Source organism: Aquila chrysaetos, chromosome 3 (assembly GCF_900496995.4).
Source record: "Aquila chrysaetos chrysaetos chromosome 3, bAquChr1.4, whole genome shotgun sequence".
NCBI lineage: Eukaryota > Metazoa > Chordata > Aves > Accipitriformes > Accipitridae > Aquila > Aquila chrysaetos.
The window spans coordinates 50,781,068-50,846,945 of record NC_044006.1 but is presented as its reverse complement, the minus strand read 5'-3'; the positions used below and the strand labels follow the sequence as shown (position 1 = coordinate 50,846,945).

General features: G+C 40.5%; 1 protein-coding gene and 1 long non-coding RNA gene across 2 annotated transcripts; both read left to right on the top strand.

Moving 5' to 3' along the window:
• Nucleotides 1-8,907: 8,907 nt before the first annotated feature.
• Nucleotides 8,908-45,829, top strand: SDHAF3 (succinate dehydrogenase complex assembly factor 3). The gene is made up of 2 exons (XM_030009783.2): nucleotides 8,908-9,296; nucleotides 45,069-45,829. Exons 1-2 carry the CDS (start codon nucleotides 8,940-8,942, stop codon nucleotides 45,270-45,272), a joined length of 561 nt encoding a protein of 186 aa, XP_029865643.1. The 5' UTR covers nucleotides 8,908-8,939; the 3' UTR covers nucleotides 45,273-45,829.
• Nucleotides 30,000-40,383, top strand: LOC121233199. Its single transcript, XR_005932107.1, has 4 exons — nucleotides 30,000-30,083; nucleotides 30,253-30,386; nucleotides 35,088-35,134; nucleotides 36,250-40,383. It is a non-coding gene; the product is annotated as an uncharacterized LOC121233199 (long non-coding RNA).
• Nucleotides 45,830-65,878: the final 20,049 nt, after the last annotated feature.

Sequence of the window (65,878 nt, the reverse complement as noted above, 5' to 3'; positions counted from 1 at the left end):
TAAGTAAAAGCTGTCACATTGACACAGTGTGAATTAATACAAAGTTGTGCAAACCTCAAAGATAGTATGAGCTATTGGCTAAAGCACTGAACTGAGACCCAGGAATGTCTTAAGTTATTGTCCAGTCTCTGCCACTGTCTTACTGAATGCTGACTTTGCAGGATGTCTCAGTTTCTCAAGTTTCCCACCTGTTGAATGGGGATGTAGTACTCACAGGCAGTCTCGATGTAGCTGAAGGCAAATTTTGAAATGCGAGCATGCAATGCAATCAGTGAGTGTCAAGTACACATGTGCAGGGTACAGTTTATATTGTGGGAAGTGCTGGGATGAGTTACCAGAAAGAAAAAAAAAGTCACCATATTAAAAACCTTAAAAAATCTGATTACAAAGTAAAACAGGGAAATATGTTTTTGGTACATTACTTCAGACCGCTACAATAACAAAACGGTTTTGTGTGCACTCACGCATGTGTGTGTGTGTATGAGCATACATATGTGTGCTTGGAGGGGCATGGAGGTGTATGTATATGTATATACATTTATATAAAAATATGTATATGCATATATATGCACACACTACTGGTGTGGCATATCTGTGGCATACCTATTCGTTTTCTTGTACAACAGCACATGTATCATACAGACAATAGCTGAGCAGGAATTGAAAGCATTTACTGACAGCAAGAAAAGTGATTTGTGTTCTAGAATCAGAAAAGCAATTTTTGAGTATGTTTTACTCTTTTCCTAATCAATCAGTAGTGTTAAATATTTCTAAACTGTCTGTTTACCAAATTTCAGTAATGTCATTCGGTAAGCTCAAGAGCTGAGCTCAGGATCAGACCGATATATACACCTATTTGATGGGATTCAGACCTCCAGATTTCACTGAGCTGTTCATGAAAAAACAAGAATCAAAAATTGCTATAAGCAGTTCCATGGAGAGGGAGGAATGACCCCAAATTTGCCCCGCGAACTGTCCTGCAATCATTGTCACAACTGAGTTTTCAAGACAATCATTATATCCCAGTGGATTTCAGAGCATATTAAATGCAGTCCTTCCTTGGAAGGCTGAAAAGAATGAGCATTATCTGAAGACCTGCTAGACCAACTGACTTCAGACCTGCATGGATAATGTTGCCCCTGGCTCTGATGAGGTATAACAATTTTCAAAACATGTCAGAGATGCCTGTGGATTTTAGAGCACTTTGAAATCCAGGTCTTAAATGAGAAGTTTTGCTCCCAGGGCATAACTTTGAAAACAGAGTGCAGGAAGACAGTAAATGAGTCACAGCAAAGCCCTCTGGAAGCTGTGAAGAGAACAATTTTGATATATGAAGCTGAACAACAGAATGGATACAATTCTTGTCCTTTTGAAGAATTTCAGGCTCACGAAGCATGAGATGTATGCTTGTGCTCCTCCATGCATAAAAAATAAAAAATGATCCCTTGAACACAGTAAGACTTGCCAGTTATTAATGCTGGGATATTTTTTAAAGTTGGGCTTCATTTTGGGTATCCATTTCTTAAACAACCTGATATTTGAAATACAGACTGTACCTTATCAGCTGTCCTACAGAATGCTGTTTGCACTATAAGCTCCAGAAGTACATCATTGCACCATTAAAAACTTTGCTTTCAAGACTCGTTGTCAAGGATTTTAAAATATACATTATTTTTTCTACGCTATTAATTAATATAAAAATGTTATAATTTATATATGGTGAAAAAAACCAAAATAGGAGAATAAATGACGCTATTGTACTTTGTAGTTGCTATCTCCAATCAGTGGAAAGTCTCCAACTTTTTTCTTTTGAAGGGATTGTGACCATCCTACTATCTAACACAGTAGACTGAAACAGTTGATAATTTTTTTCCTACAGCTTGCTCTTGCAATTGAAGGGCTTTGTGCTTTCTATAGCACCTGGAGCTGCTGCTGCTCCATAGCATACAAGAACAAATTATCATTCAACATCTCAGTGTAAAATCAAAGCTCAAAGAAGTAAAAAACCAAATGCCACTTTCACAAACCAGTGAGGAGTTTGTGATTGCTAACTTACTTGTTTTTCAGTCAAAAAAATCTTCCTGTGGCACCTTGTAAATAACTTTTATTTTGGTTTAGGAGAAGTGCAAAGCCGTAATTCACAAAGCAAACAGCAATAAACTCATTATTAAAACCCATATTTCACAGATGTGATCATTTCAATACTAAGAAACGCAGCATGTCTTTTGATCGCTACCGATCCTGCCTTCAGGTGGTTTGGGAAGGGGGCGGAGGGTGGAATTGATGAACAGTGATAGCGCTGTTGGATGAAACGGGTTTAAGGAACCTCGAGTATTTATGTTAAAGCTGCTTTTTTTCATGTGGTATCCTATAGTTCCATCCTGAATCTCAACCATTAATACATGATGTAATATCAAGAAACCACAAAGGAAAATCCTGACTACCAAGAAATGTAACCCCAAATATTACCAGATCCAGTGAATAATAAACCCAGGATGAGTAACCATCCAGATACTCCCCAGCCTGCAGTGGGGTGCTGAATTTCAGGGTAGGAACACAACAAACAGACACGAACAGTTACAGAGCTACACAGTTTCATGTTGGATTTATTTTCCTGATTGATTACAACATCAGAAACTGGGTAGAGACAAGACATGCCTATCCAGCGCTTCACATCAAGGGTGATGCCAAGTGTTTTAATGCAAGGCCTGTTAAGTATTCCAGTACCTGGCCAGTACGTTAAATTGTCCTGGACAGACTGGATGCATTCAGAGGTCTATCAAAGGGCTAGGAAGAGCCTGAGATGGGAAATTGCTTTGCTGATAGCATATTGTTTATGCCAAAATGATGAATGACGTTGGATTACGCATGCTTCATTTTAAAGAGCAGACAATGATCTGGATTTGTGAAATGCTAACACTTTTATAGCAAAGCCTTGAACCTGAAAACCCATAGCCTCTGAGGAAGGTAAAAGGAGAAATCCAAGCATCCTCAAAGGATGATAAAATTCATCTTTGGCTTCAAATTTTGTGGCTCAGCTCCGATTTCTGCTGTGAAGCGTGCAGCACAGTCTGGGTGCTCAAGCTGCACATCCTGTGATCAGTGCAGTCAACTGCTTTGTTTCTCGCCCAGTGGGAGGGTATGGACTCTCATACTGGTATGACCCATAGGGCTCATGCTTCACTTGTGGCATGTACTCTGTCAGCTATATATCTTAAAAGAACGAGAAGGGATTTCCAATTGATCTGTGATTGGTTTACTTGGTGGAGGGAGGGAGGGAGGAAGAGAAAGCATAGTCTTCTTCCCAGTCCCCTTTGCCACAGTACTACTGCCAAAACTGAAGCAGCCACACAGAGAGCTGAGGAAACTTTTAAAACTTAATTAGGGAAGAAAGCAAACAAAATAATACTATAGTGTGTTTACTTAGAGCTGCAATGCTGCCAGAGAAACCGCATAGCTTGCATTTGTAAGCTATGCTTTTCATATAAAACATATTTAATTAAAACAGGAGACAGGACAACAAGCTTTCTTCTAACTTTGTTTAAACACATGTTTATGTTGTGTTTTAAATTCCCCTTGGGTTAATGTGAAGCTGGGCTAAAATCTTAGAAGTGATGTAGCCTAGCTAGTTTTATTCCCCGAGTTTAGACTTTGGGGCCCAACAGCGTGTCGTCTGGAGCTCCCAGGATCCATGGACGCCGGTGTTCAGAAGCAGCTCACTTGTGCTCCCCTCCTGATGCTCTGAGGCTGAGCTATGGTTTTGCATTCACACACATATGGTCTTTTCTGCAGCTTTTAAAAATATTATTTCGTTTGGCCATCTTCTCCCTTGTTATGTTTTCCCCCTCTGTTACAACCACCAACATAATTTCTGTGCTCTTTTTGTGTTCTTCTGGAAGGAATTTTAATGGATTGGTGGAAGCATCTTTGCATGGCTTTAAGTTTTACAATGACTAAGTAGACCAGGAAAACAAAGCTTACCCATGAATGGAGCACACTTTATATTATATTTGAAATAACAAAACATGCTCTTTCAAACTGTACTTGTGTGAATTAACAGGAGTATATTGCATCCTTTACAGAATTTTAATGCGGTTGAACAGAACAGCATGTGGCAGAGTAACCAAGTGGATTAGTAGTGTATTTACCAAGAATATTGTTCATAAAAGGAGAAGACACACAGTGATTCTAAATATTGACACTTTCAGTTTCTGTTTGAATTTTCAAAAGTAAAAAAATTGTTTTGTAATATAGGCAACCTTTTGGGTGTTTTCTCTGAATGTTGAAAACAGTAATAGCTGAAGGACAAAAAAAAGATTTCCAGCTCACAGTCTGATTTGGCACCACTGCCTGTAAATGAAGGTGGAGGATTTTTCCCCTAAAAATATCTTGCCTGTCTTTCTTTACATTGAGTTTTGATGCTCTTTAATCTTTCTACCCAAAATTTTAATTTTGGATCAGTTCACTGAGTTGAACTCTTTTAGAAAATTTCAGCTGAACAGTAGGTGTTTCTGAAAATGAGATTAAACCCTCACAGGTTCTTCACAATCCTTCTTTCTTTCACAACCACTTACCTGAGAAGTGCTGGTGCCTCTGTGCTTTGAAGTCTGGCACTGGACTAGGGAGAGGAGAGTTGCAGAGAGGAAGGTGGGGAGATGGTGAGGAGGAGGGTCCACGTATAAGCCTGCCACTCCTCCAGCATAAAGCTGCCTGCATTTGGCTTGCTGCAAAGCTCTGCTCACATATGTTCAAGCATAAACTTGATAGAGTTTGGCAGCTAAATTCTCTGAAGATTTCCAATACACTTGGCATCTTTCAAGACTGCAGGAGGCAAGCAGAGCTTCCTCAGGAATTGCTTCTTTTGTCTGTCAAAAAAATCTGTTTTGGATGATACAGATCATATGCTTCAGATGAAAGAACAAGAAATCCTGCAATGAATGAACAGCTCAAGCATAAGCTGAACCAAAGCAAAACTTCCTTTTAATGTCCAAAACCTATCAACGCGCCAAGCATGCAATTGACTGAAGTCCAGAAACAGCTGGCTGTCTCTTCTTTCCAAACTTGTCATGTACTGTATTTATTTCATAAGAAATACTTTCTATTATTTGGTTTCATCCTACTATGAGAGGCATACATGAGTACCTGAAGCCATCCTGATGAGTTATACCAAACAGCATTTATTATGGCATCTTTTTTCCTCACTGAAATGGCGCTTTTGAATGAAAACCATCTGTCCTGCTCTCACTGTTCTGTCCTGCTGACCAGGCTGGGGCACACCAAGCACAGCCTGTGTGAAGAACACTGCTTTCACCTGGGCCAGACATGGACAGGCTGTTGTCTCTGCAGCCAGCAGCAAACATGGCTGGTATCTTCATCAGCCTGTGTTTTCCCAAGCCCTGGGGAAAAAGCCGGTCCATTTTTTAACAGCATCCATGTATAATAATTTGCACGTCCAACTGTTTGGTGGGTTTTGAAGCAGACCGTCCCATGCTAGGACTGATTTTGCTCCTGTTGAATCAAGGACAAAGCTCTACTCCACTTCAACAGAGGCAGAAGCATCCTGTGAATCTCCAGTTACCTGTAGCTTTTCCTAAGTCATTTACGAAACTACTCATTTTGCAGTTGTTTCCCACAAAGAAGGGATAATTCTGCATCTTTATAGTTTACGAGGCACACTGGTAGATGCCACAAAATATTTAGCAGGCAATTTGTGCCATCATAACAGATCTTTGGCTTGGCTTCTGAATCAGAAATGGCTGCCTCTGTCTGGAATAGTATGCAAAAAGGAACTGTCTTGAACCTATTTGAATATTTAGAGAGTTTATTAATACTTTCATTTCATAGTTCATAGAACTATTCATAGTTCTGAAGTAAGAGATGCAATTTTGTTGTGATCTCTACAATGCAAAAATAGGAAACATGGGACAGGACTACATGCTCTTTTTTTTTTAATAGCAGGAAATCAGACTGTACTTTAATATTTACCCACAGTTTAGAGAAGAAGATTGCAGATTTTCCTGGTTTTTTAACAGATGACAATACAATTTAGCTTCTTCAGGACTGCCAACGGCTCTGGAAAGGAATAGCATGTTATTGCATTCTATATTTAATCATTAATTTTGATTCACAAAAAGAACTCCTCTCAGGATGCTCTTGATAATTTTAAAAATTACAGTAATTATAACAGCTCAATAAATACTTCAGCTTCATCTTCTTTAGTCAACACATTACCGATAAAAGAAAAAAATAAACATGGAAATGTTCCTCCAGTCTTTCTACATTTGGAGTTAGGACAGTAGCAAACAGCATGGCCACTCTGGCAGATTCACAGGGTCAAAATCTGTCTTCTACTTTTTATTGATTTGCTGCTAGCTCAGAAGGATGGCTAAGCAACTAGAGCACTTTGCATCTATGCTTTACCACAGATTTCTTGTGTATCCTTGCGAAAAGGCTGAGATGCTACTCACACAGTCCCAGCCATGTAAATAATGATTTTGTATATCAGCTAAGCCACTCTGCCTGGCTTTGTGCTGTCCTATGGCAGAGCTGATGCTGCCTCTCCAGATCCAAAGGCACTATGGAGTATGATGGTACAGGGGTACTCTGGTATCTTTGTAGGATCCACTCTGACTTTAGCATAACTAACACTGAGCCAGTGCTCAAAAGCCCAGTTGGATACAGAAGAATCCTTTATGGGGTATCTAAATCACATATATACCCCAGTACATCCTTCTATTGACAGCTGAAAAGAAGTAGGGATTAATTGCCTCCACTTGCCCAAAAGGGGTGGGATGAATCCCTCTCCTGAGGTGCCTCTTTCTTTGGTGTAAGCTAAGAGGCACTCCCAGGCCGTGGAGCGCCGGCAGCAGCAGCACAGATGCCCCAGTGCCCTGCACAGAAGCAGTGCTGCCTGGAAGCACGGGCAGGTGTCTGTAAGAGGCAAGCAGAGGAGTTGCACTCATGCACATTAGCTAAAATTGTGTCTGGACTCAAGCTGTGGCATAGGTATTTTGAGTACTGATGATTGAGAGGTCATTATATGGAAATAATACCTCTAATATCTTATTATATCTTAACGAGTTCTGACGGTGAGTCCTTTTGTGCCCATACACACTGGATATGGCGTTCAACTGCCTCTGTAGCCTCTCCACATTCCCTGATAGCGCAGAGGCCCTCAAGGACTTTGGGATATAAAAATTGTTAATGGGCAAAGGCTGACAACTTAGCCTGTTATCAAACAGCCTGCTGAGCCTACAGCTCTATCTTCTGCTCCATGGGGAATTTACTGGCAAATTCCTTGCTCCTCTGGCAGTGCCTAGGGAAGGTGCAAGGAGGAGGCTCAAGAGCTGCAACTGAAGCAGTTGGGAGGTGCACTGATGCTGCGGAAATCATCCTCTTCTGCCAGGCAGGAACCACCTGCCCCAGAGGATGGGCAAAATGGCTTTTGGTCTCTGCGGACAAAAAGATAAGGTGTAAAAAATGTTGAAGGTTACAGAGCTGACTGACGCATCCTGAGCATTTAAGCCACAAAGTGCCCAGTAGAGGGCTTAAGCAGGCCACTATGGGAACAGGACTTCTAAAAAAAACCATAGTAGGGATATAGCAAGGAGAAAGCTGTTGATATTAAGTACGGTAGTCATTATATTCAAAAGATTTAAATAAATTCTGTAAATGAATGCACCCTTAGATAATTCAGTGGAATTGCATCACCACAAATAAAACAGATAAAGCAAATCAGTTTTTTAACTTCAGTCTTTTAAAGATTTGAACATATTGAAGGACACAGGGGTAGACAAAATGCATAAAGTCCAAAAATCCTTCCCCAAAGAAACATCTGCAGAACATACAGTTTGAAAATATAGCAAAACCAATCAATTTGAGGATCAGGCCTCCCCTGCCACAGTCCATCCGCACACCCTGAGAGCATCACAGGCATGAAGAGACCTGGAAACTGCCAGTAAGAAAAAGTGAAACTATAACCGTTTTCTTTTATTTCGGTAACTTTTGTGTTACTGGGAACTTCAGTATTCCATCACTGAAGTCCTTGGGAGAATAAATAAACATCAAGAAATGGCAGTGAGCAAAATAGTCTGCACTTTGCTCTTTCCTCTGTTGCTCACATGTAATGACTTGGGCTTTTCAAGAGGCAGTACATTTTTGTTATATTTCTGAGTATCCTGGGGAAGCTTAACGCTCCCTGGGCCTATAGAAATGTTTCTTTTTTGTTTTGAAGCGTCAATGATTTGACTGGCCGGAAGGAACTTAACAGGCACCCGTGATGAGGCAGGACTTTCGCCACTGCTGCCACCGCCTGATTTTAAGACTCTTTGCTTTTTTCAAAATATCCGTGACTGTTGACATTTGAAGATTTTTCCATGTGGGTGGGTTGGATGTGATGTTAAACAGCTGAAAAACCTTTAGGGAGAGCTGGGGACTTCCAGGTTGGGCTGTAGGTGGGAGGTAACAGAAAGCGAGAGCTCGGTAGTAACAACGATGCGGTGGCACAAAGCCCCCAGCAGCCCCATGGAGGCAGTAAGATTTCTTACTATGTCTTGTGTCTCAGCCGTGCTTAAAATGCAGATAAATCAAATTTAAGTGTATGAAGCTTGGTTTTAGTGGACTAATTCATTCACGCCAAATTCCAGCCAGGTACAAAGTGCACAGTTTGTTCTTCTGGTGGTGAAAACGGAGCTAAAAATTAACAGGTTTTTTTATTTTTACCGTGATCCCTGCCATCCGCATGCACCTTTTTGAAACAATGCGGATTGCTCATTCATCCTCCACGTTCTTCAAAAGTAGTATTTGTAACTGAATTTCTTGGCAACGTTTTAAGCACGGTGCAGATGAATTTTCCGCAGAAAGCGGTCTCCGAGCTTATTCGGCATTATTTTCTGACGTATAAATCAGAGCTTTAGTTTCAAGACGCGCTGGTACTCTGCATGCAGTCACTGAATCGGCAACCGGCACGCTCCGCCCGCCGCCAGAAGAGCCCCGGCCCGGCCCGGCCCGACCCGACCGGCCGTAAGAGTCCCGGCTCGGCCCGGCCCGGCCTTGCCCGCCCCGGAGCTCCCTCGCCCCGGAGCTCCCTCGCCCCGCCCCCGGTGCGGCCGCCTCAGGGCTCCGCCGCCGCCGCCATGCCGGGCGGTGCGCGGGGCCTGTACCGGCGGATCCTGCTGCTGCACCGGGCGCTGCCGGCCGCCCTGCGGGCTCTGGGGGACCGCTACGTGAAGGAGGAGTTCAGGAAGCACAAGGCCGCCGGGCCCGCCGAGGCCCAGCGCTTCCTGCGGGAATGGGAGGCAAGTGCCCGCCGCCCCGCGGGGGTCTGACGGGGGGTGGGCCGCCTCCCGAGCCGCCGGCCCGTCGGGCGGCTCCGACCCTGGCTCTCGCTGCCGGCGGGCGCCGCGCAGCCGCCGCCCGCCTCCCCCCTCCCCCGGCCGGCAGCAGGCGAGGCCCAGGCGCCCGCCGCGGTACGAGGGGACCGGCCTCTCGCAAGGCGCCCTTCAGCCGGCGGCCGGAGCCTCGCTCGCCCTCTCTGCCAGCCCCGCTGTTACCTGTGGCTGCAGCAGCAGCAGCAGCTCGCTGGACTTGGCGTTGTTGAAGGATGCGTGTCACGGAGAGGGGGATGGAAAACGCCTGTTGGCGCCTTCGCCGCGCACTGCTGCCGAGGTGCCGGTGGCTGCGGGTTCGTGTGCTCGGCGCGGCTTCCTCTGGCGCGCTCCCCTGAAGGGCGAACTCGTTGCAGGGTTGCAAAATCCCTTGGGATTCTGCGTCTCTGGGCAGGTGGTCTGTTACGGTTCTCGTTTCCTCGCCTCATCTATGCGCGATTATAACTATGCACGCACAAGTGTATGTGACAGAATGACAACAATTACGTAATTGGCTATATAGACATGTATAAAATATATACACGAAATGATCTGTATAATTTATAATAATACATTATATAAATGTGTATATATAGATTTAACTACGTATGTAGCTAATTGTATAATTACAATAAGCTAAATACATAGGTGTAAATAGCTTCCCCATGAACTCGTATTTAGTTTTTGAGTGACAAGTTTTTCAGAGTGTTTCCTAAGGAAACAAGTCTTAGGTGAACATTGCTTCTCTGCTCAGCTCCTGCCCTGAACTCAGTGGCTGGCTTCACCAGCGACAGAAAAGCAGATGGATCACAAGTGATTAGGATGTAACAAGTTTCAGGAGCAGCAGAGGAGGGAGACTCTTGAGGTGCTTTCCCCACGTGCCTGAACTCCAGCAGATGCTAGCATATTAATAGACCCCCAAAAATCCACACAGCAGGCAAATGTTACAGACACGTCGCAGAGGAAAAACTTCAATTAAAGCATGAAAACAACTGCAAGAGACAGATCTACAGACAAGCTTCCTGTTAATTTTCATGCTCGTTGAACTACTGGTTTGATAGTATTTTTGAATCTCAAAACTATTTTCCTTTCTGTGGAAGAAAATTGTATTCCGCTCTGCCCTGGAAGCTGGTTAGCATAGGTAGTGTCCAGTCTTTCCCTGTTTACCAGCAGAAGGGTAAGGGAGGGAGATCTGACCCTTCCCTTCTACCCGCTGTGGCTGAAATCTTGGGGGTAAAGCAGCTCCATTATCCTTGTGCTGGGGCATCAGGAGCCAGGAGGGAGAACACTGTCTGGTATTCTCTTCAGAGGAAAGGGATAAGTGTATTTTAATTGCCTCTTGCCAACTGATAGATCCTGAAATTGGGAAAGTTTGTATCCACCTCTCAAATGCCTGATACTGTTGTAATTCTCAGTTGCCATTTGCTTGATATTGCCAAGATGTTTCTGCATCGCTGCTTCCAATTTTAACATGAACTAAAAAGACAAGTTACAGGTCGCTATTTTCAGTGCTAAAATCTTCCTTCAAGTAGTTTTAGAAAAAGAAGAAAATGTTTACACTTAAATATGTTTAGCCATTTCTGTGAAGTAAACAAATAGTGAAAATGTTTCTCGGTTTTAAAATGTTTTAAAAGTAGATTATAGGGAAAACTGGGAAAAAAATTAGACTACAAGGAACAGAAGTTGAATTTTGAAACCTGACATTTAGTGCTATTAGCTATGATATGTTCAAGGAAAGGAAACTAATAATTGTTTTGAGTGTGAGCATATAAAGAACTTTGCAAGTATGTCTGTCTTCTAACAAGATGCTGGGAGATACTAGCACATAGTTAACGTGGGTCTTCTCATCTTTAATTTTTGTTTTGTTCAGGGATTTTTTTTGCCTCAAATGATAATCTGTTTCAAGGGTGGAATTTAAATCAGACTCTGACATTTTTGGCCTGTGGGACTCACTCTGCATCTTACACTATGCTGTGGTTCCCAGTCCCTTGAAGAATTGGTAACTGAGGAAGGTGGACTGTAGAGGACTTGGATTAGGTAACAGAGAAAGACGCTCTAATTCATTTTGGAGTCCTCTTTGCATCCTTTCTGGGCAGCAGGACACTCTCTTAATCAGAAATAGGCTGGAGGCTCTCAAATGGTTCTTGCAGAACACACCAGTGTACCTGCGAAGCCCCCAGTTCTTGAAGGGCGTATGAACCGCACAGTTGGCAATGCGCGAAGCTGTGATGTGCTACTTCACACACATGAGCCGTAACTATACTTCTTGCCTCCAGGGTCAACCCACCACATTAACAAAACAAAACCAAACAAAGCAAACAAAAAGCCCCTTCAAGCAAATCACTACAACATTAATACAAAATGATGTTCATATTCCCTATTAAGTTTTAGCCATTTTGGGGGGAAAAATGTGAAGTTACAGCTCTGTTAACAGTATTTTGACATGTTGCACGTGTCAAGCACTTTTCTTCCCAATTTGCTTGCTCATTAAGGTACGCGTATACCTTGCTGTATGCACTTTAGTGTTGTCGGTATTCAACTTCCATCTGGAAAAGTTCTTTCCTCATGTCTTCTGTTGCATGCAGGGTGTCTGGTACAGAGTGGTATGATGTCTCATGGTACAGAAAAATAGTATTTATAATTTTATATTAAAATAGTATATCTTAATGTATATTCACCAGAGGGCAAAGATTATGGATATGATGATTGCATTGATGTTTCTTGACTTGGAATAAGAACTTCAATATGAAGTGTAATCTTAATAAGCCACCCCATATGCTTTTTGAATGAAAATTTCCAAGGATGACTTATTTTAACATGAAACTACTTGACTTTTGTTAAAACTCTTAAGGCTTTTTTTGGATAGTCAGACCTTCTGTGTGTGCTTGAATATACTAGTTCATAGTCTGTGTTTGTGGTATGGTTTCTTGTCTTCCAATTTAATTTGTATTTGCTAATTGTTTAGTTAACTGGCCTGGCATTTTAATTGCTTTATGGTTGTACCAAATGATTTTTTTTTTCCCTTGGTATTTAAATCATGCTGATTCAAGGGAACTGGGCACATTGATTGTTTATCAAAGAAAAGCTGAGCAAATACCCTTTATTTCTTGTGAAACATGGTGAAAAACCTGTAGGATTTTGCTGATAAAAGCATTAAAAAGAACTATTAAAGGAAGCTTAATTTTACAGGGCATTCAAGCAACCGTAGCTTCTAATATTGCCATCGTTCTTTAATATTAGGTTCCGTTCTGTGGCTTTTGGGAAGAACCCAGATCTCAGTGCAGGACCTGAATACTCAGCCTAATTCTCCAACAGGGTTACAGGCATTTTGAATATCCTTATAATCCACAAAAGCACAGCTGGAAAATTAAAGGGAGATTTCTAAGATTAACTTTTAAAAGAAATGGGGGGAAAAAAGAGGTAAAAAGGCTCCCAAATGATATTGTCTTAGTATGTGAATGTTTCGTATTGTTTTCACATAAGGGAGATGAAAAGGAATCCCCTTGTTTGCCATGCACAGGAATTGAGGGGTTTAGTGTTAGAACCCAACTGTGTAGATGGCTAATGTAATTTTATGGGAAACCTAAACTGATGTCTTTGGGTTTACAAAATAGGGCAACTAGCCTTTGAATATTCTTAGAAGAGTTCTTAAGTGAATAAGACCAATAGAAGTAGTCTGCAAGTATATGTACATTTATATAAAAGTAAAACAATGTAAATTTTGTAGTTTTCCTGTCATTGGTGCTGGATTGATAGTTTGCGTCTTAAAACTCCCTGGAAAGTATTAAAGGAGGATACAAAGAAAGCAAGCTTTGTTGTTCAGGAATTATGGTTGTTCAGGTAGATTCAAATTAAGTATATAAATTATTAATAAATGTTCCTTTCTATTTTCTAAATATTTAATATTTTAATTAAAATAATTGGTACTCATTTACAGGAGATGGCTGATATAATTAGATTGATAGTGATTATTACCCCGGAATGCTATTGAATTAATGTTGACAGATATGACAAGTGAATTAGTTCAACAGTCTTCTATATCATATGGTAGCTGATGAGAATGCCTACTTAAGAACAGGTAATATTAAGATAATATTGATTACTTTATTCCAGGTTACAAATGATATAATGTAGAATATTCAACTAAGTAATTTCAGTAATCATTTGTTTTACATCATTTAAGTTAATTCTTCCTTTAATTTTGAAAATGACCATTTCGTACTTAGCTTGTTTAAAAAGCCTGACCCTGTAAATGGGAAGGTCTGAACTATCTTGAGATAAGCAGAATAATTCTGCAGAATTACATGACATTTTCTCACATCTAATAGATTGAATAAATTGCCTTTGAAATGCTTTGGCTGCTCTTGACTCTGAAAGCCTTTTTCTAAGCTTTCAGATGAACTGAGACTGATTTGGGAGCTAACATCTGCTGTTGTATACTCAGAAGAAAGGTGACTTTTTTTCATTCCTGATAACAAATCTAGGCATTGTATTGGTAAAATTAAGGCAGAACTGTATCTCTTTCTGTCTGGGGAACCTGGTCATGTAGCCTCTCAAGAATGGCTATTTTTTTAAATCAGTCTGATGCTTGATATGATACAAATAATTACCATTCATCAAATTTGTTTTCAGCTGCCCATGTCACTTGCAGTATTTAGTTTGCTGGGATGGTTGTGGGATGGTCTCATGATATTTCCCAGGACTTAGTTGTCCTGATGCATCTTTTTCTGCTTGTGAGTGGATACACTCAGAGAATTTTTTGTGTCTTAATTCTTGGGTTAGTATGATCTTTCCTCCCTTCTTGATTTATTTTTAAGCTTCTGGCACTCAAAAATACGTTGAGATGTTGAAAGGAGAATTTGAAGAGCAAATAGCCAAAGAAAGTTGGGAGGGGTGGAAAAGGAAGCTGTGGCCAGTACTGGAGTCAGACTGGGATGGGATGGGAATGGGACATCTGGGTTGCCCTTTGTACTGTCTTTCAGCAAATATATAGGTTGCATAAGTCTGAAACTGCTGCTGACTTTCTGTATTCTGCTCTCAGTTTCAGTGAAGTACATTATATAAGCGATCTTTTCTTTGCCTGACAAAAAAACACATTTCTTTGGAAGTGAAATATGACTTTAAGGTTTTTGCCATTTTATGACTTTTATTAAAGTTGTGAAATAGGATTTAAGAGTAGTATTTCATTGTAACATTACCGGATACATTGGAATTTGCTTTTAGTGATTTTTATGGCTATCTGGATGAAAACCTTCTTATTAAGAGTAAATTCCTACTGAGACTTATGTATTTAGCCCCCACTTAGGGTGTTCACTGGGTATTAATTTGTAAGAACTAAATTGGAGACAATTTCCTCTATTTTCTTTGATATTTCTCAAAAGGCAGGAAAGAATTTCTCACTTTTCTGAGAGCCGTGGAGTTGTGGCTCATAAATTGAAGAGCATGTGGGTTTCGGGTATGACCAGCTGCAGGAAATCAGCCTACTGCTCTGACCTGGCGTTCCTGGTGGCCTGCTTTGCTGTAAGATTTGAAGTCTACCTGTGTAAGATGGCAATTGTGCCTTGGTGCACCCATGATTTGGTGAGTTTCCTGAACCAGCATTCATGTGCAATTGTCCCTTTGGCCAAAAAAATAAAGGTTGACCATGGATCCCTATAGCAAAATTTCACGGTAGTAACATGCTTTTCATATTATGGCATCACCTCCATCCTTTCAGCGCTCCTTCAAATTTGGGTTTAGAAGCAGGACCTGGTGTCTGCTCCTCTTCCACGGAGAATCCAGGCGGTCTGGGAGCTTTCTTATGCAGAGAGACCTGGGGTAACCTGGTGGGTACCTGCTGGCTTGTGCGTGGTGCATGCCCATCATGGGAAGGGGCTTTTGATACTTCTCATTTGGAGACCAGCATCGTTCTTTCAGATTCATCTGCTCACTGCTAAGCCAGTGATTTTTTTGTTCTTGTTTTTTTCTTGTGTACATATTGATGTGAGATAGCATTTGATTAACTTCTTTTGTTTAACTTTGTTATGTGTAAATATGCTGCATTTTTTTCATATTTCAAAAATGGTGTGGTCTGGGGTTGATGGAAAATAAGACTTAAAGGCAAATGTGAGGTTTTGTTTTAGACCTTTACTGTATTTTCCAAATTCAAAATTCCATAAGCTGTGGCATCAGTACTCTCAATGCTTCTGTCCAGTTACTATGCCAATTATCTCTACATTATTGTATCTATGATTGCATGTAGCTAGTCAGATGGCTGTCCTCATAACTATGCATGTCTGCTAGTTGAAGTTTTTATTCACAACTGTTTTGACACAGCAGGAAATAATATCTGACTCATTGGGGTCACATCAGACAGTAATGTCACTCACTTGCATGTGCTGGTCACCTCAGGTTATAATACCTTGCATGGTAAATGCCATTGAAGTGAGGGAACTTTGTATAAATACTTGGTGTGCAAATAGGTTTATAAATTTCAGATGATTTGATCATTGCATGTGTTTGTAAAGTATATACCATGCCTTTGATATTTCAAGTATGGCATTAATTAAACCTCAACTGAAATTTCTTGGCAGAGTACAGCAATTTTTATTAGTTATAACTTAGATTGAGAAGTTTAAATTGCTGTAGAAGTGGGGTAAATCTCTAATATGCGTTAACAGTTTATTCCTTGCATTGAGTAGCACTGGCTTGGGAAATGAGCAGGGCATATTTATGTTAATGCTCTCAGATTCAAAGACACTGTAGAAGTTTTGTGGATGCTTGCTCATGGACTTTCCAAATGAGTACAGGTTTGTGAGCCAGTGTGTGATTAGATCCCTAAATAAAGAAATAGGAATGGTCAGACACAGTAGAAGCAGAACCAGCAATGGAGCGTTTACAGAACTGTCAGTTTAAAAGGTAATTCAGGTTTCCATCTAGTGGTGGTATAAAATTCTGTGCAGGCCATGAGACAGCATATGCATAACCATGCTAGCTAACACACTGTAATACTTGTGTATCTGTTTGAAACTTAGGAAATCGAAAGCCTTTATTATGTATAAATTATATACATAATAGTACGTAATTCTCAGGGCCTCTAGAGTTTTTTGAGTTAGAGCTGTAATGATCAGGGATCCATTATTTTGGCAGTGCGCATTCAGATCCCTGAGTACTCTTTGAATCTAACAGTTTATCTTATTTGCTGCAAATTAGCCTGATACTGCTTTTTCAGTGTTCCTTGACACCCATTTCAAAAAGTTTAACTTGGTACAGGTTACAGAAAGAAAATCTATGTCTTAAAAAGTTGTCTTTAAGTTGTATGTGTGCAAGTATGAGTCTTGTTAGATTTGTTGTTTCCTCTTAGACTTAAAAAAAAAAAGAAAAAAAAAAAAAGGAGGAGATAGGTATTCTGATTGCTTTGCCCCCGTCCTGATGTTCCAGCACTGTCTATTTTTATTATTTAAAGTATTTTACAGTAGAATTTAGAGAACCTTTAGAGAAGGTTAGGTTTTCAGATGAAGATAATATCGAGGTAACTAATCCACAAATCTTTTGAACTTTGTTGTATTTTAATACAATGTTGTGGGTCAGACAGACAAATAGTATGAATTGGAATTGCAAATTTATAAGGATTGTATTTTATTGACACCTTCCTTCTAGCATTTGTTTGGTACTTGTGTGAATATTGTCAGCTTGTAGTGTTTTGTAAGCATGGTAGGTTTTACTATGTTTTCAGTGCATTTCCACTGTCAACACTATAAACACTGCCAACTTTCCACAAGTGCTGTCAAGTACCATATTTTGTAATTACTGCAATAATATTATGAGTGCTGTAATTGCGCATACTGTATAGATGTGCTTTTCTGTCCTGTGTAGACACAAAATTGGTATTTTCTGTGAGTTAAAATGGAATCTGGAGCACATCTGAATAATTGTTTCAGAATTTTTTTGTTTCTTCTTTCAGCATAATGTGAGGTGTCTGCACAAGTAGCTTTATACAAATTGGAGGATTTTTAAAGCCCCAGATGTGTGTATCACATCAGAATATAGAGCTGTACTTAGGACATGCTGATGTGTTTGGACCTATTAAGGGATGAAGGCTTTTTTTATACAGTTCACTTATATTAAAGTCAGTTAATCAAAACCTTTTTTTGCAGGAAGCTGAACCTCAGGTTTTGACTTCATAATCTTGTATTTAGTAGCATCTTTATCAATCTTCATGTTGTTTTAGTTGTCTTTCATAATGCCAAGAGCTTTGGCTGTTTTAACGCTGAAGCTGACTATCTATAGCCATACATCTTCTAACTGATATACTGCTGTTTATGCAGCTTGCTCCTGGGAATACAAAGAGCAGAAAATTTCTGCTGAAATACTTTTATTTCTGTGTCTCAAAGCTGCTAATTTCAAACTGCATTTTTCGAAGGATATGATTTGGAAAACATATTTAATCATAGTGTCTGATAAAATGTTTGAATTTATAAGTTTTTAAAGGTAATTTCCAGAAGTAATGTTAATGAGATATTTCTAATGAAATGTTCATTATACTAAAAGTAAGTTAGAAGTGATACTAGAAGTAGAGTTACTGGGTGTTGGTTTTTAGGCTTAGTGATGTGTGGGGAGCTTGGGTCCTGTTAATATGCTCCTTTTTTGTTGCTTCAGGAATATTAGTGAGAGACAGAGCAGACTGAGGTGAAAGAGAGCATGATGCACTTCTTTTCCCCTGCAGTAACTAGCCAAATCTGTAGAATACCTTCTAAATTGATCTTGCACACATCTTTCAAGACTGGCTAGCAAATGATCTTAAAATGTAGGTCCATATTCCCTTGCTCCATGGGAATTCCTGAATGATGTAAAATTGATACACTAGTTTTATGCTATTTTATACTATTTTTTTTCTTCTTCTTGAACTATTCTGTTCCATAATTTAGAGGAAATTAACAGTTCATTAGGTCACTGGAATATTCTTTTTTTTCCTTTTTCTGAATCTGAACCAGAAGCAGCCTGGTGGAAGGGTTTGAACTTGAGTCCCCATCAGCATCGTTTCTTTGGAGATGCCATGACTGAAGGTATTGAATTGTGTTGGTAGTATTGATATATACATGGAATGAACCAGAGCAATTGGTTTATTTTCTGAGGACCACCAAGTACCATTTATCTCATAATCAGTTTCTTGCTTTTTATGATTGCATAGCGGAAGCATGTGGTCTTTGTAATTGAATTGAGTTTGTAAGCTGTTTGATGCATATGCAGTCTGTATTGAGGGAAGAATTCATATTGCATTAGCAACCTTTGAAACTTCATCACCTTCTAACTGAAGTCTGTAATGCCCTCGTGTGTAGTCTGATAGCTGATTTCTGACTTGATAAATGAAAAGTATCCTTCATAAGATTGCAGTTTTTGAAGTGTACACATGATGGCAGCAAATACTTAAATTGAGAAGGCTTGTTCCTGTACTAGAAACAGGTAGGCTATTGAATTTTCTAATATAAACTAGAATTTTCACAGATTCAATTCTTGTTAAATTATTTATTAAAATACATATTGAGATTTGTTAACGCACTGCTGCAGATTTTGAGAAGGCTTTTTAATTCAAAAACTTTACCATGGTTTCTACCTGGTTTAGCCATAATATTTTCATAATGTGCTTTCTAGTTTTGATTTGCATTGGGGTAGTTTGCTACCCAGGCAGTGAAACGCAGCAGCAACCCCAATAGTTTGCAGTGTTTAGCATGGCTACACTTTGATACCGTAGCAGGGAAAAGGGCACCTACAACACTCTGTTTTCCCTCAAAGTGTTGTCCTGGCATATCTGGTTCCCCGATAGTGCTGAAGTTTGCTTTTCTGAAGCCCATTTTTGTTTTTCTCTATTGGAGAAATGTATCCGATCTCTCTGCAAAGAGATATTGTGTATTCCTCTTTCACGCTTCCTATTTTAGAGTGCTGATCTCTCATTTTGTGATGATTTTTACTCAAACTGCTTTTAACAATTGGATTTGTAGATGGGTCAAACCTGTGATGGAGAACCAGCCTAAGATAAACACCCTGCACTAGCCTCAACGATATTTAAAAAATTAAAAAAATATCCTAATCACATTCTAGGAACTTTATAGATTGCCAGCGTGTGAGTCTACATTTTTCAACAGATACTGGCATGGTAAAAGTCCCTTTTTTCCTGCATTTGGAAAGTTCTTGGAGTTCTTCAAAGTCTTTTTCTCATAGTCTTGTGATTAAATGGTCCAACATGATAGCTTTGTTTCGTTCACTTATCTTCAGGCTTTTCTCTGGCGCATTTATCAGCTTAAATACTTTCTTCTTCCTGTACTCCTTAATAGATGTGTATTTTAGACATACCATATAGTATTTTATTCTTTATTTTTCCCCATTGCAGTCTTTCTTCCCGAGTTCTCATCTTGTAATCTAGATCAGTAATGTAAATTTTCCAGCAAGTGTTCTTGGCCCAATGAAATACCTGTAGTACCTCCATCAATGATTGTGTCTAGGCTGCATCTTGGACTTTGCACTGAGGCGTGCAACTCCCTGGTTTTCACCTGTAGGCTTCTAATGTCGTGGGGCTGGAAGGGGGTTGGGAAGTGCTGTGACCAGGTCATCAGTGGAGCGATGAGGACACCAGGCTGAGTCTTTCTGTGAGCATGGCTTGTGTTTGCTAACGGTGGCGTCCCTTAATTTCTAAAAGTCTACCAGTTGGATGATTGTTGATATTTCAAATCAACATTGGGTGATGGTAGTTGGATAACCAGGTTGTTCTTTAGCTGCAGATCTGATGTCAGATGTCATATATTGTGAAATACGTGACATAAAAGCACACCTTTGCTTGCTACTATGGTATCAGGAAGGGAGATAATTATCACAGTAGCTTTCTGGTCTGGTTTCATTCGACTAACCTGGCAGCTGAGAAGAGTCATTACAAAATTCTGATCAGCCATGCTAACCCCCAGTAGAGTATGCCCAGAGGAGATGGAGCCTTGGTATGTAGACACAAAACTCTGTTTTTCAAAATTGTATTTTATTTATTTTATTGTTTTCATAAGGGGTCTATTGAGTTTTAAAGTGATTATATTTCTGGAAGCATACAGTAATAGCCCAATGTGCATGTTTTTTTCACCAAAAGAAAAACTTTATTGTTAATAATGCCATATTTTAGATGCTCTTGCAAAGTACATTGGTATCGCACAATGCTGTTAAGAGTACAAAGTTTTCTTTAAAAATGAAAATAAATATAGTATAAAACCGTATTTATTCCTACTTTCATTTCTGGATGTGGGTGAAACATTTAAACTGAATTTCCTTCTCTTTTTTCTGTCCCTTCCAAGACCAATATGGTGTGTGTCAGCCATCCACCATGATATTTTAGGCCAAAAAGCTATAGTTTGCTACAGTTACAGGAACTATGGCTTATAAGAATAGCACCTCGTGGAAAGGGTAGGTCAGCTTTAGGCTGTGGTACAAGCAGGTTGCTCTAAAATTAAGGATATTCTGGTTCATGTTGAAATGACTTGTTCTGTGTATGTACTTCATTTTCAGTAGTTTAAATTTGATGTAATGCTTAGAACTAATTTTAAGGTGTACAGCTAATCATGATATTCCGTTGCTTTCTGGGTCTCTTGAATTTTTAAATTCAGTTGATTGTTTGCAGTGAAGCATGCTAGCAAGCTTTTTAACATCCATTACAGTGAGTCATTGTAAGAATTTATTTAAGAGATCCATGATGTGAAGAGTTTTAATCAAATAACAAACATATATTATGACTTTAGTGGTTTACAAAGATGAGATCTTGTATAGCTGTCAGGTTTTTTTTTCACTAGTTCTGCTGCTGATTGACTAGTAAAAAGAAATTTCATAGGCAGAGCTAGCAATGTCATTCTGGTTCATGGGCAATTCAGTACCATCACTATAACAGAAAGGAGTTACATTGTTAAGAAAAACATCATCATCCTATCAGTCAAGAAGCAAGTGAAAGTTGCTTTGTGAATACTATGAACTCTGATTTTTTCCTTTTTTTTTTTCTTTCTTTTTTTTAAATTTTATATTATTGGTGAATCTGATTTTTGCAGAGTGCCTGTCTGCCAGCAGATGCGTCTCCTCAGCAGCAGACTAGTTTTCCAAACTTGACTGGAAAGAGGAAAATAGTTGTGGTAGACCTTTGTTTTTAGAAATGCTGATGACAGTTTGCCTGGGATTGTCTTTGTTTTCCTTGATAAGAACAACCTGTGCTATAAACAATTAAATATTTGTATTTTACAATGGAGCTGTTTTAAAGTTTTGTTTCCTGCTGATGCATTAAACCACAAGGCTGGAAAAATGGCAATACATAGAGTAAGATGCCTTTTTTCTTCAAAGTTTTGTGTAGAGCAGTATTTTAGTTGAATAGAGGATGACCCAGAAATCTTTTAGGACTCAGGAAGCTTCATTATGGAAGGATTTTGGGTGGTGGAAAGGTGTCTGTACAGGGATTGCTGAAAAGGTGTAGTGAGGAGGATGACTTAGAAGCCCAAGTCTCAATGACTTGCAATAGGACAAATCCTTATAAAACCTTTAGGCATATTGAAAAACACCTGGCCAAGTTGTAAGTGCACCTGCCAAAAAAGAACTAGGAAGCCGCACAGTGAAAATATACAAGGGAATCCTGGGCAAGAATATTATGTTGTTTGTCTTTTCTAAATTTTGGAAAGACATTATCCTGTGATTAGATGTCCTGGGACATGAATAATGGCATATTGCTATCTCCAAACTTTAAACAACCATCTTTTTAACATCTGATGTTTTGGATGTGGGCGAGGCCTGTCTTGGCCTCTGTAGACATCTGCACTAGAAGACTATTTTGATAATTGGTAAATATGGTTGGACCAGCAGACCCTGGACTGAGGTGATGGATGCTGTCTTTCCAGCCCTGACACCTTCCGTCTGTATGGATCCAGTCTGCCAGTAATGGAAGGCTTCCCGGTATGGCTAACGATCCACCTGTGTGTGTTGTTGTAAAGGGTTTAGTTTTATTTTCCAGGTGAGAAAAGATCTGTTAACAATATATATATATATATATATAGTTATATATATATATATTCCACCCCCACTTTAAAAATAATGCGGACCACTTTCTTGTTCCTGGTGGGAAACCTGTGCTGATCTGGGATGCCATTTGAACCCTGGAGAACTAACTGTGAAAAAAGCCATCTCTGCCAGTATCATTGCATTCCTGCATGTTTCCTGGGAAAGGTCTCCTTTAAATTGTAGTTTGGGTTCTACTAGAAACGCAGCCCAAGAACCTGCAGGATCGGAGCAGACCGTGTGTCAGTTTAGACACAGTCCATGCCCGTTTGCTGCTGTCTGGTCCTTGCTGCTGGTTTTACAATATTGATAGCTCTTGATTTTCTGGAAAGGCTGTAATTGTAAGATGAAAATCTTTTGTTTTGCTTTGTTTCTTAAAATTTAACTTTCTGTGTCTGAGATGTTTCAAAACTAGGATGTTTTAGTTATCTTAAGTGTATGTTTTTCCAGTGATAAAGATTAATTTCTGTGGTCATTTATATTCAACTTATTCGCATGGAAAAATATAAAGGGATGCTTAAAAATGTTTCAGTCCAGTAGAGAATAGCAAAACAATTAAAATGGAAAGATTAAGGTGGAAGGTCAGCATTGACAACTACAGGTTCTTTTCCTGAGTGTATATTGTCTGATTCCAGATAAATAGATATTAAGCTGTTTTGTAAGAAATGGGGAAACATGGAAATAGTGTTTCTGAACTATTCTGAGTGATGTGTTCATCAAGCAGTAAAGGTTTGCTGTGTATTGAAACTCACATCCTAAAATAGGATTTAACTAATGAATTGGTCAAAAGAGGAATGTCACCATTAACTTTTTGAACAAACTCATGATCATAGAGTGATATTTAGTGTGTGTCTAGCTTGAAAACATATTTGAGAATTTTTTATCAGTATTTGTTTAATAATTACTTTACCAATAACCTGTTTTTGTAAAGGGTAATATGGAATTATTCAGGGTTCTGGGCCTTGCTTTTTATATTCATCAACTCCTCCTAGGAAATTTTGTATTCTGCATTTTGTTTTATTCGCATCATTTTCAGGAAAAAGTTTTTCTGACTTCATTTGGCATTACAACAAACTTGCTTCCTCTTAAGGACGTTTTCTGTAGCGTTGACTAGTATCAACTATCCAGCATTAACAGGTGTTTCACAAACTGAATTTTCTAGACATTAACTACTTCCAACCCTTCAGGATTGCTTTTCTTTCTGTATATGTATATATATAGATACGCAGTATACATACATGGTGTATTTCAGGGGTTTGGCACCATCTACTTCATTGAGTATTTAATGGTTTTGACCTGCAGCAAAGCATGTTGAAATAATGATTTCAGTGGGTTCTTCTGAAATTGCCGCTGTGCTGGGCAGTCTTCTCAATGGACAGTAGCAATGTTGTGCTGCCTCCTGTAGGCATGTGGTTGAGTCATGGCCACCTAATTGGTAGAATGAGTCACAAAAAATTGGAAAATTTTCCTTTTTTTTCCTGAGTTCATGTTGGCAGAATTGTCTATCATTGATAAGGTTAGTAAGTCCTTTAGGTTGGAAGGCGGCCAGTTCAGTGGTGATGCCAGTAAAGGGGCAGTGAGTAAAATTTGAAGGAGCAAAATGAAGTGTAACAAGATGTTGGCTGTCTGGATTATGGAATAGTTCCTGAAGGAAACAGAGATCTGTATGAAGGGCTTTTAGGTTAGTAAGAAGGAAAACAATCTTGAAATTGCTGTACTTTTAGTACAAAGTATGTTGGACAAAATAATCAGCATTCTAACGCGCTGCAGTTTGTAACACTGTTGGCTGAAACAGAGACAGAAGTCTGAATGGGGTCTGTTAAATGCTTTATCGTTTTCTTGCTGTTTCGTTTTGACTTTGCTAAATTGACATACATTGAACTTTCAAACTCTGTTATTGAAAGTATGCTTGATATTGCAGTGACTGGCCTTTTTGAAGACCACTGGGTACTTTTTGCAATTTACTCTATGGACAATGACCTTGAAGAAATTTTGGTGCTGTATTGTCATTGATACTTGGAAGGTATTTCTTCTGTTAATAAAATAAACACGTACAACAGAATATGAGAAATACTTAGTATAGTACTAATGTTTTGATTTTTTTACTAAGTGGAGTTGAAAATTTGCAAATAGAAGACAACTTTGTATCTTGCTTAAGGAAGTAAAATACTTTTTTTGTTGTATTCAGTACAGCACAGTTTTAGACAGTAACTTTTATCTAAACTACTCATAAGTATTGCATATGGATGAGACAGAAAACTAGATACACAAGGAAAGACAGGGAAAATAGAAAAAAGAAAATAGTGGATTTTTTTTAATTGGAAGTAAGTTGAGGCATTGCTGTACAATAGTAAGGAGGAAGATAGTAAGGATTAACCCACCAATCTCTCGCTGTTGCTTACCTCACTAGCAGGTGTGGAGAACTTGCTGCAGGTGAGGTTCCTTTCAGCTCTTTTACTGAAGTATGAAGGTGAAGTCATTCACGTATCAGAGTATTTAGTTAGGAGAAAGGAGTCTGAATTTTGCAATTGAAGGACTCAAGCATTTACCTGTTCGCAGGTAAACCTTTGTATTAATTCTGCTTGATAACATATTGCTAAATCCCGTCCCTTTCAGACGATGTACTCTGCCACCCAGAGTACTCACAGGCTGAGTGAAAAGGTTTTGGAAAAAACTATCCCAATACAAAACCTGCACATCACAGAGGAGATTCTAAGCCAAAAAACGAAGCAGTGTGTGAAATAAGCATTTAACTCGGGAATACACCTCTTGCAGAGCACGGTGGGATCTGTTAGTTTGACTGTTTGGCCCCAGCACTGCCAGGCTGAAGCTGTGTCTGTACTGCTGAATTGATGTGCCTGGGGCTGCTTTGCAGCTGGCAGTGGAACAGCCCATGTCCATGCTGTTAAACTCTTATCCTGCAAAGCAGGGTGGCCACATCCAAACTGCCTGCTGGGAGCAGTCCCCGATCTGTGCCAGCTCTCCGGCTGGGTCTGGGAGTTGTTTGGGAGAAAGCTGGTTATCCTTAATCAAAACCTGTGCCAGGGCCTGTGGCGCCAAGCTCCCAGGGTGGGTGGTTGAGGTCTGGTACCTTCTCAAAGCGTTCCCTGGCACTGTTTTAAGTCATTACTGCAGGCAGAGCTCTGACATCTCTGCTGTCGAGTGCAAGTGCTGCTTTTTTTCTGGATTCTTTCTCTCTTGCGTTATCAGATTCTCATCAACTGTTAGATTTATCTAACTTTCTCCAAATCAAGAGTCGTCATCTCTGGGACCTGTGTGCAGATCTGAGCTGTTCTAAGAAACAAGTTCTGAATTCTCTAGTGCTATTCTGTTGGTGGTCTGGTAAAATAAGGGGAGACTCTCTAGGCCTTTATGACATTGCATGTCAAAGCTGGGCGCTATGCCTGTACAGCAGCAATTGTGAATGTTCTGCTCTGAATAGGTGGAAAATATATTCCTGGAAAGAAAAGAAAGCAAAAAAAACCCCCAAAAAACCCTTGCTGTCTTTCTAGCCAGGAGGGATTGCCAGACATGTGTCTTGTTACTCTGCATCCTAGATCTGAAAAATGTTATTTGAAAACTACTATTTCTTTAGGATCTCATTTCTGCTTCAGTTCAGTGAGAGCATTCACTGGTATTAACACTTTCAGTGAGTGTCAGCTGTCATTCATACTTGCTCTTTGCATTGATAAGGCAAGTAAGCACACTTTTTCATCATTCCGTGTTGTGTCCCAAAGTTGGAGCAACTCAGGTTCGTGGATTTCCTTTGTCAGAATTAAGGTGAAACGACTCCAGGGGAGTTCAAACAACAATCAACATTTATTCAACCTAGCTAATCTTGCCCAAGTACAAGTGAACTTATCAATATGAACCTTGCAACATGTCGTTAAGCCGCTGTTTGAGAAGAGAAGGGAGGTGTAGAAAAAGAAATGGAAAAAGGAACATGAAATGTATCAGAAGGAGAGCCCTCCTGTTGAGTCACGAGGTTCAGAGCAGACCCCCTTGCTTTCTGGACTCCTTCTCAAAAAGAGGAGCCCAGGGGCGGCTAGATCCACTCCTAGTCTTAGGCTTGGTCAGTGGTTTATGTTTAAAAGGATGAGGTGTAGGGACTGTGGAAAAGACAGAAGGAAAAGAGGGAGAGAGAGAAAGAAAGAAAGAGAGAAGAAAAGGGGTTTCACCAGTCCTGGGTCCAGCGTTGGTCCAGCCAGCGTAGAGATCCAGTTCCGGAGGGCACGCGCTGAGAACTCGTTCTCCCTTCTTTTATAGTGTGTTAGTCGATGGTCTTGACATGCGCAGTTCCCATTCCCGGGGTTCTCTGGAATCGGTCAGTGAGCTTTGCGGGGGGGTGTTCATTGCGGAGTTGCCTCTCTTTTTCTGCTGGCATGACCACTTTAAGATAGAAGCACAGTCCCATCCTCCATGGGGCCTCCTCCTCCAGGCGCATACACTGTACTCCTTCTCCTGGTCACTTAAGATAAGGGATTGCGGCTTTGGAGAAGTGCGGTCCCACCCTCCGTGGGGCCCTCTCCTCCGGCCACGTTGTCCTGTTCACAAAACTCCAGCGTTTTTTCAGAGGCCGTTTTCTCCACCAAAGTTCTTTAACGAATGTTTGAGACACTGACTATAATTTGTCAGACCGCCACATTCCCTTTTACTGACCACCTTCTGAAATGTCATGGGCCAAGTTTAAACTCTCATCGGCCACAGAAGATGAGGCTATGACATTGTGAAGTTCATTGTGTGCAGTGCCTGTAAAAGAGTGTTGTATGGGTGAAGAGCAGCCCGAAGAATCCCAGTTAAACTTGTTTGGGTAATGATGGGTGTAGAGAACTCCCAAGTTCCCTGGAAAAACAAGAGCTACTGTCATCTTACCCAATATGTCAAGGACAAGTAGACAGAAAATACACTTTGTTTCTCTTTGGGTAATGCCAGTTTGTGGATTAGGGCATTTCTAATTTATGCTTTGTTGTTGTTGCTGAGCCTATTCGGTGAACTGATATCTTTAAGATGTATTGCATGTAAGTTTTGATCAGATACTTTTTGGGTGCTATTGCATAATGTGTATTGTGTTTCAAGTGGAAAGGAGGTTTTGTTCTTTTCACTTGCATATTGTACAAATAAAGCTTCAATGACTGTTTGATTTAGTGAGGAAAATAATAAATGCAGTCTGTGTTTCTTTTCTGAGAAAGAGCTGCCAATGAAGTTTTGTGTTTGTTATGAAAGAATAGGATGGAAACTAGCTTATGCATGCATTCAGTAAAAGCTTGTGTCCTGATACAGTTTGAATAAATCAGCTGATTATTGTACGATGATAATATTCTATTACTAATCTCTTAAGTATGTGAACTTGTCTGTCTTAGTGAAATTTGTAGTTGGTTTAGTTGTTTTTATACATTTGCCTTGGGGGGACAAAAGAGCTGTTTGTTATATAGTACAAATATACTACAAATATACAAAAATATATTCAGTACTGGAACATTTAAAAAAAAATCTGAAATCTGGTAATCCTCAAAATATAATGTCAGCTCTTGTCAGTAAACTGAGATTTGTATTTTAAATATTTTTTTACTTAGGGATAGTCATTAAAATATAACTTGGACTAACCTCGGCTTTTTAACGAGCAGAGTAATAAAGCAGAGGTAGCCTGGAGGACCTTGGCTTGAGGGACCTCTGGAGCCCGCTACTCAGAGCAGGGCCATCTTAGATCAGGTTGCTTGGGGCCTCGTCTGGTCACAGATCCTTGTGATTTTTGCTGTTTGGTGTAAAGCATGTGGAGAAAAGATTCGACTTACAGTATAGTTTTCAGATCTTAGCTGAGAAAATTCCCAAAGCAAAACTAATTACAATGATGAAAGTCAGAAAGTCGTAATTTAAGTCAGCATTCACAACTAAATGGTACTGAAGTACAAGTGCTGAGTACTCTGAAAGTACGTGATCACTGACATGCATTGGTATCCTTTGCCATATATGTAATCACTTGTTTTCAATCCAAGAGTAATAAGTCCTGAAGAATTGAAAATCATGCTGTGTTGGGTTTTGCCTAATAATTTGTTTAGTTTATACATAACTGTAACTATGTAGGTGTGATGTTGGCTGTGTGTTTACATTTCAACAATATGTTTAGTGTGGTTTAGTTTAGTTTATCTGATGTTACATTGAGACGCAAGTCAGCCATATAAATTACATATGTGGCTGAAATGAGGGTTAATGTGCTAGGCAGTATGAAGTGTAACTGTGATGGAAAGACTTTTATGGCAATTAGCAAGGGATTGGAAACCGGTATTATACTGTTGTGAATGGTGTCTACATCATTATTAATTTTTATGTTTTTTTTTTAATAGATTGTGCACTTATTTGCACAAATACATACTTTTAATGCACAGTAACAAGTAAAGGTAGGAATAAATTAAGTGTATGAGCTTGTGCAGCTTTTTCTCTTGAAAATCAGTTCCATGGTATCCAAAAGACTTAGTTCCAGTCTTTCATGGCATTACAATTTTACGATGCATTAGCTGAATTGGTATCTAACAGTGCTTCACTTGAATTTATTTAGTAGTCTAGCAGAAAGCATGCAACAGTGTGTAATGGATTTAATTGCAGTGTGAATGAGCACTTTGAATTTGTTTTATTTGGCTTTGTCTTTTTTGTCACCTTCAGATGTTCAACTCTGTTGTGTGAGATGAAGTTCTTGTGACCCCTTGTACTATTTAGCATATCCCATTTGTTGATTAAGGCTTTTGGTACAGTGATGCTTCTATCACTGGCAAGTTACCAAGTTACTTGCCAAACGTTTTCTTTTTCCCAAGTAATGGGAATTTTTTGTTTGTTTTCATTTGTGATTAGAGTGCTTGTAGGCAACATTTTTTGAGGGAAGATAGGATCCTAAAGATATTTCAAATAGGTATGATAATTTTGACAGCAATTGTGACAGAACTTACCCAGGGAAATTCTCCACCCACCTGAGGAAATAAAGCATTACTAAGCTGGGTTCTAAAAAGGAAGATGTTTCGCAAAGGTGTTATTTGTAAAATCACTGCTATACTGAATATAGCAGGCAGCTCAGTGAAGATGAGGAGATCTGTTGTATTTTTCGCATAAATAAATACAGTAGAATACAAATGATCCCATTGCTTCCCCCTCCCTATTGGTGTACAGTCTTCTTTTTAGGATTTTCCTCTTAAGAAATTAAAAATTAATGTTAAAATGTTATGTTTTGACATAGAGAAGATAGGTTATGTTTTGTGCTGGTTTTCTAGGGCAGCAGTCAATAGTAAAGGCTAGTCCTGCACTATAACAGCAGGTGGACTTTATGGTTGAATTTACTGTAGTGCACATGGCTGTGGGTCAGGGATCCACAGAGAGCTGGGGTGAGCTGGGAAGTGTAATATGGTCAGGACACCAAAGCGATGCCTGGCCATGGCCATGGCCCTGGGACCAGCCCGTGCAGATGCCTTCAATGTCTAGCCCATAGGGACAGTTCAGCGAGCAGCCCACAAGTGGGTTTTGGTGTAAACAACTGTTTATTCTAGTCTGCCCATCTTTTCTGTGACAGAAATGGGGCACGTGCGGGTAGAGGAACCCTCACAATCTGATGCGTTCCTGGGTAGGGCCAGCGCTCAGAGCTGTGACCTGCTGCATCTGTGTGCTGTGCTCACCTGCTGCATCTTTATGATACTGGTGAGCGGGAGGCATTTCCACTACCTCACTAAACAGATTTAGTTTGACCAGTCTAAACTCTCCCTTGGACTGGTGGCTTCATAAATGCAATGGGATTGATGTTACTTGGAGGATTATTTTCGCCCCCTTTGCTGCCCTCCCCCATTTAGCAAGCATGTTTTTTTTTCAGAGGCACATGAAACATTCTGCAGGACAGCAAAGCATGTTGTTATTCATCTCCCCCTTAAGACTGAAATAAACCCCTGTTCATGAAGACCCCATAATTTACCATCAGTGTGGTTCAAGGGGAAGCATTGCTGGGTGGTAGGTGATGCAAATGTTATTCAAGATTATTCTGCTGGTGTCTTCAGGCAACTTATTTGAGAGTTTTTTCCTGTTTACTATCTTGGCCTAACTCTATAGTGAATCCTGTGACTAAATTAAAAAGCACACCTTAAATAGCTAGCTCTAAAAGCCATCTTGCAGAGTGGAGAGCAAGACAACAAGTCATCCTGATTCTCATGTAACTGCCTGCTTGCAGGCAGAGGTACACAAGACTGTCTTTTCCGTATTTTCTTGGCTAGGAAGCAAAATTAATTGACGTATAAACAACTAAAAAATAATTAAAGTTTTTATTGTTCATATAGCATTGCATTGCTTTAAACAAGTCCAGAGTAATTTTCAAGCCATGCAAATGTAAGTTGAGATACTTCCTTGATGTTGAAAAGTCTTGAAACACAAATGAAACCTCTTGAATAGTTTTAGTATTCTCTGACTGGTAGAAACCTTGAGGTAACCTATTTATTCGCATCATCAATGGATGGCAAGCAGAGATTTTTCTAGAACTTATTATCTAGTCAGTTTGAAAACTCATCCTGATCACATATAATAGAAAAAGGACTTGTTTCTTAATACAGTATAAACAAACAATGCAGCAGTTTGACATTGATGCTAATGATAAAGGTATCATTGTATTAGTGTGGAGAGAGCATCTGAGTGGATGTGGATGTACCATACCAAAATGATTAAATGGTACCACTTAACTCAGAGCAGAAGTAGTTTATCTCAGGGGGTTTTGACATAGAAGTAGACCTAATATGCTACGCTTTCCATTCTTGATATGTTCTCTACAAGCAGGCTGCTTCTGCTCCAAATGATAATGCTTTGCCTGTAGCTGAAGACAATGGTACTTGGCTGTGAAAGCACCTGGGAGGCTGGCAGCCAGAACACAGAGCTAAGCTGGCTTGACCACTCTTAACGTGGTGCATTTGTGTTTCTGCAAGGTTGCCTTGGTATTTTCCTGGCTCTGGTGTTTTTGCATTGTTTTTAAGCTGCTTTCCTTTAAATTATTGAGGTAAATTAACTTCTATTCCAGTTCAACATGTGTTTTTGCTTGCAACAGGACAGCCTGTGGTTGCACAGAGAAAAAAGAGAGGTTCTAGGTGGGTGAGAATTTTAGGAATAAGTAGGCAGTCTGGATTTTTGTTGCAAAAGCTTAAGTTTTTGTTAACTGAGTGTTCATTTCAAAATGAAGTACACACAACTCTAAGCTATTTGACTTACTTGATTTCCATCGCTTTATTACTCCCCTACCCTGTTTTCCCTGTCATTTGCTAATTCAAAGAAGACCCCTTTAATAATTGGGAAACCTCCTGCAATAGCAGAAACAAAAAAGAAGGAATAGAACAAGATTCAGGTGAGTTAATTTTGAAGTATTTGTTGTATTGAGATTACAGGAGAACGTGTTCAGGCTTGAATTTGATATGTATTCGATCTCCCCAAGAACAGTACAGAGTATTTTATGGCGTTTTTCAGAAGTGCTTTCCAGTTGGGTCTCTATACAGTACTTTATGGAATTTTGGAACTTGTTCAGCAGATCAGTGAATTTTCCTTTTTCCTTTTGTACACAATCCCTCCAGTCTTCTGTGACAGCCCAGCCCATACTTGCTGTATTGTGACAGATGCTATAAAAATCCTCTTAAATGTCAGAACCATTGAATAAAGCGATAAATAGATAGTGACTTGCAGATGATTACAGAAGTTTGTGGGTTTTTCAGATTTGGGGGCTGTGGTGTAGTCAGTAGAGATGCACGCTCCTTTATAGCAGCACTTGAACATACTGATGACAGGTTTGTTTTCTTCAGTTAACTTCTGTGGCTACTTCTGAAGTAGTTCAGAGATTGTGTAAAAATTTGCAAGTTAAAAACCCTTGGTAAGATACATAAATTTGTATGCTTTAGAGTTTTTTGACCTTAAGAAACTGCTAAAAAATTCAACACAATTTTAGAATTATGTTTAGAATGGGAACTTTTAATTTCTCTGACCTTTTTTGTCTGCCCTGTTGTATCAGAAGACTTTCTGGCTGCATATATGTTATATCACAATATTTTAGGAAAACAAAACAGAGTAAGAAACTTTTCTGTTGTAATTTTGAGAGCAGTAAAACTAAAGAAGAAAGAAATGTTGTGATTTGTTCTATTGCTTGGAGGATATGGAAGACCTTTTAAACAATTTATATTATTAACTTCATTTGTCAGAGGTACGTTTATGTGTATACAAAGTGTATATCTGGTCTAAAACTTGAACATGATTTAGCATCTTTTGCTGCAGCAACAAGAACTTTAAAAATTTGAACTGGGTCTAGCACAGAAACTAATGAGTTAATCTTCTTTGCCTTTTATTAAGTACTATGAGGTACATGTTTATTGCGGTAATAAGCCTTCTTTCCACAGAGTGAGTTGACAAATATAAACCAGTATGTTGTTAGTTGCCTTAAGGAAAATGTCAGTTACATCAGTATGCATTTATTTTCATAGAGATGCCCTATTGCTGCTATTTAAATCCAAGAAGGACTGAATTGTAACCAAATGATTGTGGTCAAATACACTGACTTATTTCTATAGAGTAGGACTCTCAAAAGTACTGGACTAAACTTCATACTTAGCTAAGTAACGCCCTTATAACAATTCACCTGTATTTCCTAGTGGCAGTATTTTTAAATTTTTGAAATAATAGGAATCCACCTTTATGTAGGCTTTCTTTTATTGATGGCCAGTCTGTTATGTAGTGCTCTATGAAGAGCACACCTCAAAATGTTTGTGTCATGTTGAAGAAGCAAGTAGATAAACTTTAATGACTCCTTGCTTGTCTGTTTTAAACGTCTCCACAAGCACCCAGGTAGGGCTTGTCTCTCTCCCCTGTTACTAGAAGGACTTTGGTAATACTGGCCAAGAAAATCAGCCTTTCACTCAGTATTTTCTGTTGCCAAATTAGCTCTGCTAAATTAGTATCCCATGTATTATATTGGAACAGCAAATGTAGAATATGTTCCCTTAAAACTGGGGAAGTTTCTGTCTGTTTGTCCTAAGGGATGAATCTGACTTTTAAACTAATGACCTTCTGGTCTTTTTATTAAATATTGCCCATGACTTTTTACTTAATTTATTGAAGCACATTATTCTTCTACAGGTCCATTAAAGTAAAAAATTCAGTGCACCTTCAGCAGAAAGGTTATTTGTGGTGTCAGGGAAATCAATGCAAGATGCCTATTAGTGGATTAAATTTTTGTTTATACTTGAGGTTTTTTCGTTACTGTATTAGTTTAAGGTTTTGGCTCTAATGAGCATATAGGAATGTGAGTAATGGAAAAATAAGAATACCGAGTCTCTTTTGGATATATATGTACACTTGAAATGCTTCATTGGTTATAAATTGAGTAGAAGAACATCTGTGGAAAGTCTTTCAAGTGTCATCATCTGGGATATGTAATCTTTTGCATGTTCTTAGTATCTAGCAGTCTGGAAACTAATGTGGTTGTCTTGGAAACAGGCTTTATTTTCCTTTTGCGAATATCTAGATGTAAAATCATTATCTTCCTTGAAAATCTGGAAGTAATACTTCTGAAAGAAGTAACTGCAAATTTAAGATGCTTGTCCTCTATTTAAAGAATCGATACAGGAGTCTGTAAGTGATGTTTGCATTGTGCGCTTTAATTATAATTGTGTGATTATGTTGTTAAAACAGTCTTTAGGTTTTTTTTAGGTAAAATGCCTGTACTTAGTGTTGATATTTATCTGGGAATTACCTGCAGTGAAGCACTTTGCCAAGATTTCCTAGCTTAATATTTAAATAGAAATATTACAGTATAACTGATGCATTGAAGAAGTTCCTAAAAACGAAGTGATACTATCACTTCCAGTCTTTTCCCTTGCTTTGCTTTAAATTAACAGCATGTGATAAAACCTTGAATATTCTGTGAGATTGTAGCATAATATTCGCCAGACAAAACATCAGTAGTAGACAAAAATGCACGGGACAGCTTTTTTATCAGCCAAAGAGCTGCCATGCACAGCATAAAATGTCAAAGCAAAATAGAAACTGAGTCAAGAAATAACAGTCTTTCAAATTGCTGAGGATTTATATGAAAATATGAAACAATGTTCTTGAAAGAAGTTTAACTTTTCTGGTCTGTAGCTTATTTGTCCTGTCACAGCTGTCTTAGAGATTGGTATTACTAACAGTGTAATTTCATCATAACTTCATAATAATTTTTACAGATGAAGGTCCAAACTGAAGGTCCATGTTTTGTTCTTAAATTGTTAACTATATTAAGTTCTAATGGGGTTTTTAATATATTTCTTTTCCAAGTATTTTTGTCTCCAGTGCCAATTTAAAAGATTCTCAAAAACTGCTAAGTACTTCAGAGAAGAATTTTATTTTTTTTTTTTTTTTTTTTTTTACTCTTTCATAAAATAAGTCTTTTTTTTTCGGTGGAGCTCACACTTTGAATGACACAACCTGTCCAAGGGAAGAGAACCATGACAGGATCTCATCAAGCCATTGGAACCCATCTGCGTGACTATCTCTTTCATTCTACTTCCCATCAATTCCTCCTGCCCTGTTTCTTGTGCTGCATCTACATTTCAGATTGATCTCTCTTTTCAGAACTTCATTTGTCATTTTATTTTTTCTTAAATGTTGCTTTTCCTTCAAGTATGTTCTGATTTCCCCCCCCCCCCTTCTTAGAACAAGCTCAAGCTTTCTATTTAAGGCCTGAGATGAAGCTTATTAACGTAAGTGGTGAGGATCTTAAAAACTATGGTTGTTATCAGATGATGCAAAAAGCTTTTAGTGACCTAGATTTTGGCCCTGATGTACAATACTGATGTAAGTATTGTGCATCCAGAAAGAAATAATTAATCACAGCTTGTTTTTCCTCAAATGACAGTAAAGTCATTCTGATGTACTGTAATGCTGTTGTGCTCCATTTTGGACTTAATAGCATTTATATATGTTTACCTTGACAGTCAGGCCACAAACTTCCCACTTTCATCTCAAATTATGATCTTACAAGTCTTACATGGAAAAAAGAACATTAAAATAACATGTTATTTAAGCTATAAACAGGAGTTAGTCCTTGAGCTTTTCTTACATTCCTCTAAATAAATGTAATTTCTTCCAGTTTAACAATATTAGTAAACTGTGTTCAAAAAAAGTAGTCCATTTCATACCTTCCTGATCAAATAATAATTCTACGTGCTGATTACTAAGTATTACATAATTATATTCCCTGGCTCCATTTTAGCCGAACAATTTTTCATTCTGTCCTCCCAAACTGCAAACAAGCAAGCAACAAAAAAACCCGCAACCCCTTATATGGTAGCAGTTCTGTATAGTTACAGTATGTGCATCATTGTGTTACTGTGATCACTACCCTGAAATTTGGTCAGTAGTCATGTATTCTAGCATCTTTCCTGAATCTCCTGTGAAAACATGATATTGTTAAGGTTCTCATGGCTTTTCCTTTCAGATTAACTTTTAGAAAACTTTGAAGTTTTCTGGTTGTTCCCATTCTTTATGATCCAGTAACTTTGTCCTGGAGAAATCTGTTTTACCTCTGTGCTTTGTAATTAGAAACAGTGACATGGTCTTTCATCCCTACAAATTAAAATATACATAATTCAAAGTTTTCTAAGGGTAAAAAGGTACTACAGTTTTTTTTGCATCATGTGTTTCCCTTCAGGATGTTGTTGAGTCTGACATCAGGAGTGTTAACCAAAGATAAAACAAACTCCAGGGGAGAGATTATAGATTCATTCAAGGAGAAATGGTATTTTTGTTGCCTTTTGTAGTTAAAAAAACACAAACCAAAACAACTAATGAACACTTTTCTTTTACCACAAGAAAGGAATGAAGTTGACTGAAGCCAGTCATCTACAGCCAGTGAGAGAGAGACACGTAGCTGCTTTCGTGGTGATGAGACCCACAACTCTGGAGAGCAGCATATCCAGTCATCACATCACGTTTAAGACAGAAGTTTCTCTCTCTGATGCTCAGCACAAAGACAACCTCCATCTCTAGCTTCACTTAGGCTTGTAACTTTTAGATCATTGCATCTAAATTACATCCCATCGCAAGTGCTAGACTATCCCTTTGGCTTGAAATGGCCTCTACAAATCTTTCCATCTAATAATGGACTGAAATACAAAACAGCTTATCCAAACTGCTCTTCACACAACTTGTTTTTGGAAGTCCTCATTAATTACAATTGGGTATATTTGTTAGAAAAGGGAGGATTTTATTTCACCTGCATTGTTTTTCTTTGGGGGTAGGAGATATATCCCATAGTGAGATGGGTTCTTCACACTCGTGGTCTTGAAGGGTGCTTAAGGAACCAGTTTGGCCTCTGGCAAACCATGTCATTTTTGTACTATTTGTGATTAAATGAACTCTGTGTGCTGCTCTGCTCTCCCTGTCTTTCCTTCCCTTTCTGGAGTGTCACCGTAGTGGCTGCCTCAGCAGAGGGGCAGGGACAGTGGCTGTGAGTTACCAACTCTGGTTTAGCCCTGCTCTGGGATTTTTTTCCCTTGGGGGATTCCTCGACTGCCCTGCTCTAGAGGTGGTGATGCACAGGGGAAGGTCAGGGATCTCGTCCTGGGAGGAATGCAGTTTGCACTGTTGCTGGACTAGAAAACAATGCTTTAAAAATTTTATTTTTGTTCTTTCACATGATCCATTCTTTTAAAAAATTTGTAGGAAAATATGCTTCCCTTTAATTTCCGAGAAGAGTGCTTTTTTTTTTTTTCTTCTTTAAAATAGAGTGAGTAATGTTTCAGCTTTAATAAAAGTAACTCTTTCTGATATACTTTTTGATTCTTACATATATGTGCTTAAAGTTTCAACTTAGTGTTCTTATGACTGGTCATATAAGCTACTTGGTCTGTTTTTTAAGTGTTTGTGTTTTTATACATAGTAAACCTTTGAATGAAACGTACCTATTTAATATGTTACATCTTAACTTCTGCTTAACTGAACCCTTCTATTATTAATGGAAAATATCAAGGATTTCTATAACATGTCCGTGCTGGGAAAATCTTCCTGGTTTTGAAACCAGAAAACTTAAGTGTTACTTTGCACAACTCTGCCTCTCTTAGTAGATAATAAACATTTTGTTGATGGATTCTGTGCTGTGACATTGGTAATGAAGGAGATGCTAGAACAAGAAAACATGAGATGCTAGAACCTGAAAAACATTGGTTTCCATCATAAATAAGCTTGTTGCTAGTTTTTTATTGTATATGCCTGTTAAATTTATAGCATAACCATATTTTTATGACAATCAACTTGTTTGTAATGCTTTATTTAACTGGAGCACCATGCTGTTTTAGAGGCCTTACTGTTGCCTCAGAATGCAAACATTGTCTGCTGCACTGGAGCTGGAGTGTCTGTGGGTGAAACATTTGGCCTCATACCTTTTGGATGCTGGTGTTTTCCAGGGTTACATGTAAAGTCCTATAGCATTTTCAAAAAGAGAATAATCTTTGAGATTTCCTTCTTGTGCTCACCCTACAGTCAATAAAAATTTTTTTTTTTTTTTTTGCAAAACCACCCAGCAGTAGCCACTCACCCTACATCCTCCAGGCTTTCAGCAGGAGCAGTCTTAAGCCAGTGCTGAATGTTCGTGCAAGTTCCTCTTGCTAAGAGTTGCCTCTGGTTTGCTGTTACACATGTAATGGATGCTCAGGTGATTTAAATGCCAGAAGAGAAAGTTGGTTTTTTTACCTTCTGTCAAGATTTGCAGTAGGAGCTGGACATCTTTATTCCCCAGAGGTCCTCTGCCCTGCTGGGTACCTCAGAGTGAAATTCCCATCTTCATTCTGTTGCCCTTTTCCCAGCAATTACTATTTTAATTTTCCATGTAAGAAACTCTGATAATGCCAGCTATATGTCATTACCTGGTATCATTCAAATACTATTTGATGAGTGTTTCCAAAAGCAGTAGGAAGGCTTACTCACCACCCTTTATAGTATATTGACTTTTTTCCTAAGTGATCATGGTGTCCTTTACAAAAACTGATTGAAATTGTCTGATAATACATTGTTCCTGTTACAGTATGTGTGACTTCACATAGCTGTTTATTCAGATTAGGTAATTTATTTGACAGTAATCATATTTTATGCAATTTTTAAAATGTTTATGGGCTATTTTAAGTGGTCTTATGGGGTGAAGTGTAGGTACTTATGGCTTGATGTGTACGCGAGTGTATGAAAATATCCACTGAAATTGTGTATTAAGCTGAGTTTAAGTGTGGTAGAATTTTCCTGGGTTTGTTATTACATTTCTAACTATACTTACAGTGTCAGGTAAAATATGTGAAGATGCTCTGGAATTTCATGAGGTGTATCTCCCATTTAAAAATCACTTCTATAAAGATTTTGTCTTTTGCTGGTACTCAATTAGTTTAACAAACAAAACAGTTTTGTAGTAAAAAATACAGTAAATCAGTTGCAGAATTCTGTCTGAATGTGCATAAAATAATTTATTGAACATATGTTTTTTCATGCTACTGGCCTAGCAGCATGTATTTGATTTTGCTCCTAGTAGCAGCAGCAGAACTTGAAATGCTGCAGTTTTAAGTGAACTTCCAGGGAGTGAGGAGTGTGGTCTCTCAGACCATGCTTGTTTTTTTGATGTCACCCCGAGAAAAATAAATTTAAAATAATTTGATAGGGTTTTTCAGTGCCTGACTGTGCCCAGTTTGTTTAACATGTCTCAGAGTAGCGGTTTCTGATTTGGCCCCAGTAACGTTGTCTATGTTATGTTTATGTTATGTCATAATGATAATGTGTTATCATTAATTTGACTGCAAGTGGAGATAGTCTTTTTGGAATGGATGAATACATCGGCTTTATACTTTAACTGCTTAAGGGAGATTAAAATTTTAGACCTTTTTTTAAGAGAAAATCTGGCAAGAAAGTGAATCATACAGGTACTGTGAACAGACATGTCTATCCTGACTTTTTCTATCTAAATTAACCTTACAGAGATTTTTTGGAGCTATTGTCTAAAATGTTGCATTGTAGATGTTGAGGAGGACGTCAGAGAAAATAGAAATGATGATTACTATTCTTCCCAGTGAAAATGGGCAAATGGGCTATTAACCCATTTAATCGTACGATTAAATTATAAATGTCTATCAGCATTTTGTATTTGCATAGGATATAAATGTCTATCAGCATGCACTGGACCAGGTGGGAGTCTATACATCTGGGAGTCAGGGAGTGGGATTTTTGGTTGTGTGGTTTTTGCTTTTATTTTTGTATTTAATCCTTTCTCAACTTTGCAAACAACAAGGCTGACATCCCTTCTGTAATGTGTGGTATTTTAAGACCTCAAATGTCACCCATTGCCTTGCCCTTTTGATGAATTTGTGCATTCTGTGAATGCTTATGAATCAGAGAGCAGAGGAAAACGGTGTATTCGCTTCAGTGAATTTAAATAAAAAAACCCTGTGGTTACTGATTACAGCAAATACTCACCTTCTGTGTTTTTGTAGAAATCACTTGGAGGTTCAAGTATTTAATCATGTCATAGGATTTTAAGAGAGCCTAATGGCTGGATTCAGCGTGCATGCTGTAGGTGCCAACGTGGTCTGTAGGCAGAACCAGTATCTCTAAGGAGCGCATCAGAGCATTCAGGTGAGGCATCTGCCTCCCTGCATTGGCGATACGGAGAGTTTTGGGTTGCCTCTGCGGTTGCATGTACTTTTGGCAATGCAGGGACCTGGCCAGTCTGCACCTCAGACTGTTACCCTCCTTTAAGACTGGGATGGATAGTGGGAGGAGCGGGACTCTGAGGGTGTCTGTGATACGGACGGCCAGCATGCTGGGACTGAATACTGGATAAATCAGCTGTCTTTTGATGGTAAATGGTCAGGAGAGGTTGTCTTGACTTGAACTTGATTCTGATCCTCTTTGTTTCTGGTGGCAGTCATATACATGGGGCAAAGGCTTTTACCATTCAGCTGGTGGTTTGCTTTTTGTTTTTCCATGTAGGTGCCCAGAACTGTACAGCTGGTGCAGGCAGAGGGTCATTGTGGTATGAGCTACTTGCAAAGAAACAACCAACCAGCCTAAGAAAACCAAAGGTGCAGAGGTTGTCCCTGACTGACCTGCCACACTTGACCATCTGTGCAAGGAGGAGAGCACCTGTGTGCTTCTGCCATCCTTGTGGACGCTGAGCCTGGCTCTGTGAGGGTACAGGTTTACTTGTCTTCCATTTTGTATCTCTTTGGTTCTGTGAGCAGGGTGCAAACCGTAATTGAAATAAGATGCTGTCCTGGTTTTGGCTGGAATAAAGTTAATTTTCTTCCTAGTAGCTGGTATAGCGCTGTGTTTTGGATTCAGGATAAGAAGAATGTTGATAACACACTGATGGTTTAGTTGTTGCTAAGCAGTGTTTATACTAAGTCAAGGACTTTTCAGCTTCTCATGCTGAAAGAGGCTGGGGGTGCACAAGAAACTAGGAGGGGATACAGCCAGAACAGCTGACCCAAATGAGCCAAAGGGGTATTCCATACCATATGAAATCATGCCCAGTATATAAACTGGGGGGAAGTTGGCCGGGGGGCACCACAGCTTAGCGATTGGCTGGGCATCGGTCAGCAGGTGGTGAGCAATTTTATTGTGCATCAGTTGTTTTGTATATATTATTATTATTATTATTTCCCCTTCCTTATCTGTCCCATTAAACTGTCTTTATCTCAACACATGAGTTTTACTTCCCCCCCTGCCCTGATTCTCTCCCCCGTCCCATTGTGGGGGGGAGTGAACAAGTGGCTGTGTGGTGCTTAATTACCGGCTGGGGTTAAACACAACAGATGCCCTTGAAAAATCTGTCAGGGATTTGTGTCATGATTGACAAAGGAGTTTTGTTATATTTGGAAGATGTAGTTATATGTAAAATAAAATGAAAGGCAGAAGCAAAGTAATTTTCCCTTGTTTGGGAAAGCTAAGCAAGGGTTTGTTTCAGTTCTGCTGGTAGGGAAGATGACATTAGGAAGTAGTTAAATTCTGTATCTATTAAGTTCTAATGAAAACCAGAGCATATGCAAACATGCTGCTCCTCCTTACTGCCTGAGAGGGACTGGGATCATCATATTTTGTGACCAAAGTTATATTGAAAGAACAAATGTTAGCTTGTTTTTTTTGTTTTGTTTTGTTTTCATTATGCTTTTAAACCTATTACTGAACTCTGGAGTTCAACATATTAAAGTTCATGTGCACTTAGCAAATGGTGCATTTTCTGTATAGAAGCCGAATCTTATATTACAGAACTATGTACCAGCAAATTATGTAGTACCTTTCCACAAATCACTGATCACATAATAACAGTATGAATTTCTGAGGGAACAGTAATGTGTTAAACATTTAAATATCCCAAGCTTTGTTCATTCCTCATCTGGCATCACAGGCAGAGAAGGTGTGACAAGCCATATAGTTGATCTCTCCAGTGCTTTTGTAAAGGACAAAACATATTTTCTTTGGTGCATCACAGCCTTTTGGTAAAATGAGGTGAGAAGGTTACATTTTCTGTCATGAGCCAACCAAAACTCAGCATGTTTTAAGGGCCCAATTTTGAATTTTTGTTCACATTACAAATCGATGTGAAACCACCACTATTGAGGCTTTCTGGCATGTACAAAACATTTGTGCAGCTAGAAGATGAGTGGGGAAAAAGAGCCAGTGGTGACACGTCCAGATGGGAGCACATTGGAGTGCTGTGAAGCAGAACACCTGGCATCAAGGAATAGGGAAATACAGACCATCACTGTGTGTCTGGATGGAGAGCATCTGTGAGAGTGGGCGTTGCGGCTTTGTTGAGGACATCACTTCCGAGATCTGGATTCTTTAATGTTGATGCTTTGTGAACGTGATGCTTTGATGTTAGATTAAAAAAAAAAAAAATGCAGACTCTTTACCAGTAATTAATTTCATATTTTTGGAAAATATGATTTTCTAGTCAATAAAGTTTGTAAAATTGTAACCTGTCTTTAAATGGACTTCAGTTATTTCTAGGTACCATAGCCCATGCCTGCAGCAGTAGCCCCAGGCTGCTCCCAGGTGGTTGATCATTAATGTTGGGAAGGACTTTTCTCCCAGTGTGGAACCTGGACTGGTAGGACATCGCATGGAGGGCTTCTCAGGGTGTGTACATTTAGTCAGGTCTCTTGATAAGATCTGGAGAGTTTCACGTTGCTTGCTTTCAATATTGTTTCTGAATTACATGCTCTGAATGTTGTTGTTTGGTATAAGGAGAGTTTCTTTTTTGGAGTCCAGAATCAATACTGACTGGATTGTTCTCTGCAGAAATTTGAAGACAGAATGAGGTGAAATAGTTGATGTGTAACATGTTGGTGTGTTACTTATCTGCCGACAGCTTCAGAGATCACATTTGTCCATCTGCCTTGATAAATTCTGTAAACCATGAAGTTGAAGACTTTTTAACCCATTATCATTTTTTACCTTGTTGTTACTGTTTGATTCTTCAGTCATTGGGGAAAAACCCCTGTGTTTAGTTCTTTCTAAACCTTGGACCAACTCTACTATAAGGTAATACCACTGAGGTGTAGGATTACTGCAGGGATTAACTGTAGTGTCGCTGTTCCTGAATGCGTATGTAATGTAAAAAGGGGAGAGGTGATGTAGGGGGAACCACCTCAGTATTATGAAACTCTTGTTATTTTTCTTATTAAGTAACTTTAACACAACATGCTACCCCTACAGATCACTGTAGAAATGAGGAATCAGTTTAGTTCAGAGGCTGTATTAAAGATTTACTTTTGTTTGCCCCAGTTTGTTTGATGTATTTTCTTTTAAGTAGCTATGAATTAAGCTTTGCAGAAGGACTGGTAAGATCCTGCTGACTAGTGAGGCTTGCCATGGTCCATAAACAATGTAGTGTATTTATGTTAGTAAATGTTGTTTTGAAATTTATCACATGCTCGTGAATAATATTTTTTCCTTCTCATCCACTTCTCTGGAATTATTAGACGTACAGCTGAACTAGTGGCTTTAGTAATTTTGCTGGTAATTGGATTAACAATTCAGTATGCAATAATAAGGCTTCTTTTAGCTGAAAATTGGAAATTAAAACAATGGTTCTATCTCATTGCTATAATCCTGTGCTTTTGAATACTCCCAATATTTGACCCTTTATTTAAAAAAAAAAAAAAGCATTACCATGTAACACAGTTACCATTCTTATTTATTCAGAATATAGGTTTTTTTAGCTCAGTTTCTTATACTATATTCAGTTGTGCTTGAAACTTTAAGGGTGCTTTAAGGGATATCTTACTAAAGTAGGAGAGAAGCCTGTATTTTTTCCAATAAAAATTAACTTTTGAAATTAATTTCTTAATTGTGGAGTTTGTTTTTAAGTTCCTCTTAAGAAAAATGAAAGCTTAGGCTCCCTTCCAACCCAGTGTTTAAATCTGTGCTTAACTTTTAAACATCCCAGTAGGTTCACTGACTTCAGTAAGTACATACGCCATGAGGCTTTTGACAAATTCACTCACTACAACCTCTTTGGAAGCTGCTGCGGCAGGACTGGTGCTAGGCAGAGGGAGCTGAGGAGCACACAGGATCCATGCTGATGGGCTGTGAACACAGCGGTGTCAGTGGTAGCACCGCTAGCCGAATTGAATTTGCAGAACCGCTGTCCTTGCAGAACCTCGAGTATTGTAATTTAGAAAAGTCGTAATAGTCAAAGATTGCTCCAAAGCAGTGAGAAAGCAATTTTCCAGCTATCCCCACATTACTGGTGTGACCTGTTGGTCACTTCCGTTTCTGCCCTTGAGAAAGTTTTGCTTTTATAATGGTCCTCAGCCTGGTATTGATGTAATACATACTGCCCATTTTGCCTATCCACTGACATAAATGCTGTTACTTAAGTAAACATGGTCCCAATGCTTTCTGTTACAACAGGATTGAAAGTAAGTCTGAACAAAGTTATGTTCAAAGCAGTACAGAAAGGGGGTTATCCTTTTCTTTTTTTTTCCTTTGGGGAATGAGCACGCAATACAGAGGTATCTGCCCTTGAAGCCCCTTCTTATTCTCCCCTAACTTCGAATTTTGTGAACTAATTTCTTCCAAAACTGGCAGAATGAGAAAATTCTCACAATTGCTGAATTCTTACCACCTTTGGAGCAAGCAGTCCAGGGCTGGGTGCAAATGACCTTAACAGTTCCCAGAAATGCAGAGCATGGTTAGGCAGAAAGGCTTTAGGACATTTGTCTAATTATAGATTGCTTTTTCTAATACATTTCTCTGAGAATAATACTTTTCCAGATATATCAGTTTACAAAGTGAATCCTATTGATATTCTGCTAGATAGAAAACATAAATTTTAATAGTTATAACTACATAAATATATTTCATCTGTAATTAAATTGTTTTGTTTTCAGTAGTAGTATATGATATGACAAATTAATCTGTGCATAGATGATATGCATTTTAAACTAGCTACATAAAATTGACTGCAGATACTAGAAATTAATAACTTTTCTTTCTTATAAAAAGTGTATTTTTTTGTCATTTGTTGTTGATTAATAGAATGTTGTAGAAGATTGAGTAAGAGTATGTTATTACGGTAAAATGGTATTAAAAAAAGTTGACCTGAATCCTGCATTTGTAATTTTTGTGACCTTTATATTCCTTCCTCACTAGAACTATGCAGCAGTGATACAGCAACAAATTAATGAGGACAAACAAAACTTGAGAGAAAAGACTTTATATGGAATCCAGCTCACAGAAGAAAAACTTAATGACTTCCGTGATGAACAGATTGGGCAGCTGAAGGAACTGATGGATGAGGCTACCAAACCTAATAAAAACGTCACCATTTCTAAAGACTCAGAACACAAAACCTAAAAGGTTTTAAAAATTGTTTTAATGCATACGGAAGCATTTTGAAACTTCCTTTCCTAGTTGGACTTGAATGTGGTTTCTGTGGAATAATGGGTGCTGCTGATGCCATAACTTGTCTGAAATGGATGTCTCTGGCTATTTGGCTTTCTATGCAAGAATAAATGTTAAGATGGAATAATCACAACAATTTTATGTTAATTGCAATATTTTTTTTTCTTCTAATGGGAGGTGGAGACTTAAAAATTCAGTAAAAGTAAATGGACATTTTTAAAATAATTTTTTTTTTTTTTTTTTATCTTGGCACCCATAGGGCAAAGAATCTTTCTGTTTGTATGTCATCCTCTGCCTTAATGGAAAAGATGCAATTAGCATTTGTTTTCTGATGTGGATTCAGTAGACAAAGAACAAAGGTATGGTACTAGAGTGGGTTTGTTTCGATAGGAAGAAATGAGCAGTATTAGAAAAACATACTGCTGTTGAAATTGAAGGTTGGTTTTCTTCTTGAGCTTTATTGTGAAATGTGGTTTAAAATAAAAGATGCAGTTCATTTATTAAATTGACCTTGAAGGAACCACTGGCTTGTGAAGAAAGTTCTGCATTTTTTTCAAAGCTAGACTCAGGTTATTGTTAGTATCTAAAATTTTTAAAGCCATTCATGAGTTGGTTGTGCTGTAGTTAGAATTCAAAGGCTCTTTAAATGTTTAGTATCCCGTATTATTCAGTATTTCATATAGACCAGAATTTGTACACTCCTCAATCACAGAAATTATCCTATTGCTAATACTGTATGACACACATTAGTAATTTATTTGTAATAGGTTAAGTCTTCCTCAGGACAATGCATGCCTATTGTATTGGGAGTAAAAAAAGTTCTGTTTTTTAATCTGTTAAGAAAAAACACACCCCTGAGACAAGGGCAGTCAAAAGAATCTCAGTAGACATAATAAAGGGGGATGAAAGATGATGTTTAGCGCTTACATTGTTGAAATTAGCTGAGGTAGAGACAGTCCTTGATAAGAAGAGCTGGTCCCAAGAACCAGCCAATGAGGCAGAGACAGTTCCTGATAAGAAGCAGGAGCTGGCCCCAAGAGCCAGCTAAGACTGGTCTTGCGGCTTGGGTGAATATCAAGAAATCACTGAGCCTGCGCAAGAAAAGAGGTTACTAGCGGTGACGAAGAGGAGTCATCTATCTTCATCTCTGTGACCACCAGACGACCACCATAAAGAGGCACTGCGCAAGCGCAGTTGAGAGGAGACTATGGAAATGACCTCTTGGAGCTAATTTTAATATGAAGCGGGGATAGGTCATGCATATGTATAGGCGTATTGTGAATATGTAACACTTGACTGTATAAACTTGAAGCGAACTGCCGAGTCGGGCGCGCACGACTTTGGTGGGACTATCCCCCGTGCTGCCCAGTGCTGAATGAACATACCTACTTTACAATACCTACTTTGTGGAGCCTGTTTTCTGCGTGTCACCCCTTTCTGTGCAAAAGACAGCTTTCATTTCATATTCCAAACCTAGTTTTGTATTATTAGTTTTGTTCTATTTCTGGACCTTTCCCTGTCTGTTACCCACAGCGTGTTCAAGACAACATAATTTCTTTCCTCTTGGGGGATAACAGCTTTGACAAGTAAGCACATTTCCATCTGTCTCAAGTTGTAACAACATGCTGTTTGCCAAAGCTACACTCCTGGATCCTAACGGGGGGGCAATTTGGGGAGCAGCCTGCTTCTCTCTCCTTTACCTCCTCCCAATTCTTTGCTAGGATTTTAGCTTGCAGGTTGCTCATTTCCATTAAAAGTTCAATTGCAAGACTCCTGTGTAAGGAACGCTTACGGTTGCTTTGCAACGTTTTCCTCTGGCCGCCCCAACCTCCATTGCCTGTGCTGTAGGAACATCGTTTAGCCTCAAGGGCCTAATCCAAACAGGATCGAAGGGCAGAGATGACATCCAGACTGCAGGGCTGGGGTTTGCAAGTCCTGGTTCTTGGTGCTTCAAGGGCATGGTTGGAGAGAATGGCAGCTCCCTTCTGGCCTGCTATGTACCTAGGTCTTGCCCCAGCATCAAAGTGGGAAGCGGATGGGGTGTGCATGCAGGAAGCTTGAAAATTGTTTCTGGTACTACCATTCACACATGCCTAAAGCTTTTTTCTTTTTAAACTTCAAATGTGTAAAAATCTAATCCAACTCCAGAGTTTAGAGCATAAGGATGTATTCTGTCGCACTTCCATCAGACGTACAGTAACCAGTAATTTGCATCACTAGATCTACTCAGTTTTAATACCAAAAAGCAATGTTTGGGTGTTGACAACAGAGTTTGTTTCCACTCCTTGACTGCTGGTACATGTGTGCCTACTTTCCAGTCAATATCCAAGCTGCTTCAAATTTATTTCAAGTACTGCAATTTAGAGCACAGTTATTTTTATCAACACATTTAATGAAACTTGTTAGTTCAGTGAAACTAGTTAGAATACTTGTTTTGCATCTGTCTACTCGTGTATGTGCCTAGATGATGCACATTTCTAGAGGCTAAATTATTTTATAATGAAAAAGTGCTATTTGGTGTGAAAAATTTAAGCTTATAATGAGACCTAAGGTGAGCTGGAGGTGAAGGTAAACATCATTACATCCACAGTCCCTTTTCTAGTAAATCCAACAACTTTTTTCTTTCATTCCCAACGGTAGCTCATATTTTGTACAATGTTTGTATTCTTGCTTAGAACAACTCTTAGAAAAGCCAAAATTCCAAAATAGGAATGAAACATCTTTAAAGGTTGCTGGCTTTAAGACAGCCAGTGCTAGTAGTAAGGCATGCTGTGACCTGAGCAGTGCTTATGCAAGTGGTGGGCACAGGTGGCCCCACAGCTTTGCAACACCACCACCACCATGCATTAGTGAAATGCTTTGATTTACAAGGGTGGTTAATGACAGTAAAGTTGAGGAAGACAATGGGCTTGTCATCCTGTCCACAGAAGGGTAGAGTGACAAAGATGCTTTTTCTTTAATTTTATTTTTTTAAGATACAGGATACTTTTTGTGGGGAATTTTACACAGGGTTTGATGGATGATGAACAGAGGAAAGTATCCATCAAAGTTACTTAAAAACTACAAGCAGCGTGCTATTTCAAATGGCAAAAGAGTTGCTTAGAAAAAAGATACTAATCACCTTATAATGAAAAATAGCTATGATCACTTTAGAAATGAGTACAAAGTTATAAGCTGTGTTCTTTCTGTGTGTGTTGGTATGGTTGCTGTTATACAACTAAACATTGAAAAGCGCCTACCACCCTTAAAAGACCTCTCTCCATTCCGCTTATCCATTGAGAAAGATCCTTTGTATTTTGTTGATCTTAGATCCATTTGGCTGTTCTAGAACTAAAAGAGAGTGATAAAATTCATGGGTTAATTTGGCTAAACCTTATCTGTGATAACACTTTATGTGATCGCCTGGCAGCTGGTAGGAGTTGGAGGGAGCTGAAGTTTTAGATAGCTGGAAAAGGCATGAGCTGAAGTCTTGTCAACAAGCAAACAATTTTCAGAAACCTGTCTCATTAGAAATTACCAGTTTTGATATGCAAAATACAAAGTTATACATCTTAAAAAGAACAAATAAAAATGTCATTCTTTCGGTGTTTTATTATTTCTTTGATGTTGGTTTATGCTTTTTTAACTGGCTGTCCAGCAAGAGCTATTAGAATGTGATGTTTCTTGCTTAAAAATAAATTAATAATTTAACATACTGAAGGTAGGATTTATGAAGGAGTTTCATTTCTCAGCTATGTGGACTTTAATCTTTTTGAATTATTAGTGGACTTTCTATTTCTTCTTCTTGGTATGTATTTATGAGAGGCTGGTTATTTACCAATGAGGCAGTGGCCAAGTTTTCACTGGCTTCTAGGTAAAAATATTGAACAATTAATGAAGGAGCAATACCATGCCTTCCCCTGCCTGTTATTATCTATTTTAATTTTACTCTCTATAGCCAAACTAATAGCAGAGGAAGGGCTGGATCTCTCAGCAGACTGATTTACTCCAAGTATAAACACAGAGGGTACTGCTCTGCCGAATTGCTGTAAAAGGCATCTCCCATTCTAGGGCAAAAGAAGTCTCTACGTGCCATCCTGCTTAACTGTTGATTTTCAGACCTCTGGGAAAGGGTCTCAAGGTAAATTCTTCCTGCTGGAGGGTATAGATGCAGCAACACAGGTTTTGCAGGGCTTGTGTGATAGCAGAACTGCCTGACCCACCTCCCACCGATCTGTGACCCGGTGCTGGAAGGGGCTTGGTGCACCTGCCAGCGTTTGGTACCCAAGAGCCTCACGGTGAGGAATGGTGGTACTGGGAATTCTTCCCCTTCGAACCGCATTGGGAAGTTCACTGTAAAGACTGACGCAAATCAAATGGCTGGTGTTAGAAGTGACAATAATTGCATTTGTAAATGATCTGCTCTTGTGCATGGAAGTTACATACCTGCTGCAAAACCACTGGCTTTGGTAGGAACTTTTTCAGCAGTTTCAGTGGCCACAGCTCTGCCCTGGGAACAGACTTGACAGTGCTGAGTCCTTCCAGCTTTTCCAGTGGTTTGTGTCTACTGATTAAGGAACATGGAGATCACAGAATTTAATTTTATTTGCATGCAACCATTATATAATACAGAGTATTCTTTGTTCACTGAAATTGAGAGCAATAAATCAACGTATAAATTCAATGTATAAATGACTAAGAACTGAATGGTTTTGCCACTTCTAGCAGTGTGTGTTACGAGTAAATGTCAGGTGTTTCAACAAGCCCATTTACATGATATATGATCCTACGCAACAGATACTTGTGTCTGGGGAGTTCAGTGTTTAATCTGCTCTCTAACAATTTCAAAGCATGTACTTGAGACTATAAAATAAGAATCTGTTATTTATAAAATGACCTTTAGTTACTGAGTATCTGTCAACTTGTTATAAATGCTGAGGAACATCGAGAGAAGTGTGTATTACTACTGTAAAGCCCTTAATAAGCAGTTTGTTGAAATACCACCATTTGCAACACCATTTCCAGCACAGATGAGCCTTCTGTTTTATGCCAATTACGCTCCTTGAGGGATGAAGTGAAATTTAAATCATCTGTTAAGTGAGCTAACATATTTACCGTTTTTTCCCCAAAGGTTCCTATTTCTGGTTTTGACTGGAAAAACAACTAGTACAGAATCTAAAATAGTGGTATATGTTTATCCTGAGAGACTAACAGCAAAACCAGTAAGATATGTAGAGGAAAGTAAGCTGGCAGTACTCTGTTGGGGTTGTACCAAAGGCAGGATATCACTTAGCTTTACTGTGGTGGAATAATGTACAGAATCTACAGCATGGAAAGTCCACCAGAGCAATGGAAACTGGCCATGCTCTTCCCTTGTACAGTAGACCCACATCAGAAATAGGATGGTGCAGTGAGGGATCAGTGAGTAACCCAAGTGGACGATGGTCCATGGTAGATCCTTCCAACAGGCTCTGCCAACCAGACTGGGGTTTAAACTGCGCGTGGCCGAACCCAAGGCACGCTGTCTGCCAGCATCCCATCCCAGGCATGTGGCCCTGCTGGGGTTGAAGAAGGCTGTTAAAAGAGTGAGTTTTCCCTTTTTGGGCGCTGTAGAGAGGCAGTAAGGAGCTGTGGAGCTATTCAGCTGATCACAGTCTACGTTTCCTACTCACAGAGGGATTCCCTCCTACTACATCCCCTCTACTACTCGAGTACAGGTTAACAATACCATGCTGTCTCAGTGAAGTCACCTTTGATTATGATCCAGTAAGTTAAAAGAACTTTTCAAAGCTGAAAAAAATATCCTGTTAATCAAAGACCCAGTTAGAACCGATTCGAGAATTTCTATTTCATTCTATTTAATTTTATAATGTGAACACATGCTACTGGGTGGTGGGAAAATCGACCTGACCTAAATATCTTAAAATGACAGTTTCTTAGCCTCTTGGTCAAAATCTTGCAATCCTTTACCACTGGAAAACTTCAACTTAAGGTGGTGGTGTACAGTGCTCCCAGAATGTACCCTCAGGTACAGTAAAAAGGAAAAGTAAAAAGGAAAAGTTATTTGGGCTTTTCTTTACAAATGATGAAACTCAACTCTTCTGCTTTTTTTTCTGAATTAAACTATGCAATTCCTGTTCAGTTCAGCTATTCCAGATTAACATAGTCAATTGGAAGATCAGCTTGGGAAAGAAATTAAGTACATTTTTATGTGCATTGAGTGAGATACAATAAAGTTTGTTCAGATGCATCTGTATTTCAGGCTGCTTTTGTCGTCCTTCTTGTCGTGCTGTTGATTGCTGATTTCATATGGTGGGACTTTGCTCGGATTGTGAGAAACAATACCTTTTAGACAAATGACCTGGATGCCTTAATGACGTGTGACTGACACGCACTGCTGCAGCGCGGGCGGGAGCACGGTGCATACAACTGCACATCCGCAGCCCCTGCCTGCTGCTCGCCAGCAGCCCCTGCCCAGGAGGCTGGCAGGCAGGCAAGGAAAGAAGGTTTAGGAAAAATTGGCTTTTCAAACAAATAGAAAGGTCTTCCAAGCACCTCTTGGTACTTTAAGGTATTTTCCCCCAGAGAGGCCTCTGCCAAGCACTAATCTCATGCAGAGCACCAAAGCCACGGCAGAGGTCTTGGTGCCAGAGGTTGACTGGGACTGTGGCGTCCAGTCTTCCTGAGGCTCAAAATTCTCCAATCTGTCCTGGGAAATTCAATTTGTCCATCACAGATTCCTTGAATTTTTCTCCTGAATGTTCAGCAATTTTAGCATTTCATGAACACACACGAAGTATGAAAACCACATAGCTGCAGGAGACAGCGGTTGGCGATGGCTCTCGGCTTCCCTGAGCTCAGGCGTGGAGCATTGCCTGTGTGCAGCGTGCACTCTGCATAGCTGTGGTGGGTTCACAGCAATAGTCTGGGACAAGGCAATTGCTTTGATTTTGGTGCAGGTACAGCAATGCGGCCCCATGTTCTCGGGGGAGTTAGTACAGTGTTGCCTTCCTGATCCCACCGTGGTGGGACGGTCAGTCTGAGGAAGAATGGCACTGTATAAGGTTATGTTTTCCCTTCTCCATCATTTTCTTTGCCCTAGGTGATTTGTGCCACAGGAGCATGCCTTACTGCATGCAAGTCCTACAAAGGTGAAAATGCTGCTTCCCACCTGCCCTTCCCAAGCCCCTGTCTCACATCCTGGAGCTCAGGAAAGCTGCTCAGGTCTCACTTGGCCCGTGCTACTCATCCCAGTAGCCTGCTTTTAAAACTCTGCAGCAAGTAATTTAGGAAACATTTTAACCTCTTGCTGGGCCTCAGGTGAGACTATAGGGTTGGAATTGTAAAACTCAGGAAGGAAAACACTTTTCATTGTTGCTATGGAGACTGGAGTTTATGTAGTGATTACTTGTTCTGTTTCCCATCTCCTTGATCTTATGCCAAAAAAAGAGAACAACACAAAAAAATCACTGACAAAACCTCTGGTACGTGAGATTACAATTTGAGTGACCTCTCAGCAGTATCGCAAAGGAAAACAAAGATGACAGAAAAAGGAAAAAAAAAGATCTTTGGTAAGACAGTCTTCTTTTGCAGAGAAGGAACTCTCTAGAAGAGGCTAGAGAAGGAACTAGGGCCATAGTGGACACAAAAGCCACCACCTATTGCAGGTCCTTTGGAGGATCCAGTGTTCCTCATCCAGAGCCACTGCTCCAGCCCCTCAGCTCATGCACTCTGGTCATGATAAGATGCTCAGAGAACAGCGTGACACTTTCTAAGAATAAGACCTACCCACATTTTCCTCTATAATCCATGTCTTTGGACAAGAGGGATATGAATTCTGGGACTTTACCTTCTCCGAAATGGCCGTGGGTGAGATCCTCCCTTGCTAGTCCACTATCTGAGGCAAAATCTGCTGCAGGAACTGCATGGCAGTGTAGCGAGGCACAAACACGTACCTGTTCCTTGTCGGCACAGGATCAGTATGGGTATGATGGCACTGCATGAAGTCTGTACCCTGCTCTATTGCAGATCAAAGCATGAAGTGTGTCTGATCACACTGCTATAATAAATAGATTATTGCAGTATTTGCTTAGGCATAGTTTTGAAAGCAGCTCTAAAACTTCAAAAAATGACACATCTTAAGCATAATAGAGTGCCCTTTCAAAAAAAACCAAAACATATCCACACCAAAAAGTGAGACTCTGCCACTGACTAAAGCTATTTTGATGTCACAGAATTTAAGCCCTGGAGCGGAGGCACAAGGCATCCCTGACACAGTGGCCAAACAGGTTTCAGAGCATCATGGAGAATTACCGCTTTTGGTTTATGAGCATTGAAGTCCTGTGCTGAAGAAGCAAAGAAGGTAGCTGCACGGCCCCATTCCTAACTGTTCAGATCTGTCAGCAGTCAACATCTGGTTGTCATGATTCAGGACATACCTGAATCCCTGTGCTTTCCAAGAGTGATGTGTGTGTTTGTTAGTCCAGAAACAGCAGCCCACCAAGTGGAGATGCTCCAGGACAAGTAAATCAGATGGAATTAGCTTCTCCATTTTCTCTTCTTCTTCTCTGTTCACACTGGCTCTGCAAAGCCACAGCTGGCTCCCAAAGCAAGAAGTGCCCTCCTGGCTATTCATAAACATCTTCTATAGCCTCCATGCATTAAGAGCAGCCAGACTGAGGGTGTATGGACTTCTGTGCTGACTGGCAGTTATTTAAAGACTAGCTAATGGCTTTCAGAATCAAAAAAACCAAACAGAAGTGAAATGCCAGGAGCCACGTTATAGGAATTTACTAGTTTGATCCCTAATCCCAAACTGTGGTAGGGATTTTACTAGATATCACAATAAAAGCTCACTAAAAGCTATACAGTGAGACAAAGCAAGCAAGAAATATGGACCCGGAGTGCCAAGGGGGTACTTGGAGTTAGAGGCAATCCTGTAAAAGCTATTTAGATATTAACATCCTATGATGTGGATAGTCATTTTGAAACCAATATTCAGCAAGTTTATAGGCCACAATATAATCTCCCCCATCTCAAAAACTGCATGAGCTCTAAAAGTCCGTGTAAACATCAATCTCGAAGGGAGAGTAAAGCAGCTCCTGAGAAAACACCTAGAGAACTGTAAGGGGGATGTGGGAGATGTGCAGGAGGTCCTTCAAACCCCTAGGTGTCTTCAAATGCCAAGTGCAAGTTCAGAAATTGATGCTACCTTGAAGTCAGTTGTTCTTGCCTGTCGGTGTGAAGTACAGTGCTTTTCCTCTGTGGTGCGATCCAGGCAGAGCAGGTTGCACGCGGGCTGGAGCCGCTGTCTCGTCTGCTCTTACTTGTGACAAATGTTTGCAGCTAAAGGTGACCAGGGATTCCAAGGGTCTTCTGAGAGCAAATCCCAAACTTCAGGGTGAAACTTGCTTTGCCAACTTTCCGTGAATTGTGGTAGTCAAGCTGTGGCATGAATTTCCAGGTAAGTAACTTCATCTTGACCCAGCTTGTTTTCTTAGTTATTCCTATCAAGCTGTGGTGGTGGTTTTGTTTAATTCTACAAAGTTGAAATTACCCTCTGGTTTGGGAATCCCAGATGATGAGCTTTGCTGTTCTTTGTATTTGACTGTGCTTAATTCAGCCCTTTATTACCATAAGAACTACTTGATGACTTAAAAATTGTAGCTATTTCTTTTCAAGTTCAGGAATAATTACAAAAACTGATGGCAAGGGTTCTTAAAACCACTATACAAAAGTTCCTATAAGTAACTAAGATGTTAGAAGTCTGAAAATGCCTGGGCTGTACTCCAGAAAAAGAGAAAAAGGCTTAGAAAATGAATAATGTTATTGCTTACTCCTGAACATAATGTATGTAGCGAGATATCAGTGCAGCTCTTTGCATGTGTCACATGAACCTTACATCTGATCTGCAGTCCCTTCTGGGTGTCATCATTACCACATAACCCCTTCTATTATAGCAAACTGATCACTATGTAATTAGTTATGGTGTAGTCATTTGTAAGAGCAAAACTTTGTTCCCTGCCTAAAGGGAGCTACGGAGAGCTATAAACATGAAATATCAGTGCTACCTGGGGGACTCAATTGCTATTTTCCAATAGCTGTGATGCTTAACAGCGTATTGCTGTAGCACGGATGCTTCAGGAATGCAAGGCATGATGTGTAGCCGTGATTAAAAGCTAAACCACATGCTCTGGCTTTCGTTTGGCTTCTTTCTAAATCAGGTATCATTGTATGTCGCACCCTTGCAGCATCCTCCAGGGCCCAAAGGAGTGCTTGTGCTCGTGGGAGCCGGGGAGCATCCCCATACGGGAAAGGGGGAACCCATTCCCCAGGGCCATTCCCTGTGGTCCCCTCTCCCAGCCCCTTCCCGGGCAGTGTGACCAGCTTCAGGGGGCTCAGCCACCTCCGTCCTCCGCATGGCAGGGAAGGGCACTTCTGGCACGACACAGAAAGCCACTGAGGGAAATCCTGATGTTATCCTGCAGGGATTTGCCCATTGCCCTCAGGGAGCTGAGGTTTGGACTGCAAAGGGTTCACTTCTTCCCCCTGTTAACATACCAGCGAAGCATCTCCTGACTGCAGTGGTGTGCCCATAGCTAGAGCTAGCCTTTACCTTTCCCTTGGGGGGAAAATACTGGAAGAAACTGAAAAATGGCATCAAACAAAATCCGGTCCCAACTGTGTTTTTCCTGACTGTGGTTTTTCCAGTCCCAAGGTGGCATTTCTTTACCAGAACTGTTTGCCTTTCAGCTGCAAAAATGGAAAGACTGGCTTGGAAAAAAGACAGTCCTTAGCTCTTTCCCTTTGCAGGTAAGCCAACCTACTTAAGGTTTGCAAACCTGGTTAAGATGATTAAAATTGATGCTATTTTACTGCAATGTCTGAAGCTTCAGACCCACTGCACTGGGCTCTGCACAAAAGGTCTCCTCTGTCCAAACGGGCAGGGGCCTCCAATGTCACTCCAAGGCATCTGTGTGGCTTTTCTGACTTATTTTTAACATGCCACAGAGGGGATTAGAAAGGAAACTTTGTACCGTCTCTCTGTCCTGGACTGCAAGTGAGCCTTTCTGGAAATTACGGAAACTCTTTGCTGTGGACAGGCTGCTCAGATGTTGGTTTCCTGTGAACTGTTCGTCCACCAGCTCAGGACCCAATGTGCTATTGCTGCCTCTCCTCAGGCATTTACAGGTCGGAGATCAAAGCATTTCCACATTGGTTTTTTCAGCCTCAGGGCACTGCATAAGACCTGTAACACCAACATTTTAAAGAGAATGGCCTTAAAATGCCACATCTTTAAATAAAAAATGAACTTTTTAATGAACATTGGCAATAAGCCCCAAAACAGGCTGCTTATTTTATTTTTTTTAGAAACGATTCTCACTCCCTGTGCCAATGGAAAGATCTATTACTTATCTCAGAGCGAGTACCAACATCTGCTGTGTAAAAATCACAGCTGCTCAGCAGGGGGAAAGGGGGCAGGCACAGAGATCACCCCTGGAGAGCATGGTAAGGGGTGGGGATAAACAGATGTACGAGGCTGCGGCGGGTGTTAAGAGGCACTTGGTAGAGCTGCTCTCTGGGCATCCTGCAGCTTGCGCCGCTCTGCCCCATGCCATCCCTGGTCAGCCTCCTTCAGCACGCAGGAGAAGGCTTCTGGGCCCCAGCAATGGGGCTCATTGCTAGACTCAGTCTCTGCCGTAAATATGAAGGTTTTTTCCTACTCTTTCCATGACATTCTGCCCAGATTGTGTGCCACGAAAATTCAGAGCTGTCACAGAGCCTTGGGGTGGCGTGCTGGTGAATACCTTGTCTGAGCAAGGTTTTAAGTGTATTTTCTTCCCCTTGCCAACAGATGGGACAGACAGCTCCTTTGTCTAGGCTTTGGACCACAGGTCTTGCAATGCCTTTGGTGCACCATGCTTTGGTGGCATTCGGGAGTGGCTGTGTGAAACGATTTATAGTGCTTGGCATCTTTCTATGAAATATTTATAGAGGTACTATATTCCAGTGAATTGTATTGCTGGCTCATGCAATTCAGATGATAAAAATGCCCTTTGTAATCTACGGAAAAGGAACCCATCAGCACTGTAGGAATAAGATTTGCAACCGGCAGCGTCATCGACTAGCTGGAATCCAGGACATGGGCAAGCACCATTCCTCCAATAAACCCCCGATACAGGGGAGAAGGTGGAAAAGTTCACCTGCGCCCACAGAGCCAGGCTCCCTCTGCTTGCGTCAGTGATGGAGACGGGTCAGTGCCTTGGCCCGAGAATGAACCTGGACTTCCAGTCAAAGCAGTGACAGATCGCGGCCGAGGAGCAGCATCTCTCACCCTCGTGTAGCTGGCGTAGAAAAAATCCAAAAGCCGCAGACAAATAAATTCACAGTCTTGGGCTCCTCTGCTGGAAGGTAGAAATTGCAAGGATCCATAATGTCTGTCTAGAGGCAGGAACAATATTTCATTTGGTTAAAGGGAACCTTCCCGTTCCCTGAGCACACGCATAAATGCTGGTGCAGAAAAAAATCCCACGAATGAGTTTTCATCAAAAGCAGAAGTGAGCTATGAAATTGTGTTCAATATAGCAGTGATTTTCTCTTTTCACTGCAGGACAAGACTCCAAGGGATGCAAGACAGAAAGGCTTGAAATGAAAGTCTTCCTTTTCCATGGAGATTTTATTTTAGTTCTTCCTCTGTGCCTTATTTTCCTTCCTTGAAAGTGAGTCATCATTCCAGAAGCTCCTGGCACTGCCCTGGCAGCCCCCATCCCATGAGAAAAGGAGGTGGCAGTGGGTCAGTCCCCTCCTTGCTGCTCGGCCCGGTCGTGCCCTGCTCCCAGGACACAGCTCTGAGGCAGAGCTGACTTTGGGGGAGATGCCAGCTGCAGCCCCAGCCACCCCCCATGTCGGTCTGTGAGGTGGCAGGGTAAGCTGCCTCCCTTTCAAGGAGACATCCCGGGGGACCTTGCGGGATGCTGCAGTTGGTGATCCTCCAGTCAAAACTGCCCCCAGGAGCCAAGGAGTTTTGTGCTCCTCAGTGCTCAGTCAGAAGCAGACCAAGCTCTTCCCACAGGTAGATTTGCTGGGTTTAGAGGTTTTTTGAAATATTTGTATGCAAACTGAAAATGAATCAGGTACTTGTACAAAGTCTCAAATAGCCAAGTTTAGCTGGTCTCTGATAGAATCATCCAGATTAGAAACCAGCCATCATCTGGAGGGCGTGGGTAAGCCTAGCTCTGTCTGTAGGGATCTCTCAGTGGTTGATTTTGGGAGTTCGGTGGGAAGCTCTATGTACCAGTAACGCAGCACATGGTGTGGGATGAAGGTGGTCATCCGTCGGTAACGTTGACCAGGCTCTTCTGCTGTAGGCCATGCACCGTGACCTGTGGGTGTCACTGAGGTGGCTACAGCTCCTGAGTCCTCCAGGGACCCTGCTCCTCAACAGAGCATGGTTTTGGTGTCACGAGGGCCCCCGCCAGCCCAGGGAGGTGACAGCTGCAGCAAGGGCAGGCGGTGGGGTGTCTCCCCCCAGGAGCTCTGGTGTGGTGCCCTGCCTGCTCCCACGCCTGCCTGCGGGATGCGGGGGGGCATTACTGATGGTACAGCAGGGGCTGGACGAGCAGTCCCCTGGGTCGGAAGCAGCGAGCCTCCTGAACGCTTTCCAATCCGCCAGTAACTCACAGCAGCCGGCATCGGCTGGCTTAGCATTGATAGCAGCTTTTGCTTCCAACCGGAATCCCATTACAAACTCCCTCTCTGAATCAAGCTGGTATTAAAGAAGAAACAACTGCCTTAGTAATTAGTCAAAATTAACAATGATTATAATCTTATACATTTAGAGTGATGAACAACTCACTTGAGAAAAGCAGCAATGACAATGGAAATGATGCAGAGCCCCTCCTAAACACAATTAATGGGGAGAAGGTGGTGGCTAAATGTGAGACAGAAGCGTCATGCCTTTGAACAGACGCGGGTATTCGTCAGAAACACGTGTCTGCTGCTGGCGCAGCGTCCCCTGAGGACCTGCAGCCACCCATCTGGTTTGATTGCCCTGCCCGGTGCCAGTGAAGGTGTCTGATCCTTTCCGCTGGTACCTGCGCTCAGCAATTGCATCGCACTTGTCTGCGGGTGACCCGGAGGTCACTGCTGGGAAACACAACCCGTCTTGTTGACGGAGACTGATGGGCTGTCTCGCTCCGTCCTGGCCTCACCCGGGCACTGGTGGGCAGCCTCACCCCTTAGCCCCGCTCCAAGCCCCCTGACCCAGCCCTCTTTTTTGGGGGGTAAGAGGAATTCCTGGTGCTAGGGAAACCCACTACGGCTTGTGCATCATGGGGCTGGCTGATGCTTCAAGTGCCCTGGGCTGGATCCTTCGGTCTTGCGGTGGCCCTGCCTGTGGCCTTGGGCCATGTCAAGCCTACGGCCTCCAGGCAGGAAAAAACAAGATGGAGTAAGAGAGAAAGGAGCCAAGAGTGCCAAGCGATTGTTTTGTTTGTTTTATATTTTCTGCTTTTTTTCCCCGAGTTTTTTAATTCAGGGCAAAAGTGGAGTAAGGGATTAGATGAGGAGCTGAGTGAAGCGAGCTTGGATGAGGGGATACGAAAGAAAAAAGGGCTGGAAAAACAGAACACGTGCTTTGTCATGGGACTTCCCTTCTGTAGGCATGTTGAGGGCAGCTTGCTGCTAGATCCACCAGAGAGCACGGGGTACTCTGGGCAGCTGGGTTATCAGGGAATAAAGCTGTCTTCTTTTTGCAGGAAAGCCACCTGCTGTGTTGGAGTTGTCCTGCTGTGGGGTATAAATTCAGCCTTTGCAAAACCAAACGCGCTCCATGGCAGAACTGGGTTTCTGCACCTCGAGCGTGCGTGGTTCTGAGATACTGGAAAACATCACCATTTCCTCCTTTCCACGCCCATCTGACTTTCTCAGCTGTTAGCAGCGTGAACTTGTAAGTGACATTTCCTGTAAGAAGGCTGTTTATAAACAGATGTGCAATAATTTCAGGATCATCCTTATTTTAGTGTAGCCTTACAGGAATTTGTCTTCAACTCCTTTGGATGGCTAATTCCTCTTTGAATCATATAGGAAAGCACATGGTGATTCATCATTAAAATAACAATCACTATACTGGCTGCACATAGTTTAATCTTTCAGCAAATAAAGAAGCGATTGAAACTTGCTATTATCAAACCAGACCAAGTTTGTTCAGAAGAAAAAAATAATTCTGTTATTTTTGTACAAATTGGTATAATGAGCTGTCTCAGCGCTATTATCTCTGAGCTTTAACTGGCTCTATTATGCAGGATAATACTCAGAATAATTATTACTTATCTGCATGTACATACATTGAATAATAAAATAATTAGACCTTTTAAAACACAGGATAGAAACGATTCCATTTACTGTAATTCTGACTTTTTGATTATAAGGTTGGAATAAATAATGTGATATTTTATCAGTGTTTCAAGCCAGTAAATGCTGGATTTTAGGTATCGGTACAGCCTGTGCGTAAAGTATGTATTTTGTCAAACTCTAGACTGAGCAGAGACTTACATAAGGATGTGAAGGATCTGGGCTGTTGAAATTCGGAGGTGGATGAAGGCTGCCTAGAACAGCACGCTCTTTCTAAGAACAGCGCGCTCCTGCTGCATGCAACTGCGTTTTGGTGCAGGGGCTTGCGGCGCGTGTCCCATGGCAGCCTGCGCGTGCGGAGAGCGGGACGTGCCGGGGCTCTTGCGGAGCTGGAGGCTCGTCTCTTCTCTGGGTGAAGGGCTGGTCCCTTCCCTCCTGGCCGGTTGAACTCTTCCTGCAGTGGGGCGAGCACAGCCGGCCCGGCGCCCCAGGCTGACTTCTCGTGCAGGGCTGACCCAGCCATTGCCTCTCAGAACAGCCGTCTGGGCTCTTGGATGCTATCGGCACACCAAATTCTCCTGAAATAATGCACTTTTGTGGAAGCCAGTTACCTAGGAAGCCTTCATGTGCTTGGGCTTTGGGCTCTGCCTCAATCTCCCATATGTACAATGGCACAGCTTCTGCTTCCCGTGAGTGCTGGGAAGACAGAAGTGATCATAGTGTTAAAAATGGTGATCTATCAGTGTACAGAAAGGTAAAGAGCTCCAGGCCTGGTATTTCTTCGGGCACGTCTGAAAGACGCGTAGTGCGTCTTTCAGACGTGCCCAAAGACACCCCTGCTCTCCGCAGGAGAGGGGTGGGGAGCCTGGGTGCAACCCCCATGGCTGTCAGCTCGGGAGCAGGACCTGTGGGGTGCTGTGCGGCAGACCCCTCCGGCCCCAAAGGGCTCTTCAGAGCTGGGAACCAAATCACACGTATCGGTTAGGGATCGTCTTTTAACATGATTGCAAAAGCAGACAGAGCCTGGGGATCATCAAAGCCTCCTTATTGTACTGGTCCAAACAAAGTGGAATCGGTGGGAGATGGACACTGCAGAAGACAGTATTAAAATGTTGCAGTGGGGAGGTGAGTGGCACTTTGATCTTCACCTTTTCAGCTGTTGCTCATTATTTTTAAGAACTGCATTTCTATATATCATACGCTGAATTCTTTTGCCTTCACTCACGCTCCTTCATGAGCAGGCTGACCAGAGTCAGGCTGGTCATACGTTTATTCTTGGCCTGTCATTGATTTTGCTTCATTTGCTGTCTCAAGAGCGTGACCTTCCAGCTTGCATATACGCTGCGCAATGGTCCTGAGGAACGGCAGTGAGTGTTATACATTTCTCGATGGATAATTATTTGAAGGGGGGGTTTGTTTGCTTGCCTGTTTTTTTTAGGACACCTCCAGAATAACTGAACTATGTCAGATAATTAAGAGAAACCAATTCATCTCATGCTCTCTTGCAAATCCCAGACACTGGGTTAATCACACAAATGATTAGGAACTCGAAGCAGACTGGTGGAACATTTTAATTCTGTTTGTTGAGAGCTGTAAACATAATTGATTTACATTTTTCTCCAATAAGTTAATTTGAGAGAGTGTTCCTATTGTGAATAATATCAGATTCAAGGCTACATGGCTTACAAATCTCAATGACTCCACTGGAGAAAATACAGATCACTCCTTGCTGCAAAAGGATGAAAAGGATAAAGACTAATGACTGGTAAATGTTGGCTTCCTGTAAACAGAAAATTACCAAATCTGACAAATGCTATACATTAGAACTGTAACACAAGAAGCAACATGCTCTCCATTATCCCTGATAAGTTAATGGATCAGTGCAGAAATAAAAAAAAAAAAAATTAAAGAAAATCTTCTTTGGAAGCAAAGTCTCCAGCTTGATTCAGAATAGTTTTGGATTTAAAACCCCTTGTTTCCTGGAAATATCACAAGTAACTGAAGGTTTGGTGTATGAAACATTTTTTCCATCTCAAAATGTAGATTGGCGGAAGATGAAGATGCCTGCAGAAGGATGTCCCTTTAGATAAAATCTTTTGCTTTAATTTTGGTGGGGTCAGAGAGAGGGAGGGAGGGAGGGAGCTGAGGACTGAAATGCAGCAGACCCAGATTCAAACTCCTGCTGATGCTGCATATCTTAAACCTCACTGGCTTGTCTAAGCTCTCTCTGATGTGTCTTTTTTTTTTCCTTCCAGAAAAATCTCTTTGTCACTTCTGCATGGAACCTGATCATGTGTGATTTTTTTATTTTTTTTGTGTGGTTTTTGCTTTCTGGCCAGCTGTGAGCTCCCCCCAGGAAGGCAAGGGGAAACATAGACGCTGTGAAAGATCCCTTGCATGCCATTGTTACCTCCTGTTTGTACGGCAGAGTGAAACAATTCAGAGACTAGAAGAGCTCAGAATTCAGTTTCATCAAAAACCACTAAAAATTCCATAACTAGCAAAAAAACCCTCAAACCCCAAGACGATGGGTGGGACAAAAGCACCCTTATCAGCATGAGACAGACAATTGGGTGAAAAGAGCAAGAGAGGGCCTTATTCGTGGTGAAAAGTGCAAGAGAGGGCCTTATTCGTAGTGAAAAGAAGTTTAATTAAATAATGCTTTAAAGCATTTCAGCAAATATTAATAATTGCAAATGTGGAAAAAGTTTCCTTCTGACACTTTCAGCCTAATCATGGTGACAGGCAAAATAATTCCCGTTCTTAATGTGATTAATGCAGGTCAGGGTTTGTCGTGTTTTTGCAAGCATGGCTTGCATTAATCACATGGATGTCGGGAGCATTTCTGCCCTTGCCAACACTCGTATTCACAACTCCCCTCGGTGTCGGCACGGCTTCCCCTGCAGCAGCGAGGCAGCCGGGCTGGAGCGCTCAGCCTTGCTCACCCAGCCGGATGAGCTCCTTCGGTGCAGGATGCTTGGGGTCCCAAGCCTGTCTTCTTAGGGAAGAAGTTTTGTCATCATCTGCTGGTAAACCCTATGAGGAAGGCTTTTTTAGCAGCAAAATTTGAAGATATTTGTAATTACCTTTGATACTAGGTTCTTGTCAGTGTTGCTACAAAAGCAGCTCACCTGCATAGTACCTTTTAAATATCCCTAGTAATCCTAACCCTTTAAGAGTCCAAATTTACATCCAAATCCTTTACATCTTTGCTAGTAACTGAACTATAAAATGTTTTTATGTGGTTATTATGAAGGTGCAATTAGCTACTACCGTAAATCTGATTCTTTCTGGACTAAGTCTCTGAAAAAGGAGAAAATACTAATTTTGTCATGCATCTAAAAATTCTGCTGCTTCACGAGAAAAGACAGGCTGGATATTTTCTGCCTCATCCAGTGAATTTTAGGGATGCCACTGTGGATGCCACCGTGCCGTTAGGATGCACTGGGCAGAAGCTGTGGCGATGGTACTGGGGTAGGAGCATGGAGGGTGGGCAGACGATCTTAGCTCCTTCTCCTCTGCCAAAGCTGCAGTGTGAAGGATGCCAAGTTCTCCAAACATCCATCTTTCCAGACATGGAAAACAGTAATTGCTTCTCAGCTCAAGGATCCTGGCCAGGACACCCAAAAACAACAGAGTATGGACTGTCATGAGAAATGGTTGAATATTAAAAATTTGTGGTAAAATGAGGATTAACATTAATGAAATGTTAACATTTTGTTAAGTTACAAAAGAAATAGAAAAGGACCTTGCACTGTGAAATTGTACCTAAAGTCAGTGGCGACTGACTGTTAATCACAGAGTTAGATAGGGTACAGGTATTATAGTCAAGGACTTGTCTAGTATTGCTGTCCTGAGACAGACACAGGCCCCATCCTTTCCCATTTCCTAGCAATCTCCAGTGATTTCTTTCTAAACTGTAGCTTCTCAGAGACATGAGAATAATTGCCCCACCCTATTATAGATTCATAGGATCCAGTCTAGCTCAAATTAGATAGAGAAGGTTCTCCAAAAGTGCAGCCATCTTTGCAACATGAGCAGACTGTTTCATCCTGTTTTTCTTGCTGTGAGTTTAAAGGCACCCGAACTGTATGAAACACGCCCTAGTCTTTAAAGCATCATGTTTTTCCTGTTTTGATCTACTTTTCAAAATCTGCTTTACTCATGAAATGTATGACAAAGGCATATATGTTCTGAGTAGGCCCTGGTAACCAGATACCAACTCTGCTTAAGATGAGGAACGCGGATCTGACCTAATTTCCATTATGAAACATCATCATGCCCTTGGAAGACATGATCCTGATTTTGTATTGGTCAGCTCATTTAGAAACGGGTTTACAGTCCCTTGCTTTGGTTTACAGCCCCAAGCTCCCGATGTTTTTTTCTTATACGAGCAAATTTTTGTTCCACCTAATGATTCTGATGACTCTTGCAGCACACTGCACAGGGAGCCGGTGGCTTGGCTCTTCTGAAGCCATGCCATCCAGAGGTTGCTCTGCGTGCTTGTCTGGATCAAAGTGCTTCAGAAGTGCCCTGGTTCACGGATCGGCTCGCTAAGCCTCACGTTGTGTTCGCTGGGAAAAGGCAGATTCATCTTGCTGCAGAGATGGGTCATATCCAGCGTAACTCATTCATCAGTGCTTTCTGATGGGACAATATTTCAGTGATGGAAAAGAAAAACATTTTTAAAACTGTCCTTCACAGGATGAGCTGTTGCCCCAGGATATTCATCACAGTGATTCATTGCAACTTCATTTCTTTTGGGAAGTACTCTCACTGCTGCTCTAGATCACTGTGTACCAGTATTTGTCAGGTGGTGTGGGCTGGCTTGCTCCATGGGGAACCTGGCATTGGTAGGATACTAAGATGTATAAAAAAGTGGAATTATTGATTATTTTCTTCCCCAAATTTCACATGAGTTTGTTCAGACAGATGAATGCACATGCATGCCTCGTTAATCAGTTTCTTATGAGTGTACTAGTTTTTCATGGCTGAAAGCACTCTGTTGGCTCATGTTCCCTCCAAGAGCAGCTCTGAAGGATGCCGGCCCTCAAAACACTCCCATTTGTAACCTATGCCTCAGAAATTCTGGAAATCTAGTTAAGAAGGTGTCCTATTTGTGCTCTCTATAGGCCTTCAATATCCATCAGCATATGCCCCTATAGGTCTTGCACTGCTTTTTATCCATAGTTTTACTAATCGTTTGAGACAGTGGAACAGAAGAAGCT

Bases quoted from the DNA above. Each gene is read 5' to 3' on its own strand.
- SDHAF3 (XM_030009783.2), top strand. From the start codon at position 8,940: ATGCAGTCACTGAATCGGCAACCGGCACGCTCCGCCCGCCGCCAGAAG. The intron at 9,297-45,068 runs GCAAGTGCCCGC...CTTCCTCACTAG, and splicing joins GCTTCCTGCGGGAATGGGAG to AACTATGCAGCAGTGATACA.